Source organism: Scyliorhinus torazame, chromosome 3, assembly GCF_047496885.1.
Source record: "Scyliorhinus torazame isolate Kashiwa2021f chromosome 3, sScyTor2.1, whole genome shotgun sequence".
NCBI lineage: Eukaryota > Metazoa > Chordata > Chondrichthyes > Carcharhiniformes > Scyliorhinidae > Scyliorhinus > Scyliorhinus torazame.
In genome coordinates this window covers 274,796,398-274,868,486 of record NC_092709.1, presented here as the reverse complement: position 1 = coordinate 274,868,486, position 72,089 = coordinate 274,796,398, and the positions used below count along the sequence as shown (strand labels likewise).

At 45.3% G+C, this 72,089-nt stretch overlaps 1 pseudogene; it reads left to right on the top strand.

The window, feature by feature from the left end:
* Nucleotides 1-16,028: 16,028 nt before the first annotated feature.
* LOC140409423 (dnaJ homolog subfamily B member 6-like) lies at nt 16,029-44,864 on the top strand (annotated as a pseudogene).
* Nucleotides 44,865-72,089: the final 27,225 nt, after the last annotated feature.

The following is a 72,089-nucleotide window of genomic DNA, read 5'->3' as shown; positions in this document are numbered from 1 at the left end:
CCATTGGTTGATGTACATAGCTCCGCCCTGAGAGGCGGAGTATAAGAACCGGCGCTGTCCCAGCAGCCTTCACTTTCTGTATCGAAGCTGCTGGGGAAGAGTTCTAGCAGATTAAAGCCTTCAGTTATGAATCACTTTGTCTTGAGAGTAATTGATTGCGCAGCAGACGGACTGTTCCTAAGCGTGGGATATTCTTTTTAGTACCCATGTTTCATTGTGGGCCTTGTCTGAGGGGTCGTAATTTGCGCAAGCTCTCTGTCCTGCTTCTGTCGCATGAGAGACTAGGATGCGGGTCCATTTGGCCATATTGTCTGGGGTCAAATGGGCGTGGGCTAACTCTCCAAATACCGCTGCGAAATGAATCCACAGGCGTCCAGCAAACACTGTGGGGTGCTCTGTCTTTTTCTACCTGCATTTGTTTAGGCCTTCTTTGTTATAACCGATCGCATCTCGGACTGCTGCATGCATTTCTTGGAGGGTGCCTACTCCTACATTCTGTGGGTCGGGAAGGGCTGCCAAAACTGAGGGGTCGAGGCTCAAAACTGTAAGCTTCACTTGCTCTTTTTCATCCAGGTCGTACATGGTCGCCTGTTGTTTGACTATTGCGAAATAATGGTGTGGGTCCGATGTGGGTAGGAATGGTGTTATCTTATTGCACGCGTCCCTTAATTGAGTGACGATTAATGGGGTGGTGTACAGAAAACCTGGGTCTCCGTCTCTTGTGGCCCTGTGCTGTGCGGTGACAGGGTTCATAGGATTGTGCTCTACCTGTGCGGTCGGGGGTGGGGGTGCTTTCCTTTTCTGTGGTTTGTCCTGTGTACATGTTCCATGTACATATCTCTGCGCAGTCTCATTTAACTCCTGCTAATCGGGGCCATTTTCTTGGTCTAATTGGGGTCCAAACGTGTTCTGGAATCCATTTTGTACAGAAAGCAGAGATTGCAGATCTGCAATTTGCTTTCGGCATTTGGCATGATCTACCGAGCTCTGCCTTTGTTCTGTCGTGGAACTGTGGAGTGCTCGTAGGGCTGCTTTTAAATCGTTACTGTGTTTCTGTAACTGCTCAACTTGGTGTTCTGTTTCCTCTCTTAGCAACACCGCGCATTGCGTGTCCTGGTAGGCCTTGTCATATTGCGACTGAAAGCTGCTTAAATGAGCGAGACAAGATTGGTGTGCCCGTTTGATATCAGCCATCTTCAGGGCAGCACGGTAGCCTTGTGGATAGCACAATTGCTTCACAGCTCCAGGGTCCCAGGTTTGATTCCGGCTTGGGTCACTGTCTGTGCAGAGTCTGCACGTCCTCCCCGTGTGTGCGTGGGTTTCCTCCGGGTGCTCCGGTTTCCTCCCACAGTCCAAAGATGTGCATGTTAGGTGGATTGGCCATGATAAATTGCCCTTAGTGTCTAAAATTGCCCTTAGTGTTGGGTGGGGTTGCTGGGTTATGGGGATAGGGTGGCGGGGTTGACCTTGGGTGGGGTGCTCTTTCCAAGAGCCAGTGCGGACTTGATGGGCCGAATGGCCTCCTTCTGCACTGTAAATTCTATGAAAAAATTCTATGATCTCCTTGTCCTTCAACGCTCTCTCAGTTCCCTGTTTTCTTTCTCATACTCACTCACGTCTCCTTTGTCGTGTTGGGTGTTCTGGTTCACAAACAAGCCAACAATGCTGGAAGTGGTGTAACGCTATTTTATTAACTGTTCAACTATGCTAACATACTGTAAACGTGGGTATAAGCAATACTAACTTAATTGTGGACCCTTTCCTATCACTAGCTTTGGTGAGGCACTCAGCACATGGTGAATATCTGTGATGCAGGCTGTGAGCTCTGTGCTCTGAGCTGGCTGCTGCTAGAATCAACGGGAACTCTCCTGTCCCCTGTCTTTATAGTGTGTGTGCTCTCTCTGGTGATTGGCTGCGGTGTTATGTTTGCTGGTTGGTCCTACTGCATGTCCATCAGTGTGTGTATGTGATTGCACCATAATGTACTGATGTATATTATGACATCCTTCACTATTCTTGGGCGTCATTCTCCGACCCCCGCCGGGTCGGAGAATGGCCATTGGCCGCCGTGAATCCCGCCCCCGCCCACGCCGAAGTCTCCGGTACCGGAGATTGGGCGGGGGCGGGAATTGGGCCACGCCGGTTGGCGGGACCCCCCCACTCAATTCTCCGGTCCGAATGGGCCGAAATCCCGCCCAGAAATTGCCTGTCCCGCCGGCGTAAATCAAACCTGGTATTTACCGGCGGGACCAGGCGGCGTGGGCGGGCTCCGGGGTCCTGGGGGTGGGGCGCGGGGCGATCTGACCCCGGGGGGTGCCCCCACGGTGGCCTGGCCCGCGATCGGGGCCCACCGATCCGCGGGCGGGCCTGTGCCGTGGGGGCACTCTTTCCCTTCCGCCTCCGCCACGGCCTCCACCATGGCGGAGGCGGAAGACTCTCCCCACTGCGCATGCGCGGGAAACTGTTGGCGCCCGCTGACGCTACCGCGCATGCGCCGGGAAACTGGCAGCGGCCGCTAACGCTCCCGCACATGCGCCGCATTTCCGCGCCAGCTGGCGGGGCAACAAACGCCATTTCCGCCAGCTGGCGGGGCGGAAATCCCTCCGGCGTCGGCCTAGCCCCTCAATGTTGGGGCTAGGCCGCCAAAGATGCGGAGCATTCCGCACCTTTGGGCCGGCGCGATGCCCGTCTGATTGGCACAGTTTTTGGCGCCATTCAGCGGACATCGCGCCGTTGGGGGAGAATTTCGCCCCTTATCTCGCTCTTCAATCTCTCTGCGGAGTGTGCTCACGACCTCCTCTTTGCCTCGCAATTGTGCCATGCAGGACACAATTGCCATCGGCTTATGAGCTTTCCCTAAGCTCTTCTTATGGATCTCTGTCAAGTTCTTCCACCAAGTATGCCCTATACTTCCGGGACCTGTTTCATCATTCTCACAAAATTCACTACAAAGTCTACAATCTTTTCCCTTTGAGATATTTTCTAATTTCCTCTTCCCATATGGGACACTGTCCTACTCTACTGGTCGCTGCGATCTCGAATTCCTGGGGGTTCATCATTCCTGGGGTTCCATTGCCTTCATTACCATTCCTATCGCCAGATCTGGAGTTTCTACTGAATTTGGAACAGGGGGGAATAAAGTGGTGATGTAAACACGTGTATGGCTTACCCTATTTTCCGTTCTACAAAACTCCCGACAGTTTTACGCAATAAAATCTCTCAGGTTTACCTTATATCCCTGTTAGTACGCATGCAAATAACATACTTCCGAATCTTTTTTTTTGACCAGTATTGGTCTTACGCTTGTGGTTTTTTCTTTTTCCAATTGGATTCTAATTCAAATTTGAGTTCTCTCGGAGTGACTAGGCCACTTCTAGGTCGAGTCCTGTCAGATGTCGCCAGTAATGTTGCTCTGTTTATCTGGTTATAAATATGGCGGTCAATATGGTCACCTACCTTATTCCTAATTATGTTTACTTTAGAGTCGCCAGGTATCTCTCGATACCGCCACAAGGTTCAAACCCGAATACCGATCAAAGACCCAATACACCAGTTAGCTAGTTCAAAGTCAATACTATTTATTTACAGACACAGTAAGATCTACTCATGCACAACAGTACTACAAACTAAACTATCTCTAATGCTAACGTCCATACTTAACTTTGGGTGCACACTTAGTCAGAGGAACAATGGCCGTTGTTCGGAACTGAGGCTGTTGGGTTCAAAGATATACAGGAGAACAGCTAAGGTCTTCCGTCTGGTAGCGAGCGTTGACCTTGAACTTACTTGCTTCTGGCGATGCTGGTGGATGAGTCTCTCCGCTTTGAGAGCCAAGTCCAAGAGAGCGAATCTCTCGTGGGGGTTCCTTCTTATACTTGGAGGGGCTTTGCGCGCTTTTAGGCGGGCCTCAAACTTGGTCCCAATTAATTGGGCTGCTTCTCGATCACTGTTATCGATCTTGACCAATAAAGGGATGGGTGCCCTGATGGCTGGGCATGTCTTAGGTTGCCGTATAACCTGCTTTGTTTGTGCTTTTCGGTTGGGAAACTGGCGCCAGGATGTCTGCAATAGTATCGGTTACCTGAATGTCATTCCTTTGTTTCCCGGAGATGGGCCATCAATATGCTAATCGACCCATAGTTTCAATTCCGTCTGGGAGCTGTTTCCCAAATATACATTCAGGCTCTGTGTCTGCTTGTTTTCTAGCATTGTCCACAATTCCCTATATTCTTTGCGTGCGTCCATTTTGTATTCTGGAAGTGGCCATCCCAGATGGCTACACAACCGCATTTGTGTGGGTCTGGAGTCACGGATAGGCCAGGCAAGGGTAGTAGATTTCCTTCCCTAAAGGACACCAGTGAATCAGGTGCATTTTTATGTCAATCAACAATGGTTCCATGGTCACTATTACCAAGACTCGCTACTTAACTCCAGATAGCTGAGACTAAATTTAAATTCCATCAGCTGCTGGAGTGAGATTCAAACCCATGTCCCTGGATTAGAAACCTAAGATTCTGGATTACTCGCCCGATGGTATTACCACTATGCCTCAGTTGCCCCCAAGTTAATGTGCTCCAATGGAATAACGCTACTTGATATCACACATGCATCCACTGCTATTTTACCAGCAAGTGGGGACTAAAACAGTTTAGGGAAGAGTTTTTGCAACACATATTATATTAGTTATTTGCCATATTAAAGTCTGTGAACCTGATTCAGGGTTAAACCCTTAACGTGCAGTTTTTAGAACTGACAGTTATCACTTCTGCTTCAAAGATTTTGAAAAGTCTTGGCTCTTTTATTTCTTGATTATGTTTGTTACTTTGCATGATTGACTTTTAATTTGAAAACAAAGTGGTGCTACTTGATCAAAATGTCGAGTATGGATGAGATGAATCATAGGTGCTGCAGTGTGCCCACATGGGTGCATCTGGCTGTGTAGAGAGTGCAGAAGTGCCACATTAGTAGTGATGAATTTTAGTTATTATTACACAAATACCAAAAAAAAACTCCATGAGTAATACAGGTGCAGTGTCCCAAATCCAGCATCCTCGGGATTGAGATCTTGCGCCATTTTGTATTTTCCCAGGTCTTGGAAGCAGCTCCTTCACATGAGATAGTCTCTGCAACACAATGTACACCAGTGACAAGCAACCTAGGCTAGTGAGTGGCCCTCCTTCATCTCAGTGGGCTGCATGGTTGCATGAACCTACCTCTTCATTCACCTGAGGAAGGAACAGTTCTCCGAAAGCTAGTGATTTGAAACAAACCTGTTGGACTTTAACCTGGTGTTGTAAGACAACTTCAAAAGGTAAGAGCAAAATAAATATTTCTCTTTGGATGCAGATGGAGCGAATGACTCACACGGTCAATGTTGTGTGTAATCAGCTTGCACTTCACTTCACTTGCCCTTGCTTTACATGCGTGTCATACCAATCGGAAAAAAACTATATGGACAGAAATCACAGGAATGTGGCAACCCTGCGCCTGGTTAACGGTCAACAAAATGTCTTGTGGGCCTCACTCAGAAGCTGGATAGGCTGCATTTGGCTCCCAGGCCGGAGGTTGCCGATCATTGTTCTACACTGATCATTAATATCATAAAAATAATTAGGTTGTAGATCATGGGATGGAGAGTACTTCGTGTCTTTCCATTACAATTATGGGCAGAAACATGTTTTAAAAGGTGGGTTGGACAATTTAAAAAAAAAGTATTAATCTTACAGTGGAGTGATTCTTGCAGGAAAAGAGCACTTGGACTGCAATAATGGGAGAGAACTGGCTGCTTTCACCTGAAAGCAAACGGGAACGTTGCAATCGGGATGATTCCACCCATGGAACAGGAGGCTTTGTGTCTGTGGAATCTAGGGAGATGTAGGGGCAAGTAGATCTTAAAGTTCTGCAACGGACTCAGGGGTCCATGTGTGCACAGCTCTGGCTGATTCTGTCTTCAACTTGAGAATTGCCTCTTCATTCCCTACTTACCCTGTTCCAGGAGCAGCACCTGAGAGAGAAATACCCGCTTTTTGGACAAATCCAGTTTCCGGATAGCCGGATTCGAGACACTGTAAAAACGCGATACTGAGTTATACTTTAATATTAGATTACACAATGTATTATGAAATAGTCAATTTTTAAAACATGGATCAGCTCCTAGATACATTATCTAGTGCATCATACACTGAGTGTCATTAATTGCCGTAATTATGGGTTTCTAATGAAGACTTCTGTTATAGCCTGACCACTAGGATTCCAGTAGCCTCACCTCCCCGATGAGGGTGGGGGGGGCGGGACAACGACCAGGATATAAAAACCAGGATATAAAAACCCCAGCCCGGGTGTGGGCCGGGCGTGGGAGTCCCTTCGGGGAGTAGTGTGTGTAATCGAGTAAGTCTTATTAAACCTTTTTGTTTCAATCTAACATCGCTTCCTCATGGTCGCTTGCCTGGATCTCGCAACTTCACTATAATGTGGAGATGCCGGCGTTGGACTGGGCTGAGCACAGTAAGAAGTTTTATAACACCAGGTTAAAGTCCAACAGGTTTGTTTCGATGTCACTAGCTTTCGGAGCGCTGCTCCTTCCTCGGGTGAATGAAGAGGTATGTTCCAGAAACATATATATAGACAGATTCAAAGATGCCAGACAATGCTTGGAATGCGAGCATTAGCAGGTGATTAAATCTTTACAGATCCAGAGATGGAGTAAGCCCCAGGTTAAAGAGATGTGAATTGTGTCAAGAATTCTGTTCTGGCTTGACACAATTCACACCTCTTTAACCTGGGGCTTACCCCATCTCTGGATCTGTAAAGATTTAATCACCTGCTAATGCTCGCATTCCAAGCATTGTCTGGCATCTTTGAATTTGTCTATATATGTGTTTCTGGAACAGACCTCTTCATTCACCCAAGGAAGGAGCAGCGCTCCGAAAGCTAGTGACATCGAAACAAACCTGTTGGACTTTAGCCTGGTGTTGTAAAACTTCTTACTGAACTTCACTCTAGATTGACAAGGTGGTCATTTAATTGGCCCATCGTGCCTGTGTTGTCTCTCTGACAGAGACTACTGAATTAGTCCAACTTGCTTGTTCTTTCCCCACAGCCAACAGATTTTACCCCTTTGAGTATTTGTCCAGTTCCGTATTGAAAAGTAGTTTTGAATCAGGATCCATAACCTGTTCAGGCAGGGCATTCCAGATCAAAATAAATTGCTGCAGCACGGTAGCACAGTGGTTGCTTCACAGAGCCAGGGTCTCTGGTTCGATTCCCGGCTTGGGTCGCTGTCTGTGCGGAATCTGCACGTTCTCCCCGTGTCTGCGTGGGTTTCCGCCTGGTGCTATGGTTTCCTCCCACAAGTACCGAAAGACACGCTGTTAGGTAATTTGGACATTATGAATTTTCCCTCGATGTACCTGAACAGTTGCCGGAGTGTGGCCATGAGGGGCTAATCGCAGAAACTTCATTGCAGTCAGCCTACTTGTGACGATAATAATAATTATTATATCTTCTATACTGGTTCCCATGCCAATGTCCTTAAATTTGGGTCTGTTGGTTACCAAACCTTCTGCCAACACCTTGATGATTTTAAACACTTTTGTCAAATCTCTTCCTAACCGCCTCTTGCTCTGGGCTGAACAATATCAGCTGACTGATCTGATATGTACATCTAGGACTTTGTAGTTTTATTCCTTATGAAATCCATCTTATCCCAGCACATATTTTTATTAATGTCAGAGCAATATTGTATGAGTTTCACTTTGCGCCGTATTTTCGCACCCGCTCCCCACAATCCTGATGATGGAGGGAGGAGGAGATAAATTCCAACCAGAGGGACAGGTAGGGTGCCTGAAAGAACCAAGTGCTCGTCAATTTCAAGGTGCCAATCCTGGGGACGGCAATAATCACCAGTGCAGGAGGAAAGTGGGACAGGAATTTCACTCTCATCCTCATTGTGGTGAATTAAAAGCTTGTTTAAAGCTTGGTCAGGAGTTGATGTTCCAATTTTTAAAGTGTTGGACAGCTAACCCGTTAGTTTCAGAAACTGACCAGCTTAACACAGGTGGGTGAAGACGCGGGGTGCCAGCCACTGCTCTCCCAAGGCATAACTCCAGCCCCGTAACAGGACCCTCTTTGCAGAGCAAAGGGGACTGGGCTGATGGTGATTTGGCACTTCACCAGAGGCAGGGGTCTTTAACCATGGTCAGCAACCCTACCCCCCTCCTCCAGCATTGTGGTGGCATAGGAGCAAAAGGCAAGGATGCCAAGGACAATTGCACAACCACCTACCTAGAAGTAAGGCTTCAGTTGCCAATTGGAACATGAATGTCAGATTTTGGACCCCATGGCAATGACACAAAGCACCTCTGCAGCAAGGTTATAACCCAAGCATCAGGAAGCCATGAGAGAGGAAACGTAGGAAGGCCATGGATGCCAACCCTTCAGCAAAGGATCGACAGCTGAAGGTGAAGTTACACGGAGATTTTCTTATCGAATGACCTGACTCCTATTAAGTGCCAAACTCACATGGCCATTAAGGCATCCAGCAACTGACCAATCAACGGGAAGGACATCCACTCCCACAATGTCCAACTGGTCTTCAACCCCAAGAAGAACTTCTCAATGCTCTGCTGTGCATGATAGAGAGGTGTGGGCCTTGAGGATGGAAAAGGCCTGGAAGAGGACAGCTCATCAGAGGAGGAGCATGGATCAGGAGGCAAGAAAGCAGGACAAACCGAAGGCATAGGCCGATGATGCTAAACAGAGAGGCACCCTTGTTGTATGACAAGATGCAACACAATGGGAAAAGGATCTTCCTCCTCTCCCTCATGGCCTCCAGCATTAGATCCAGGGTGATGTCAATGAGGCACGAGTTTGCCCTGGCCCAGATGTCAGGCTTCTCCGGTGACATCTCGCTGTCCCTTGGTGCAATGGAGGTAGCAATATTTCCCTCAGGAGAACCAGCACCTTGAGTCACGGCTGCCCTTGGAGTCTAAATAAATCCCACAACCTCTCTGACTCACCTCCATTCCCATCTCCCACTGTCTCTTAGTGGAAAGCAAGTCCAGCTCCATATCAATTAAGGGTTCACCCCTGCGAAAATCTAAAATTTAGTCAGTTTCTCAGTAGAGCTGGGCTTCTGACCTAAAAAGGCACCCGTTTCCAACCTTGGTGGTGCAAATTCAGCACAAAGTTCCATTGTCAGAACTCCATCACACTCTGTTCAGGGTGGAAGGAGCTATTTCCCCAGAGATCTGCCTGCTGTCCAGTTAAATGTTAATGCTAAGATAGGATGATTGAAACTGGGTTTACCAATCTAATTTACTGCTTTTGTGTTGATGTCCATCTGGATCCATTTTGTATTGATGGAACGGTGACAATATAATTACACAGTGAATGATCATGTTTCTGAGGTGTAGGGTTGTCACCAGCAACCGCAGTTAATGAACAGGATACAAAAGGAATAATAAGGTGGTAGGAAAATTGCATCCAGGCTTTTAACTTGAGGCCAAAATTCATACATTAGCCAACACTCATAAACAAACAAACAAACAAAATCACTTGGCCCAGATCTTCCGGTCTCCCGATAGTCAGATGTACCATCCAAGATGAACTTTGGAACACCTCAGAAGTCCCAAAGCAATTACTCTGTGGGAAATGCGCAGAAGGTTGGTGTTATAAGCTGCATGAGACCTACGGGGTTGGAGCAATCAGTCTCCCGTGAGTCTTGTCGCATACAAACTCCCCTCCTAAGGGGCGGGGAGCTCCGTTGAAATGAAAATGAAAATCCCTTATTGTCACGAGTAGGCTTCATTGAAGTTACTGTGAAAAGCCCCTAGTCGCCACATTCCGGCGCCTGTTCGGGAATTGAACCATGCTGCTGGCCTGCCTTGGTCTGCTTTAAAAGCCAGCGATTTAGCCCAGTGAGCTAAACCAGCCCCTGTTGTGGAGGCAGTGACGTAGTGGTATTGTCACTGGACTAATTACCCAAAGACCCACAGTAATGCTCTGGGGACCCGGATTGAATCCCACCAGGGCAGATGGTGGAATTTGAATTTAAAAAAAGATGTGGAATCAAAAGTCTAATGATAACCATGAAACCATTGTCGATTGTCATAAAAACCCATTTGGTTCACTAATGCCCTTTAGGGAAGGAAGTCTGCCGTCCTCACCTAGTCTGGCCTACATGTGACTCCAGACCCACAGCAATGTGGTTGATTCTTAAATGCCCTCAGGGATGGGCAATAAATGCTGGCCCACCCATGAACGAATAAAGAAAAAAAAATCATGCTTAAGATCTGTATAAAGTCAGCTAGGTATCGATTTGACAGAGCAGATCCAACTGGAATCTGATGTATATTGTACAAGTGCTGTTAGGTAATTTGGAATTCTGAATGCTCTCTCTGTGTACCCGAACAGGTGTTGGAATGTGGCCACTACGGGCTTTTCACAGTAACTTAATTGCGGTATTAATGTGAGCTTACTTGCGGCAATAAAGATTATTATTATTACTGCAAATGTAATTGCTTTGCAATAAACCAAGTTTTTGTTTTGTTAACTTGGTTCGGACTCATTTGTGGACTACAAAACTGGCGACGAGGATGCAATTGGATTACTGTTGATGCCGCTGCACCATTGGGTGAACCACCTCCTTTACTCTGCTGGACCAAAGTTGGAATGGTTTTTTTCCCTAAAAATATCTTTGTACGATTGAATGTATTCAATGCAAGCTTAGAGAATTGCACACAGTATGCAGAACGCATGCGTTACGTTTTCCAGGTGAACACTATCACAGATGATGATTGACAGACAGTAGTATTGCTGACTGCCTGTGGAGCACATACTTACTGAGTGATTAAAAAGCCTTACATATCCTGCAGCTCTGGACACTAACATTTTTGAACAATTGGTAATCCTACTGGTGCGGCAGTGGTCAATGACCGAGTCGTCCCGATGGGAAACCTCCGCGGAGTCTGTAGAGGTAGAGCCAGGGTATTGTGGAGCATGTGGATGCAGTGTGCAAAGGGAGCGTAAGGCACAAGTCAGCCAGAGATCGACTGTAGATGGCGGCCATGAACTGAGCGGTCACATGAAAGGTGGCACTCGTTTAAGAACTTTGACTACGGCCTTTGAACCCCAACAAATGGGTACCAAAGTGACTCTTACCAACTTTTACAGATGCACCATAGAAAGCATCCTATCAGGCTGCATCACAGCCTGGTATGGCAACTGCTCGGCCCAGGACAGCAAGAAACTTCAGAGAGTCGTGAACACAGCCCAGTCCATCACACGAACCTGCCTCCCATCCATTGACTCCATCTACACCTCCCGCTGCCTGGGGAAAGCGGGCAGTATAATCAAAGACCCATCCCACCCGGCTCACTCATTCTTCCAACTTCTTCCATTGGGCAGGAGATACAGAAGTCTGAGAACACGCACAAACAGACTCAAAAACACTTCCCCACTGTTACCAGACTCCTAAATGACCCTCTTTATGGACTGATTTCATTAACACTACACCTTGTATGCTTCATCCGATGCCAGTGCCTTTGTAGTTACATTGTATATGTTGTGTTGCCCTATTATGTATTTTCTTTTATTCCCTTTTCTTCTCATGTACTTAATGATCTGTTGAGCTGCTCGCAGAAAAATACTTTTCACTGTACCTCGGTACACTTGACAATAAACAAATCCAATCCAATCCAATAATCCCCCAGTTTAACCCCCCATTGACTGCACTGCTCAGCAGAATGGGAAAGAACCAACTGGTCAGCTGAAAAGCCAGTGAGGGGATAAGGGGAGGAAAACCTCAGACTCGGAGCAGGGAACCGCACGTGGAGGCACAGAACCGGTGAGGGTCGACCCCACAGAGCTCCCAGCACAGACCCAGGCTCTGATGGACAAATTGACAATCTTCATCACCTCTGAGACTCAGAGTCATAGTGAGGAGATGAGAAGAGACCTTCTGGCAGCCGTCGAGATGGAAGTGAAAGCTGAGATGACCCCATGAGGGACGGAATGGACAATATGCAACGGAGGCTAGAGGCCCAGGAGACGACAGAAGGGAATTTGAAAAATCTGCCATGGACCAAGGGGACCGGATTTCAGCATTTGAGGCTGAGGTAGTGAGCCTGGTTAGAATCCAGAAGGAGCCAAAGGAAAAAGTCGACAACCAGGAGAACCAATCGCGTTGGCAGAATCTGAGAATCGTGGGGTTGCCAGAAGGAATGGAGGGGAGAAACCCCAAAGAATACATAGCAGCGATGCTCAGGAAGCTGGTCAGCGAGGAGATCTTCATCACTTCGCCCAGGGCTGGGAACCAGCGTGAGTGATAATCGTGAGGCTCCACAAGGACCAGGACAAAGAACAGGTCCTGAGGTGGGTCAAGAGCCCGAGAGGATGCAAGTGGGAAGGACATTCCATCCGCCTGTACCAGGACATTTGTGCCGACCTGGCCAAGCAGCAGGCAGAATTCCACAGTGCCAAATCCGTGCTGTACAAAGCGGGATACGATTTGGCATGCTCTAACCGGCCAAGCTATGGGTCACATATCAGGGTAAAGAACATTACTTTGACATCCCAGAGAAAGCCAAAAATGTTGTCCAGAAAAATGGACTGGGAAACCAACGACAGAGGACAAAGGCCAGTACGCAGGCTGCAAGGGGTCGAGAGGGCAGCGGTGAATGCAAATAGAGGTGCGGAGATAGCGGGGGTAGGGGGAAGAGAGGCAGTTGGTGGTTAAATAGGGGAAATCGACTGTCAGGGGGGTTGCTACACTAGCGAGCAGGCTGGTATACGGGAGTACAATGAAGGAGGAGGCCGTGGTGCACCTCCGGTGAGGGAGGGAGTGACTGGCAGAGGGTAAAGGACAAACAGAGCTTCAGGGGAAACAAAAGGCAAAAAGGCAGGGATCGGGGGAGGCAGAGAAAGGGGTAAATCCATGAGGGAAGGGGGACTATGAGGGGAAAGCACAAGGGTAGGGGAGTATATGGAGAGAAACAGAGGGGAGTAGGAGAGGGGTGAGTGGGGGGCGGGGTAGAGCACTGGTTGCAACAGGTCACACATACCATCGGCGAAAACGAAGAAGTAGTTGTCGGCCATCTTGAATGGCCCGTGAGAAAGGGCAGGCCCAGACAAACAAGGCCAGACCCACAGGGCGAGTATAGTTGACCCCACAAGAGGCGGGGCACAGTGCCCCCCCCCCTCCCATCCGGATTGTAACATGGAACATAAGGGGCCTCAACGGGCTGATGAAGAGATTCAGAGTCCTCGTCCATTTCAAGAATCTGAGGGTGGACGTATCCTTCCTACAGGAGACACACCTAAGAGAAAGGGACTGACTGCGGGTAAGGAAGGGCTGCGTAGGACAAAACGTTTCTTTCATGTTTCAACACTGTGACAATGGGCGGGGGTGGGGGGGAGGGGTGGTCATATTAATTAACAGTTTAATTCATGGTGACAAGCACAGTGATGGACCCGAGAGGGGACGATACGTAATGGTCAGCGGGACCCTGGAAGGGGTCCCGGTCGTCTTGGTAAATATATACGCCTGAACTGGTAAGTTGCAGAATTCGTTAAGAAAACGATGGCCGAAATCCCGGACTTAAAACCCACCGACTTATCATGGAGGGCGGCGGGGGGACTTTACCTGCAGGCAAGACCCGACAATGGACAGATCCAAGCACAGGACAGGAACCGTATCTGGTATGGCACAAGAATTGAATGTCTTTATGGAGTAAATGGGGAGGGGAGAGTGGGTTGGGGGGGAGGCAGGGGGGTAGATCTGTGGATTCAACCACACAAGAGAGCAATAATTCTCCTTCCTCTCCCACGTACACAAGGCCTACTCATGCATAAACATCTTTGTCGTAGAGAAAAGTGTGCTTCCAGGGGTAACAAAGGCGGAATACGCCGCAATTGTAATTTCCGACCATGCGCCAGACTACATGGACATGAGATTGGAGAAGGACCAGGCCCAACGCCCCCCATGGAGACTGGATGCAACTCTCCTCACCGATACGGAATTCTGCACAAAGGTGTCCCAAGCCATCAACGTTTATCCAACCTGCAACCAGAACTGGGAGATCTTGGCCTCCACGAGCTGGGAGACACTGAAGGCGGTGATTGGGACAAAATCATAGGATATAGGCCCTTAGGGACAGGAAGGAAAGGGCAGCCAAGCAAGGGCTGGTCGACTCCATACTGGAGGTGGATTGGCGATATTCCACAAACCCAACCGTGGAATGGCTGACGGAAAGAAAAAAGCTGCAGGTGGAATTTGATATCTCTCCACAATAAAGGCAGTGCACCAGCTCCACTCGGCATGTGGGACCTTCTATGGAGACAAGGCCAGCCCCATGCTGGCACGCCAGTTGAGAAAACAGGCAGCTGCAAGATAGGGACAGAAATGGTAGGGTGGTAGCAGCCCCAAATGAGGTTAATGATGCCTTTGTAAATTTCTACCGAGGGCTATACACCTCCGAACCCTGGAGGGGGACTCGGTGATGGAACAATTCCTTGACTGACTAGATATACCGGTGGTGGGGGAGGATCGGAAACAAAGACTGGAAGCACTGCAAGATCTGGGCAAAATCGTGGAATACATTAATTCCATGCAGTCAGGGAAAGGACCGGAAGGGTTCCTGGTAGACTTTTACAAAGAATTTATCGCAGTGCTGGTCCCCCAACTTGCGTGAGATGTTCAACAATGCATTGTCGAAGATGGCCCTGCTGGCCCAGGCCTCGATCTCATTGATCTCCAAATAGACCTGACAGAGTGTGTAGCATACACATCCTTCTCTCTCTTAAACACTGATGCAAAAGTCCCAGCGAAAGCACTGGCGAGACGCCTGGAGATAGAGGAGGATTCTGGATCGAGGTGCTGCACAGGATCAACTGCATCTCCTCCTGTGCTGGACTAAGCCTGATGCAGCTCAAGGTGGTGGCTAGAGTACACCTTACTAAGACATGCATGAGCGAGTTCTTCCCAGAGGTGGAGGATAGATGCAAGCAGTGTCAGAGGGTTCTGGTCAACCACACCCACATGTTCTGGTCTTGCCCTAGACTCATGGAGTTCTGGACGGCCTTTTTTGAGGGCATGTCCAGGGTGGTGGGGTCGAGATGGAGTGGCGCCCATCTGTGGTGGCCTTTGGGGTGTCAGGGCATCTAGAGTCTGGGTAGGGAAGGGGGTGGACACCCTGATCTTCACTTCACTAATCGCCGGCGGAGACATCTGCTAGGTTGGAAGTCGGCAGCATCATCCAGAGGCTCGGAATGGCTCTTGGACCTAGCCATGTTCCTGCAATTGGAAAAAATAAAACTCAATAAGGGGATCTGAGGAGAGATTCCATGACAAATGGAAGAAGTTCACAAAACTCTTTACAGACATGTTTGCAACTAGCATCTAACTGGGATGGGGGGGGGGGAGGGCGGGAGTGAGTAGATGGGAAAGGGTGGGGGGGGGGGTGAAGGATAATAAGGGGGGTAGAAAGGGGAGGCAGGGAACACCGCCTGGATGAAGGTGAGCCCACATATAGTGGAGAAGGAAAGGGGTAGGGAGACCTTTCGCGGGAGAGGACACAAATCTCCCCCACACGTGCCAAACCAGGAAGACGGACCAGTCTAGCCTCTCTGAGAACTCAAGGGGGGAACAGAACTTCCCTCCGCAGCAAAACAAATGTAATTGTAGTTATAAATGATAAACGATGTAAGGAGTCCCGGGAATAATTGTACATACATATGTGAAGTCGTGTGTAACTTGTATCACTAAATATTAAGAGTCCAGATAAGAACACTTCCAAATAACTATAAGATACACACTAATGCAAAGAATGTAGTGAATAGATGGAACTGGGACCATTGTCACAGGCACGGGACAGCTGGTGATACCTGTATGGATGTTGTTACTGTGTTGGTTATTATTGTTGTTTCTGTATTGTTCTGCAAAGTTTGGATATTAAGTGCAAAATGCAATAAAATATTTTTTAAAATGTCAGCCAAAGATCCAGGTGCCCTGGCCAAGGCAGATACCAACCATGGGCTTGCACTTTCTACCTGGATCGCCAGAGGAGGAGTGCATGCAGCTGAATGGTGTTACAGCACCTCGAGTGGCCCCCATCAAGGTAACTGTGCGGGTCAATGGACATCCATTAGACATGGAGCTAGACGGGAGCTACGGTTTCTGTTGTTGGAAAGCAGACTTTCGATAGCATAAAATCGGGGGTGCAGCAGTCGGACCTGTGGGGCACTGAGGCAAGATTAGCAAATTATACCGGCGAAATGTTAGCCATTGCAGGAACCACTATGACCCTGGTAGTTTACGGACAACAGTCAGTGCACAACCGTGATATTTCTGAGCTTCACTGGTCCCTTACGCTTTGTTAGAAAGGATGAGGCCAAACTCAGCCAACTCAAATCCCTTGGGATCTTCAGGCCGGTACATTTTGCCAATCGGGTAGTGCCGATGGTCCCGGTGTTCAAACCTGAAAAGATAGGCAGATTCTGTGGGGACTATAATTTAATGGTCAACAGGATCCCCCAGTTGGATTGGTACCTGATGCCCCGCATCGAGGACCTATATTCAAAATTGACCGGTGGAAACTCATTTACCAAGCTCGATATGAACCATGCGTATTTGCAGTTAGAATTGGATCCTGCCTCCCGTAAATTCATCACCATAAGCATCCATATAGGCCTATACGAGTACACCAGACTACCCTTTGGAGTGTCGATGGCCTGTGCCATATTCCAGAGGATGATGGAAAACATACAGTGAAGGTTACCGCGAGTGGCAAAATATCTGGATGACGTGTTGGTCACAAGGGAAATCGAACAGGAATATTTAGGTAACTTGGACGAGGTGCACCATCATTTCTCGGAGACAGGCGTTCGCCAGTGGAGAAAAAAGTGTGTTTTTCACACGAGGTAAGCAGTGTTCCTGGGTGAGTGAGTGGACTGTCAGGGTTTACACCCAGCCGCAGAAAACATATGGGCTATTCAGCGTGCTCCTACCCCTGAAAACACCATAGAGCTGTTGTCTTTTTTGGGATTGGTGAACGATTATGTCAAGTTCATCCTGGCCTTGTTAGCCCCCCTTCATCTCCTTTTAAAAAGGGACCAGGAATGGGCATGGAGAAAGCAACAGGAATCAGCGTTCACACAAGTAAAGAAAGAATTGACTTCCTCCGGCTCGTTAACACATTATGATCCCACCAAACATTAATTGTCATGTGTGACACGCCCTAGAGGTATTGGTTACCAACAAAGGAACGTTTTTCACAAGTGAAGAGTTCTCGGGATTCCTGAAGGCTAATGGGGTATGGCACATCCATAACGTCCCGAATCACCTGGCTTCAACGGGCTGGAGGAAAGGGTGGTTTTAAACGTGAATGAAAAAAGCAGACTTTGGGGTCGATGGAGACATGACTGGACAGGTTCCTGTTCTGCTGCAGGACCACTTTGCATGACCAGGGTGGCGCTGGCTGAATTGCTTATGGGCTGCAGGCTTCAAACCCGTCTTAGTATGGTTTTCCCAGATATAGGCAGGAAAGTACGGTATAGCCAGGAGCTACAAGGGTGTTGCCCTGTTCGACGAAAACTGCCCAGACTCTTTATACCAGGTGACGCAGTCTATGTTCAAAACTTTGCAGATGCGCCCAGTGGATCTCCGAGACAATTGGCTTGCAGACAGGACGCAAGTTCAGACATAAGGTCACTTCATGAGAAAGCACTTCGATGAGATATCATCCAGACAACCAGTTCTATGCAAAGTTCCTGGGGCCAGGAAAGTTACAGTCAAACCAAATCTGATGCGTAAAGAGTATTACTCCAAGAGGAAAAAGACGCAGAAATGAGAAAGGTCGTAGTTGCGGATTCTGATATGGAAACCCAGAGGTGGGAGATCTCGGCCAGGGAATCAGTACAGCAGTCTCAGACAGTGCATCCATCACGACGTCCTGGTCAGAAGCAGTGTTCACCGTCCAGATATGTGCCGCCAGATCTAGAACCGCGCGTGCAAGGAGCACAGCCAAATGTGAAGAAATGCTGGCACTCTCCTACTCTGCAGTGGCCCAAATAATCTTTGGACTTTGTGGGGAGGGATTTATAAACTGCATGAGATCTACGGGGTTGGAGTACCGCAGTGAATCTCGTAAAATACAAGCTCCTCTGCTAAGGGGGCAAGCAGCCCTAGATCATTCATGGTTAAGATCTGTATAAAGTCGGCCAGATATGGAACCGACAGAGCACACCCAGCTTTTGAAAATATAACTACTTTGCAATAAACCAAGTTTTCTGTTTGCTAACTTGGTTCGGACTCATTTGTGGCCTACAAAAGTTGGACTTCTCACTCCCCTGACTTACTTACCTGAAAAATTACCCAGGCAATGTTAGACGGAAATATCCTATTCTAACTCCAAGGTAAGTATACAACTGAGCACCTTCTCCCCACAAATCATTCACACTCCCCCCCCCCCCCCCACTCACCACAACCTAACTTGCCCCCACCACCTAACAACCCCTGGACCTGACTTGAATATTCCCCACCACCTGACTAGCTACCCCAACCCTCCGACTCCATCCCTTTGAGCCCCTGACCGGACTCAACTAGCCCCCACCTGACTTCCTCCAATCTCTTGACTCATCCAGACCCAACCTAACTATCCACACCACCGACTCCCCCTCTAACCTCCCTAAGCGCTTCTGGAACTGAGCTGATTAGCGCTTACTACCCTTCTCCCCCTTGACCCACCTGACTAACGCGAGCACCCCTGACTTCCTTTCATCCTCCCGATCTGACCTGACCCGGCCACACTGCCCACCTATTTGGCATTCTACCCCCTCACCCACCTACTCCCTCATCCATATTACCACCTCATCCACTTACCTTCTCTCTTTGGTTTTGATTTGGGACACTGAAACTCTTTACATACCACTAGATGGCAACTAGTGTTTCAAAAAGCGGGCATACCTTCTGCAAGGATTTTCTTTGCTCAGGTTGTCGAGGTTTCCTGTGTTGAGTTTGGAAGGAACCTCCATTGCAAGATGGCGCAGAAAAATCGGAGGAAGATAATGTGGTGATAGGCACATATGCATATTTATATCTAACTGTACATAATTGCACCAATGTATATAACTGTATATAACAATACCAATGTATATAGCTGATGAACAATACAGGTAGTGACGCTTATGACCTTGATGGATCTCTGTGCCTATTCAGAACCCTGGATATCCATTATCCCTTCTCAGTTCCCAAATTACAGAGGTCAAGTCTGTGCTTTTTGGCAAAGTCCACTTGTACTTTATTTGTCAGCTGCGCCAATGGTAAACTTATTTTCAATACAAAATTAAGAAAGATTCCAACTAGCCCTGCAGCAAGCTAGTCAGATTGATTGTCTTTAGCGAATACAGTAGTTGTGTTTTCATTCAATTATAGATTATTATTATTTCTTCAAATCATAATACACAGGATAAAATAACTAAGTGATTGAAACAAAAGAAAGATGGCGATTAGCAAAAGCAAGCAGCAAAGGAACTAGGTTTCAGAAATGTAGATGGGGTGATCCCGGGATGAGTTTTTTCATCCCGGTAAATGATTCTTAAGGAGATTATTAGCTTAAGGTTGAGCCTTCTTTTTACTTCTGATTGGCTTTAACTAATTTATAATTTACTTAATTCGGCCAAAATGTCTGTCCATCAATTTAAGAGATATATGTATTTATATATATTGGTGCAAATTTCCCATTCCATCACTTGCCAATTTTCCAAATTATCCACACCTGCATCTAACATTAATGAGAGAAACACAGTTTTCGTTAGGCATTACCACCATGGACTGGCTGTTACCGTAGAAACAGGACTACTCGTACTGTACAACAATGGTGCCTTTTAGCTAGTTTACGTCACTGACCTTGTAGCCTTAAGCAACTTGCTGATGGGAAATCTAAGAAATTACAGAAATTAAAGTGTATGATCTGGATTAACCCTGAGTGGATTCCCAGCTATTGTTGCACTCACATAATGCTTAATATGATTGTAGTTAATTATTCTTAATGAGTTCTCATTTCACCCTTTTACCTCTATCATCTCCCCTTACTCTCATGGTTATCGCTGACTAGAAAAGTCAATTTCTTTCAGACCTCCTGCCAGTAGGTGGAACCAGATATACATGGCGCCACATATATATATCAGGGGACAGACGAGACAGTGGCACTTGGTAGCAGGATGGACAACAAGACAGTAACTTAGATATAATTGTCTGGACATATGTTTGTTGGTTACCTTCCTACGTGTTAAGAATAAATACTTGCCACAACCATACACTCATGTTCTATGTGCATCTTCATGATCAGGGGAGCCACAGAACACAACAGGTAAGTGGGCAATTTTTTGTCTGATTAGCATTGGAAAGAGCGATTTGGATCTGTATTTTTAGATTGTTCCAGATGGATTATGAGATAAATGGGGATATAAAAGAACAATTGACATCATTGTTCTATTCTAATGAAGGAACTCAACTGATTTGTTAACTCTTTGACCGTTTTCCTTTGGGTAACGTGCATCTTCGCCATGTCATATTTCTATTTTAAATATTCAACATTCACAGCTTTTCTGTTTATTTCTTTTCTACCGCCTACCAATTTATTTAGATCCGTTCTATGATGCTAAGGGGAAAAATAGATGGAAAGCCAACAGAAAAGGATAAAACTCCAATTCGCATTGGTACGAGGCATTTTTGTGACTTGCAAACCTCAAGAGGAGCCAGGGCAACACGAAGAAGGAGTTGATTTTCCCTGTGTTTAAACCTGCGTCTGACCTGAAAGATCTCTTGAAAAGTAAATACACAACCTTTCTCTAGGTTTACATCTAACGCCATTACTTACAAGGAAACATTCTGGTCAAATGTTTTAAGGGTGGAACAGCAGAGGAGTCTTCAATACACTTTGGGTCAAAGGCTCTTAGCTTTGCTGAATGTAACCACTGGACCATTACAAAGCAAAAGCAAACACCAGAATAAAAATATTTCTTTCTAAAGCTTTGATGTCGAGATATAAAATAGGAGAATCTCTGCTTCAGTGCTCCAGGATCATGCCAGGAGAACATATTAGAAAATGAATGGTTGGAAAATCACAGGCCAATTTCCTAATATATGTGATCCAGTAAGTGTTCAGTCTCTGTTACATCCTCCAGCTTGCCAAATTCAGCAGATCGTCTCTTGTCCTGATTATTCCCACCTCCCCTCACTCCAACTTTTGTTGACCGTGTCTTTAATTGCCTCGGGTCCATGTTCTGACACCCACTCCCTGCACCCGGTCTACCATTGTACCTAACTCTCCTCTGTTAAGATCCTTCTTGAAACCCACCCTTTGACAAGGTTTTGGTTACATTTATTTATATATCCAGGTTAAATTTCGGTGTTGATTGGAGAGGGGAAGACTTCCCCCATTTCCCACAGCAACTTTGGTAGAAAATCAGCAGTAACCCTAGGGAAGCAATATAAATCATTTCCCCAGGGATTCTGAAGATCCTGCGTTTATGTTACAGTGGAAGATGGGAGAATCATTAAAGAGATTAGCATCCTTGGAAATGTCGAGAACTGACCAGGCATCTGTAACAAATTGGGGGCTCGAGGACATGATTCATATGTATAATTCCTCATTTGACTTGGGATTATCGAACTTAAAAACAGTGAGTGTGTGTCGATCGATTGCTTTCTTTCCGAGTTTGAAGTATTGAATATGGAGTGACTGGAAATATCCTTACAGTTGCAAAAAATGTCATGGGGTGAAGGAAATCACTTGGGAAGATGAAAAAGGGAATCAAAAGCAAAGCTGTTGGGCTGGATTCTCTGCTGTCGGGATTCTCCGTTATGCCGGCAGCGTACCCGGAGATTTCCCGTAAACTGTTGCGGCGGGACGGAGAATCCCGCCTTTTACGTTTTTGCAGAGAAACGGCAGTTAGCCCTGAGCAAAGGGGCAAAGAAAGCAGAGGTAATACAAGCCATGTCAATATTTAAACTTACCAGAAACACAATGTAACCCATTGGAATTAGCTTGAATCCAAGTAAAAATTAAAGAATTGGAAATGCAGCAAAAACAGAGAAATGGAGAGGAAATGGGCAAAGGAAAAAGAAAGAGAATTTGAACTTTGGAAACTGGCACTGCAAGGAAAGTAACAACTTTAAAGTGTTGGAGGCAAAGGCAGGAACTGAGGAAGTTTTAGGGAAGAAGAAAGACCCCCTAGTCAAAAGTTTAGTAGGGCCATGGTTAAAAAATTGCCCTGCCAAGATTCGATGAGAAGGATATCGAAGCATATTTTATATCCTTTGAGGAAGAAGCTAAACAATTGAATTGGCCAAAGACCATGTGGGTGGTGTTGGTTCAAACAAAGTTGGTAGGTAGAGCGAGTGATGTGTATGCCTCATTATCAGAGCAGGTATCTGGGGATTATGATGTGGTGCAGAAAGCCATATTAACTGCCAATGAACAGTGTCAGAAGCCTACCGACAGGAGATTAGACATCTGAGAAAAGAACCAGGTCAGACCTAAATATAGAATTCGAAAGAATTAAACAAGCTAACTTTGAAAGGTGGACAAGGGCACTAAAAATAAACCAAATGTATGAGGCGCTTTGTAGATATTCATTTGGGAGGAATTTAAAGATTTACTTCCTGCAGTAGTGAGAACTCAGGTGGAAGAGGAGAGAATGAAAACTGCTGGACAGTCTGCCAAAGTGGCTGATGATTTTGAGTTGGTTCATAATGCAAAGTTTAGTGTCCGGCATCAATTTCAATCTGCAAAGGATAGAAACTGGGGACTGTCATAATATACGCCAGTATATCATGGTGCAGACACACACTGATGGACACACAGTGGGACCAATCAACACACACAACACCGCAGCCAATCACCAGTGAGAGCACACACACTATAAAGACAGGGGGCATCAGAGTTCCCACTCATTCGAGTTGCAGCTAGCTAGGAAAACAGAGATCACAGCCTGCAACACAGACATTCACCATGTGCTGAGTGCATCGACTGGTTAGGACAAGGCAAAGGTCTTTAGTTAAAGCTAGTATCGTATTAACCCACAGTCGAGTATTTTTAAACAGTTAATGATTCAATAAAATAGTGTTGCACTATTTCAAGTGTTGGTGACCTGTATGTGATCCAGAACACGCAACACACCATGATACCAGGATGTGGTGGGATATTAGCACTTCTTAGACCTACCTGCAAGTGATCTGCCTTCCGACAGCATTCTGTCATCCTGCAACATGGACAACATCAGCCCGCCGCCGCCGCTCCACATCGCTGGCAACCTCGGGGCAAACTGGAAGATTTTCAAACAGTGCTTCCAGCTCTTCCTCGAAGCCACGGACAGGGAGGGCGCCTCAGGCACCAGAAAGATTGCTCTTCTCCTCTCCACGACCGGAGACCATGCCATCCACATTTCAACTCTCTCACCTTTGCAGATGACGAAGATAAGACGAAGTTCAAGACGGTCCTCCTCAAGTTTGACACTCACTGCAGCGTAGAGGTGAATGAAAATTTCGAACGCTACGTGTTCCAGCAGCGTTTGCAGGGTAAGGATGAACCTTTCCAATCCTTGCTCATGCACCTCCGCATCCTTGTGCAATCTTGCAGCTACGGGCCCATTTCCGACTCCTTGATACGTGACCAGATCGTTTTCAGTGTTCAGTCGGACCCCCTACGTCAGCAGCTCCTCAAAGTAAAGCAACTCACCCTAGCGACTGCCATCGAGACCTGTGTCTTACATGAAAATGCCACAAGTTGGTATTCCCATATACAAGCGGCTGAAATGGGCGCGGCAAGGTCCACACGAGGCGGAACGGGTCCAAGTGACTGTGCACCTCCAGGGCCTCAGCCTGGATGAGGGTGGCCATTTTGCGCGCTTTTCGTGGATTCCCACGCTTGTACGCACCAAATGAGGGGACGGCAGCGTTGAGGAACGTAATGCGCAGGTGCACACCATGCACAACCGCACCGTGCATGCGCAGTGGCGCAATGAACGTGCTGACGTCACGACGTGCGGCTACTGTGGCTCCGCCCACTTAAAGGGGCAATGCCCCGCAAAATCACGACAATGCCTACGATGTGGAAGACATGGCCACTATGCTGCCTTCTGTCGAGCAGCTCAGCCTGCCAATTCATATCGCTTCAGCCAGCTTCACAGGAATGTTCGGGCAATTCAACCCCTGGTCACCGAGTCCGGTGTGGACCTCCCACACAGAAGTTACACCGAGGACCCGAAGGCACCTTTTCGAGTCGGTGTCGTAACGAAAAACAGGCTGTCCCCGAAGCAAAGATAAGATGAAGCCTTTGTGTCAAACCAGCCGTTCTTCCATCGGCCTGCCAGCTATTGGACTACAATGGCATAATCATTCCTGCTACCGGCTCGTGCCAACTTGAAGTGACGCACAAGTCACGGAAAGCCAACCTTCCTTTCGAGATTGTGGCTCCTCAAAGGACTCCCTGCTTGGCGCACAAGCATGCAAGCTGTTGAACCTCGTTCAAAGAGTTCACTCTCTCTCTCCTGATGACACATCTGCCTTCCAGGTCGCTGACTTCAGGGCGCAACTCGATGCCATCATCGACCAGCACCGCGACGTCTTCGAAGGCATGGGAACACTCCCATATACTTACAAGGTCCTACTCAAACAGTACGCCACGCCTGTGGTGCATGTACCTCGCAGAGTCTCAGCACCCCTCAAGGACTGCCTCAAGCAGCAGCTGCAGGACCTGCAAGACCAAGGAGTGATCTCCAGAGTTACAGAACCAACCGACTGGGTCAGTTCCATGGTGTGCGTAAAAAAGCCTTCCGGCGAGCTGAGAATTTGCATTGATCCCAAGGATCTGAATCGCAATATCATGAGGGAGCATTATCCAATTCCCAAGCACGAAGAGATCACATGCGAGATGGCTCGCGCCAAGCTCTTCACGAAACTCGACGCCTCGAAAGGATTCTGGCAAATCCAGCTCGACAAATCCAGCAGGAAACTGTGTACCTTTAACACCCCTTTTGGCAGATATTGTTACAACAGGATGCCGTTTGTGTGGTAACCTGATCACAGGCTGAGACAAGAGGAAGAGAACTTGAGGAGTGCCGATAAGGAGGCTGAGATTCAATTGTCAGAAACTTTAATTAATCAAGACAAAGAGCAGATGGTGGGTGAATTGTCAGGAACCATGCTTGATCAGAGGGTATACAGCACCAGAGCAGGCAGTGGGCGAACCGGATGTCTTCAGTTCAAGCATGTTGGACGAATTACAACAAAGAGATGAAATGAAATGAAATGAAAAATGAAATGAAAATGAAATGAAATGAAATGAAAATCGCTTATTGTCACAAGTAGGCTTCAAATGAAGTTACTGTGAAACGCCCCTAGTCGCCACATTCTAGCGCCTGTTCGGGGAGGCTGGTACGGGAATTGAACCGTGCTGCTGGCCTGCCTTGGTCTGCTTTCAAAGCCAGCGATTTAGCCCTGTGCAGAGATGAAGAAGTTATACCAGAAAGCAAATACGGAAATGGAATCCGCGTGCATACCGGAATATCATTACATTAGAAATAATGTATTCATGAGGAAATGGAGACCTTTACATAGTCAAGCAGATGAGAAATTGGCAGAAGTTCATCATGTGGTTTTACCAGTGGGTTAAACAAAGGAGGTTTGGCGGGTCGCGCATGACATTCCAGTAGGGGGGTCACTTAGGGGCAAGCAAAAATATAAAGAAATATTTATTGCCCTGGACTCTAAAAGGATGTAGTTGAATTTTGCCATTTTAGTCACACATGTCAGGTAATAGGGAAATCTCAGGCGGTAATCAAACCAACACCTTTAATACACATTCCTGCATTTGAGGAACCAGTAAAAGCAAGATTTAGTGGCCATATCAGACTGAGAGGAAACTGAGTGAGTTGACTGATTTGATAAGACCGCCAGACAGAAGGAGGACTCACAGTGTGTGTCAGGTTAATATGCAAAAATGTTATTTTGATAGAGAAGGGAAGCAGGAGGATGTGTTAGTCGTTGTAACTCAGGGAGAAGAAAGAAATCCAGGCAATTCTGAATTTGACATTCCTCAAATTAAATTGGACAATGAGGAAACATTCAAAAAGTGGGATAAATTATTGAGTTCCCTTCCAGAGGAAAATCAAAATGACCTGAAAGAATCATTACAGTCATACAGAGCTGAGTGGTGGATAACTTGGAATGCACAAAAGTAATAACGCAGGATGTAGCTATCGGAAATGATGTTCCCATTAAACAATACCCTTGCAAGCCCAGTCAATTAACGACAGCACAGGTACAAAGATGTATGTAAACAAAAAATAGAACTCCTTTGACTACCTGTGAAAGTGGCATGAGAGCTGGATGTTCTATTACAGTGTAGTCGAATGGGAACTAGTGTGTTAAAGTAAGACACTGCACGTAATCTGTTAGTGTTAGAGCTGAAGTAAAAGTTCAAACATTGCGTTTTTTTTTTATTTGAATAAAGTTTGTTTATAAAATAACCAAGCCCTATTTCTTATAATATCACTCCTGGGACTGCATGGTAAATAGCCACTGTTGAGAACTGAGCAGGGATCCATAACACATTAGAAAGGTGTGGGGATGCTGGCGTTGGACTGGGGTGAGCACAGTAAGAAGTCTTACAACACAAGGTTAAAGTCCAACAGGTTTGTTTCAAACACTAGCTTTCGGAGCACTGCTCCTTCATCAGGCGAAACATTATAAAGGGTGCAGAGGAGATTTACAAGAGTGTTGCCAGGACTGAAAAAACGCACCTATGAGGAATGATTGAATAATAAAGAACAAAGAAAAGTACAGCACAGGAACAGGCCCTTCGGCCCTCCAAGCTTGCGCCGACCATGCTGCCCGTCTAAACTAAAATCTTCGACACTTCCGGGGTCCGTATCCCTATATTCCCATCCTATTCATATATTTGATGCCCCTCAAATTCACTATCGTCCCCGCTTCCACCACCTCCTCCGGCAGCGAGTTCTAGGCACCCACTACCCTTTGTGTAAAAAACTTGCCTCGTAATAGGTTAGGGTTGTTTTCTTTTGAACAGAGGAGGCCGAGGAGCGATTTGACTGAGAGGTACAAACTTTTGAGGGGCCTGGATAGAATGGATGGTGGAGCTGTTTACTTTAGCATAGAGGGGTTTTCAGCCAGAACAGGCACCATGGGGACCAAGCAGTCTCTTTCTGTGCCATAAACCTTCTATGGTTCTAACCCCACGGAGATTCCGAACGCTTAACCTTGCATAAAAAGTGTTAAGAAATTAAATTAGAATTAGGGAAACATCTTTGTGATGTTACTCATTTCTTGAAACAATAATTGAATGGATTTTAACCAATGCTGCCTTTACTTTGCACCATGCAGCATCATTTCTGAATATTATTTACATTGGTGAGTGTAGTGCAATGTAAGAGGCCAAATAATGTATCATATAATTTAAACCCCGAACATGCAAATGTTACTTCTATTCAATTAAGGGCTTTGCATCATTGATAATTTCCATCTTGATGGTCCATCTTAATCACAGAATTGTTAAGGTGCCTGATTGGTGCCATGCCCCTGCCTTTTCCCCATACCCCCGAGTTCCAAAATGTGAATATTTCATTTTGAGTACGTTTGAGAACGTGAGTCTAAGACAGGCATTAAGCATGCATATTTGATGAATATCAGTCTGAAAAGTTCAACAGTTTGCCTAAGATTCTCATAATTGCTACCCATGGAACGTTAGTCTGGAGAATTTTCATGCTCCTCAGCTAGTGGTCCACCTTAATGCTGAGAAAGCACCTTGGATAAAGAAGAAGTGATGAGGACCCGGAGCTACAATCAACTCTAATCTTCCACGCCACATGTGCTATCTAGCGCTACATATCACATCGTAATAATGAATAGGTTTAAGACTCAAACCCTTAATCATAATATAGGATCTTTGATACATGGGACAAATATTAAGGCAATGACTTTGAAGTCTTTGCCTCAGTATTTGTTTGATAGTGTAAAGCGAGCAGATAGTTAAAGTGTCTGAGAAAGAGGGAGTGTAGCTGTTCCTTTGTCTGGATAATTATTTTCTTTTATACCAGTTTTATTGCCATTTTTATTGATACTTTCTTGAAAGCCTCAGCTCTTTTCAATAGATCCCATTCATTTTGCATCCAATAATGGCATTCTTTATTGTCATTTCAACACTATTGTCTTTTTTTTTGCATGAAATGTTCATACATATGTATTTTACTCCACTTAACCATGAGGGTATTTGCAGCCCCCTCGAAAAGAACAGCGCAATCAGCTCTCACCAAATTGCAGCAGCAGACACTACAGAATGTGTCTGACTTAATTTATAGCTGTTCCCTGCAAAATAGTCCACCTTTAATGCTTCACGGAGGAGATCTTTATGAAACACAGCGGAGTGAAATCCTGCGATTTGCATTTCACAAAACTGTCACTTTCTTGGCTGCAAACCTAAAAGCAACCCAAGGAATCGTACTTACTTGTGGTGGCGTGTAGTGTAAAGAAACTAATTTAATCAAGAATACACTTCCCAGAGGAATGTGTAGTGCAATGTGTTAGAATCGCTGTCTTTCTATCCCGTCCTTCAAATGAGACCAAGGTCCAGCTGCCTTTTCAGGTACATATCAAAGATTCCCTTACATTATTGGACATTCATTTTGATAATCTCAATCTGTCTACGAGTGGTTTTTAGCCCAAGCACTACAGGGTCCACAATTTAGTATTCCGATCTCTCACGTTGGGAGTTTAAGGTAATTTTTATTTGGGGTAAATCGGCATTAACAGAAGGTAAAGCCCTATAAGCTGGATTGTTAAACTTACTGGTGATTCCAACTTTGACAAATTACTTGCTGTAATTTTCCTAGGGGCCTATCACTAAATAGCCAAACTGCCCCCCTGAATCAAGCAGTTGGTAATATTCCCAAAGTGGGGTCCGTATGGTGTAGATGGGAGCCGAACTGCAATATATAGATATTCATTATGGTGGAGCTTGCTGGATGTCTGATTTGAAAAGGGATTGAAGAATGTTTTATGTGGAGTTAGAAATAACAGAAGTGCTTCAGCTGCTTGCAGATTAAAACTATTGCTAGTTGCTGCCAGCCTGAGTTTGCCAAGCCTCAGTGTGTACCACAACCCATCTATTCCCTTCCCCCATGGGGACCTACCTCCATAGCCCGGCTAGCAGATATTGAGGTGCAAGAGTATTCTTTGAGATTGGCCCCAAAAGGTCACCACTTAGTTCATAGTTCATGACCAGAAATATTAAATAAACAGCACACAGCCAGAGTGGAAAGGTCTTTTGTTCCAAGCCTCGGCCTGCAGCAGACATCACATTACAATATTTAAAGAAGAGCAGAAGGGTCGCCATGACCAACATTCTTCCTTCATTCAACAATACCACAAATAAATTAACAGTCCCTTACCTTATTAGTAATCATGGCATTTTCGGTTTCTGGCTGCTTGTGTAAAATGGCTGTGGCATTATCGTAATTGGCATTGCACTGGAAGGTAACTCACTGTCGATGAAGCATTAAATATGTTTCTCATTGATTGGGTAACGTATTAAACAAATGCCAAATTCTTCTTTATGGCTTATCACGATTACTGAAAGTAAAAAATCAATGCTCAAAATGGATGCATGTTCTTCTCCCTCGTACTGACATCCTTCATTTTGTTAACAGTGCTAGGTAGAGAACACATGTCCGATTTGAACAAGACCTTGTGATGCATGTCTATAGCTCGTAGTTGGCTATTTTTCCTATGTCACAAAGGTTTTCAATATCCTTCCATTGAGGTCATAAAGGTTTATAGTAGCCTTTCATTTCCATCAGTCAATGAAGTTTAAACGCAAGAGAATGACGTTGCTGAAATCTTTTTCTCCTGTTTTCAGAAAGACGGATTGAATGTACCTTACATAAAGAAAGGTAATAGATAGCTCCAACAACTGTGACTCATTTTTTGGGACCCAAGGGTAATTAAATTATTTTATGATTGTCCTCCTGCTTTATTGTGTCATCTGAAATTTGTGATAGTGTTAGACACTACTCCTTCCTCCTTTGCCACTATCTTGAATGAGTCCTCCTGAGAAAATCTGCTGTCGGGAGTTGCATGCAGCACACCGATTCCTTGAAGATCATGATGGTACAAAATTTAAAATTTTATTTTCACCCACTATGCTTTGGTGAATGTACATCCTTATCCGGTGGTAGAGAACAGATTCCATTATGATATCACTTTTTGCTGCTTTTCCCCACTCAACATGTCATTGCCACTGTGGTAATTTCCCCTTTAAGGGGAACACAGCAGAAGATAGTCAGTCATCTGGCTTGGGGGACCAATTGGGACTGGGAGTGGGTAATCACCCCAGGGGGCAGAGTCCCCTTATTAGACATGAGGAGCTGGATTCTCCGGTCACCAACATCGAAATTCGTTCGGCAATCGGTCGGAGAATCACAGTTCCCGATCAAATCGGGGACATTGCATGAGGCCCACCCCACAATGCTCCACCCCCGACTGGCTCAGTTCCCGACGGCGTCAGTCGCTTGAGGTCTCATTCGTCGGGAACATGGCATGGCAGCTGCAGACTCAGTCCAGCGCCGCCACAGTCGGGAGGGCCGATCCGTGGGCAGGGGGACATTATCAGGGGCTGGGGGAATTGGTGGTGGGGTGGTCCAGGGCACGCGTGCCGGCGAAAGGGGGGGACTATTTTGCGGACCGAGTGCGCGAGCAACCGCCACCATGTAGCACGGCACGACTGCTGCAATCCACGGACCCTGAAATTCTCCGGGCCGTATCGGCAGCTAGAGCCGGGTGCTCTAAGCTGCTGGCATGCTAGGACTCAGCCAAACGGTGGACCGGTGGCCATTTTCCTCCATTTGTTCTGTGGTAAAACGCTACTGTTCCCACGTAGGCATGGGGACATAGCCTCAGAATCGGAGAATCCAGCCCAAGACATCTCGAAGGCATGTAGGGACTGCGGCAGCTGGTGGGTTGCTCCCGGGCAGCCATGGGACTGCTGGAGTCTGAACAGTTTTTAAAATTCATAAATGCCTTTCGTGTTTCCAAAGAAGTTTGTGAACCTGCATCATTACATTTACTAATTTTAAAAAAATAAAAGAAAGAAGTATTTGGTGTCTTTCATGATCTTAGGATGTCTTTAAGTATTTTGCAGCCAAGTAAGTACTTGTTAAGTTTTCAACTCACTGAAAGAAGGGGATCTCAGCATAAATGTGTGATTTCCAACACCCAAATATGCCCGGGAGGTTTACCTCTGCAGCATACGTTTGACGACACTAACAGTTTCCCCATCCATAAAACAACCTGACTGACAGTCTTGGGTTACAGTTGGACTGGGAATGCAGGTGAAAAGTCAACATGGTTCGGTAGGTCCTATCCCAAGGGAAGGCGTCCTGTCCCAAAGAGGATGGGTCCAATCCAAGTGCGGGTTGGTGATGTTGGATACAGGTTGTATGGGGAATTCAGGAAAATCATTCTTGAACTTCCAAGCCCACATATAATGCTTCAGGTGACTGTTCTCACCTTGCCGTAGCTTCCAGGTTGCTTAGACATCCACTGGTCCACCTGAGTAAAAGTTGGAAGTTTGCAAGTTGGAGCTAATTTCTTGCGAAACTACTAATTTGGGGTATTTAATCCCAACACCCATTACCTGCATCCAATTATACCACACTCCCCCATGTTAAAATCCCCCTCAGCAACCGGCTCCAAAGAGATCGGGACACCATCTTTTAAGGGCTTTCATCCCCACCACACATCAATGCACACCCCCATGGGGCTCCCATTAGAGACTGCCCCTGGCACAGGTTGGTACTGCAAGGTTGCCAGTGTCAGCCTGTGCCAGGGATCAGTGCCAGGGCACTGCTCCATAAGACATAGGTCCAGGTAGGCACACTGCCCAACGGGTCTTCTCAGCCATTTGATGACACCATTGATGATCTGGTAATCTTCAACTCCACATTTGTGTCTTATCCCCATGACCCTTGCAGATTAAACATCTGTCTATCTCAGTTTTGAACATACTAAATGGCCCATTCTCGACAGCTCTTATGGTAAAGAATTCCACAGATTTGCTACCCTCTGAGAGAAGAAATTCCTCTTCACCTCTGTCTTAAATTGGCGACCCATCACTCTGACATTATGCCCTCTGGTCCTGGACTCCCCCACAAGATTAAACTTCATATCAAGCGTCCTGAGAATCCTATATGTTTCAATAAGGTAACCTCTATCAGTTAGCCAATCCTCTATCCATATTAATATGCTACCCACAATAGCATATTGTTCTTATCTTATTAAGTAATCTTTTGTGCGGTACCTTACCGAACGCTTTTTCGAAATCCAAGTATACATATATTTTTTCTTTATTCATTTACGGGATGTGAGCATATATTTTCATCTCTAGTTGTCCTTCAGAAGATCAGGGCGAGTTGTCTTCTTGAACCGCTGCATTCCTTGAGCTGCAGATAAACCCACTGTGCTGTTAGGAAGGGAGTTCCAGGATGTTGCACCAGCGACAGTGAAGGAATGGCGATATATTTACAAGTCAGGGTGGTGAGTGACTTGGAGGGGAACCTTCATGTGGTGGGGTTCCCAAGTATCTGCTGTTCTTGTCCTTCTAGATGGTAGTAGTCGTGCGTTTGGAAGGTGCTGTCTAAGGAACCTTGGTGAGTTATTGCAAATGGTACACATGGCTGCCACAGTTCATCAGTGGTGAAGAATTTAAATGTTTGTGAAAGGGGTAACAATCAAGTGGGCTGCTTTGTCCTGTTTGGTATCGGGCTTCCTTAGTCTCGTTGGAGTTGCATTCATCCAAGTAAGTATAGAATATTCCATTATACCCCTGTCTTATGCCTTGTAGATGGTGGACAGGCTTTGGAGTGTCAGGAGGTGAGTTACTCACCATAGGATTCCTAGCCTTTAATCTGTCCGAATAGCCACAGCATTAATGTGGCTAGTCCAGTTCAGTTTCTGAGCAATGGTAACCCCTAGGATGTTGATTGTGGGTGATTCAGTGATGGTAATGCCACTGAGTGTCAAGAGGAAGTGGTTAGATCCTTTCTTGTAGGAGATGGTCATTGCCTGGCACTTGTGTGGTGCGAATGTAACTAGCCACTTGTCAGCTCAAGCCTGGATATTACTGCATTGGGACATGGACTGCTTCTTTATCTGTGGAGTCGCGAATGGTGCGGAACATTGTGCAGTCATCTGCGAACATCCCCACTTCTGACCTTATGATGGAAGGGAGATCATTAATGAAGCAGCTGAAGATAGTTGGACAAAGGACACAACCCTGAGAAACTCCTGCAGTGATGTCCTGGAGCTGAGATGATTGACCTAACCATCACAACCATCTTCTTTTGTGCCGGGTATGACTCCAATAAGTGGAGAGTTTTCCCCCTGATTCCCATTGACTTCAGTTTAGCTAGGGCTCCTTGATGCCACACTCGTTCATATGCTGTCTTGATGCCCAGTTCAGTTACTCTCACTTCACCTCTGGCATTCAGCTTTTTTGTCCATCTTTGACCCACAAAGCTGAGGTCAGGAGCTGAGTGACCCTGGCGGAACCCAAATTGAGCGTCCAACAGCACGTTATTGCTGAGTAAGTGCTGCTTAATAGCACTATTGATGACTCCTTCCATCACTTTGCTGATGATGGAGAGTAAACTGATAGGGCAGCAATTGACTGGGTTGGATTTGTCCTGTTTCTTGTGTGTAGGACACATCTCGGCAATTTTCCACATTTCCGGGTAGGTGCCAGTGTTGTAGCTGTACTAGAACAGCTTGGCGTGGGTGTGACAAGCTCTGGAGCACATGTCTTCTACACTATTGTCAGAATATTGTCAGGGTCCATAGCCTTTGCAGTATCCAGTGCCTTTAGCCGTTTCTTGATATCACATGGAGTGAATCGTATTGGCTGAAGGCTGACATCTGTGATGCTGGGGACATCCGGAGGAGACCGAGATGAATCATCCTCTTAGCATTTCTGGCACATCTACTTTGATAAAGAGTCACCCAGACTTGAAATGTTAGTTCCGTTCGCTCTCCACAGATGCTGTCAGACTTGCTGAGATTGTCTAGCATTTTCTGTTTTTGTTCAGATTCCAGCATCCGCAGTAATATTACATCTACTGGTTCCCCTTCATCTATCCTGCTCGTTACCACCCCAACGTATTCTAATAAATTTGTGTGGAATGATTTTCCCTTCATGAATCCATGCTCACTCTGCTTGATTATATTGTGCATTTCTAAATGCTCTGTTACTACATCCTTTAAAATGGACTCTAACATTTTCCCAATGATAGAAATTAAGCATCTGGTTTAACTGGCATATAGTTACTTGCTTTTTGCCTCCCTCCTTTTTTGAATAAAGGTGTACCATTAGCAGTTTTCCATCATCTAGGACTTTCCCAGAATTTAAGAATTCTTGGAAGATTACTACCAGTGCATCCACTATCTCTGTAACTACTTCCTTCAATATTCTGGGAGGCAACACATCAGGCCCGGGGGACTTATCGACCTTTAGCCCCATTAGGTTCCCTAGTGCTTTTCCCCTTATGATAGTTATTGTATTTATTTCCTCCCTCCCTTCTGCACCTTGATTATTTAATTTTGGAAGTATTTGTGTCTTCCACTGTGTAGACTGATGCAAAGTATTTCTTTAACTCCTCTGTCATTTCCTGGTTCCCCATTATTATTTCCACAATCCCATTCTCTAAGGGGCCTATGTTCACTTTGGCTGCTCTCTTCCTTTTTATATATTTAAATAAACTCTTGCTATCTGTTTCTATATTACTTGCCAGTTTACCTTCATAGTTTATCTTCTTCCTCTTTATTATTTTTGTGGTCATCTTTTGTTGTTTTTTAAAACTTTCCCAGGTGGCTTACCATTAGTCTTTGCCACGTTTTTTCTTTAATATAATACTTTCCTTCACTTCCTTGGTTAACCATGGTTGATTTATCCCTTCATAGAATCTCTCTTCCTCACAGGGATATAATTTTTAAAAAATAAATTTAGAGTACCCAATTCATTTTTCCAATTAAAGGGCAATTTAGCATGGCCAAGCCACCTACCCTGCATATCTTTTTGGGTTGTGGGAGCGAAACCACGCAAACACGGGGAAAGTGTGCAAACTCCACATGGACAGTGACCCAGAGCCGGGATCGAACCTGGGACCCCAGCGCCGTGAGACTGCAGTGCTACTCACTGTGTCACCACGCTGCCCTACAGGGATATACGTTTGTTGTGAGTCCTGAACTATGCCCTGGCATGCCCCAGTCCCCCTGGGGCTATACTTACCTCTGCGGACCCAGAGGGATACCCTTGACTGCCCTTATATTGGGCCAAACCTGCTGTAAATATTTAGTGAGGGAAGATCATGAGGTGGGTAGGGGCCTGTTAATAATATTTAAATTGATGGAAATATATTAAAATGACATTTAAGCCCTTTGTGGGTGTGACCCTCGTGACGTCATCGCTGATGGGCGGGGAAAATTGGGAAACGTGGTCTCTCTGGCGGGAATTACATTTCCCGATTCTCATGGGAAACACTGTCCATGTCACTGATCCCACAGACAGCTTTGTCATAATATACACCAGTATATCATGGTGCAGACACACACTGATGGACACACAGTGGGAACAATCAACACACACAACACCGCAGCCAATCACCAGTGAGAGCACACTGACTATAAAGTCAGGGGGCACCAGAGTTCCTGCTCATTCGAGTAGCAGCTAGCTAGGAGGACAGAGCTCACAGCCTGCAACACAGACATTCACCATGTGTTGAGTGCATCGACTGGTTAGGACAAGGCAAAGGTCTTTAGTTAAAGCTAGTATCATATTAACCCACAGTCTGAGTATGTTTAAACAGTTAATGATTCAATAAAATAGTGTTGCACTATTTCAAGTGTTGGTGACCTGTATGTGATCCAGAACACCCAACACATCAAGCTTATGTGATCTCAATATCATCCCCGCAGTCTTTGGTTTAACTTGTCATCATTAGATGACACGTCTGTCAATTTAGCATTTCCTCAGTGCCACATTGATAAGGGGGGCTGTAGTTCAGTTGTCTGGGCGGCTGGTTCGTAATGTGGAGCGACGCCAACAGCGCAGGTTCAATTCCTGTGCTGGCTTTGGTTACTTATGAAGGCCCTGTCTTCTCAACCTTGCCCTCACCTGAGATGTGGTAAACCTCAGGTTAAATCACAATCAGTCAGCTCTCAAATTGGAGAGCAGCCTATGGCACTCTGGGATTTGGCAGCATTTAAATTTTTACATACGCTCAAGCTTCGGTCCTTCAACCCACGATCTTTTAACTCATAGCCAAGAGTGCTGCTAAGAGCCCAGAAGGCAACCAATAAAATTAGCATTTTTAATTGCTTACCATTGAAGAAAAGATTTGCTTCTGACAGGACGTAATTGTTAATGATACAATGTTTAGTGGCAATCTTAAGCACTTTGCCACAAAACCTATGGGTGCTGATGAGCCAGTTGATATTTTCAAGACTGTGATGGACAGATTATTGTTAGCTAAGTGTAATATCTTGAAAGACAGGTGACCGCTAAGTAGATGAAGGTATCTTAAAGCAAGGAACTATTTACAGAGAGTGGGATAAAGGCTACCGTACTCCACGATTCCAAACCCATGCTCAGGATTCGTCTGCTCAGACACGATTAACCCGATGGGTCACATGACCCTCCGAGAACTCCTCCCCCTAAAGAGGCACAATACCACAGTAAGGGTGTCAAGGGATGTGGGACAAAGCTAGCTAAATGGAGTTAAGATATAGAACAGCAATAATATGACAGAATGGTGGCAGAGGCTCATGGCACAGAATGACCTATCCTGTTCCTATATTCCTATGATTCTATGCCTCTTTAAAATAATGGCCAGGATTTTCTGCCGCCTGCCACAGGTAACGGAGTTCCCGGTGTGACGGAGAATCCAGCTTCATGAAGAAAACGGGATCAAAGCCTGGCACCGATTCCTTTCCAATGCCTCGGCCCCCCCCGCTGGCATTACATTGGGATTTTGTGCCGGCGGGAAGAGGCAAATTGCTCTTAATGACGCATTTGCATGCACTTAACGGCCGGGCACCATGTTCTCTGGGCCCTCGTGATTCTCTGGTCCTCTGAACAAACGTGGCCCTGGCATGGTGGACCTCGCTGTGAACCAAGGGGGGAACTCCTTAAGGGAGTTGATGCCAATGTTCCCATCCGAGGATCACCCTCCCCACACAATGCAAGACCTGCCCACCTCATCCCCAACAAAACACTCCACTACTCCCCAACGAACCCCCAAAATAAGAAGACCCCCCACAGATCCCCCAAAATAGGACCCCTGACAGGCAGCCTCCCAGAAAAGAGACCCCTTCACTCTTGAGTGATTTTGAAGTGGTCATCTGGAAATTGACAGTACATAACTCTCTTTGAAGTGGTTGATGTTTATAATAAACATTATCGTTAGAGCACTTTAGAGTTACTTAATCGTGAAGGAAGATGAATGAAGAAAGGCTGACAGCTGTGTATGTGTGAAAGCTGTCAATCACAGCCTAGTAAGCAAAATGAATGAATAGCTTGCAGCTCCAGCATCTGAGGGGGTTTAAACACAGCTGACTGGTTTCTCTTTCCAGGAATTGACACATGTGCTTCCTCTGTCTGAGCCAGGTGAGCATTTCACCAGTAACCTTTTTCACTGCCTCTGTCTGGACTGCTCTCTATCTTCCAGACAGGGTCCCCTTTCTGGGGAAATGCCTGACAGGGTCTCTTTTCTGGGGGACTTCCTGACAGGACTCTCTTTTCTGGGGGTCTGTTGGGAATCTCTTTATTTAGGGGGTCTCTGTGGGGCCTCTATATTTAGGGGGTCTGTGGAGGGAGGGTCCCTTTATTTAGGGAGTCTCTGGGGTGAGTCTTTATTTAGGGGGACTCTGTCGGGTGGGATGGCCAGGTCACCCCTGTACTTGGGGGAAGGAGGGGAGACCCAGAAAATCCGGGGGTGGGAGGGCTGACTTATGATGCTGGAGGAAGGGTGGGGTGGGGGGGAGGGGCGGGAGGGGGCGGTTGGGAAGCTGAATTGCAATGCGGGGGTGAGTGGTGGCCAGCTGCGGGACCTCACTCAAAATGGCGTTATGATAGTGGGATTTCCTCAGGAATCCCTCGGAATCCTCGCCAATGCATAAATTTGCTCTGCTGGGCGCGCAAATCATTTGAGAGAAATTGTGTACTTTGCTATTGATATGTATTTTCAACCACAGAACTATACTTCTAAAGAATCAATCGACCTTTAGAACAATTATATGCAATTATTCTCCAGATTGACATTGGCTCCAGTGGGAGAACATGGTCCGCAATCCAATGTGCAGATTCCTGACGTACCTGAGACTTTGGGATTTATCCCCTTCACGTGGGAGACCTTGGGCGAGCATTATTCAGCACTGGTCCCCACAAACGGGGACCAGATGGAGTGGCAATCGGGGGTCTCCTAGGATATTGGAGGCCCCCAGCTAAATGTACTTTGGGCAGTGTGGTGCCCTGGCACTTCTGGTGTCACCTGGGCACCCTGGCAGTGCCAGCTTGGTGACAACCTGGCACTGCCAAACGTGCCCAGGTGGCCTTGCAAGCTGGTATGAGCACTGCCAGGATTCCAGGTTGGCACTGCCAAGGTGCCAAACTGGCATTTTATGCGTGCGCACTGTTGGGCCGGGAGAGCCCTGGGTGGATGTTGGGGAGGGGACCCTCCCATAGTGTGTTCGGGCTGGGGGGGCCCAGGGGTCACGATTTAAAAATGGCATTCCAATCTCTTGCTACATTGCGGAGGTCCGTACTCAGTGTACATAACGGGACTATGTGGAGCCTTAGCAGGGCTAAGTGTGAGCACCGGGAAACACACAGCTAAACGCTATTGGGATTGGACTTTGTTCCCAATTAGTTACATCAAGCCCATAATCCTCCAAATGGAGAATCTTGCCCAATAACACTAAACTTGTGTTTTTAAATTAAGTTTTGTCCAATTTTAAATTGGTTTAAGTCTGCATTTAAATAATGTAGACAGGGCTGTTTTATGAACACCATGGGGTAACTTTAATTTTTGGTAATTGTTTAAAATAAAGTAAAAATGTACAATTTTTGTATTTAAAAATAGGTTATTAAAAGAGAATTGTTGTCAGGTGCACTTACCAACATGATTGTTAATTGGTAGGAAATTTCAAAGCTTATAAATTTCTTCAGATGAAATTAGTGTCTAAATACATTTAAATGATTTTCCTTTATTCTTGGTGATAATAAGCCATTGAAAATAAATGGGTAAATGCCTGTATTGAAATGGTGGACAGAAAAATTTACATGTTTACGTTTCATCTGTTAGTATTCATTTCCTGTTTGGGGATCTTACAATAATATGAAGATATTTTGACCAGTTTTATAAGTAACATCTTGCATGGAAATTCCCTGGTTAAATTTGTCCAAGTTCCCACAGAAAATAATGTACAAAGACCACTCAGACTTGGTAGCTGCAGTATGAAATTCCACAGACTTGGTGTCAGGAAAATCCATTCTTCTTTTTATTCATTTATGGGATGTAGGCGTCGCTAGCAAGGCCAGCATTTATTATCCATCCCTAGTTGCCCTTGACAAGGTAGTGATGAGCTGCCTTCTTGAAACGATATAATAGCTGACAAATGAGAAATAGAACTACTTAAAAAAGAACAGTGGCAAGCATCTTTTATCAAATGATACTCACATTAGTTGGTGCCATGGTTCCACTATCTACATTGGCATAACCTTGACCTACTTGAACTTTGGAATATTGGTGGGGGGACAGGTGGGGTTGGGGCAGAAATGATAATTACAGTAAGTGCATGCAAATCATTTACATTTATTTCCAGTCTTTGACTTCTTTGATGTCCTTCATTGCATTTCACCTGGAGGAAGAAACTCCACAAATATTCTCATCCTCGATGATGGGGGAACCCAGAACATCAGTGTAAATGATAAGGCTGGAGCATTTGTAACAGCCGTCAACCAGTAGTGACAAGCGAATGATCCATTCCAGCCTCCTCCTAAGGTCTCCAGCATCACAGATGTCAGTCTATAACTAATTTGGTTCTCTTCACATGGTATCAAGGAATAGCTGAGGTGCTGGATATTGCAAAGGCTATGGGTCCTAACAACATTCCAGCAATAGAACTGGAGAATTGTGCTCCAGAACGTGCTGCGCCTTATCCAAGTTGTACAGCTACAACACTGACATCTACCCCATAATGTGGGAAATTGCCCAGGTTTATCCTGTGCACTAAAAGCAGGACAAATCCAACCCGGCCAAATACCATCCCACCAATCTACTCTCGATCATCAGCAAAGTGATGTAAGGGGTCATCAACAGAGCTACCAAGCAGCACTTACTCAAAAATGACATGATCAACGGCAAGACCCTGGGAAGCACCGAGGCTTAGGGGGACCTTGCGTTGCATGTTCGGGCGAGTGGAGCTCCCCCACTCGTGTTGTATAGCCATGTGTTTCTTGGTGCTGCGAGCAACGGAAACACATGGCTCAATGCACTCGCGATGGGGCTTTGTTCCCAATGAGTTGAACCGCCCCCCTAGGCTATAACTAACCTGCCCACTCTCCTCAGTCCTCAGTCCTCAGTTTGGATTCCACCAGGGCTAATCAGCACATGACCTCCTTGTCATAATATCCACTCATGTATATAATGAGATACAGACAGGCAGTGATTGACACATAGGATGGCCAGTAAGCATACAACACAGCACAGCCAATCACCAGACAGGACACTATCACTATAAAGCCAGAGGGAACTAGGTTTCCTGCTCTCGTGGGACCCAGCTACTGAGACAGTCAGAGTCCACGAGCTAACAAGCACAAACACCATGCGGTAGCTAGTAAGTCTGGTCAGGCTACTACCAGGTCACTAGTCAGATCAGTATAGTGTCAACCCACAGCTGAATATGTACATCAGTTCATCTAGTTGAATAAAACAGTGTTGGATCTTCTCCTGTGTTAGATGTCTGTTTCTAACTTCCCTGCATCGAGTGCAGTCCACATCGAACCAACCTGCCTAACACATCACTCCTTACAAAAGTGGTACAGCCATGGACAAAAGAGCTGAATTCCAGAGGTGAGGTGAGAATGGCTACCCTTGGCATCAAGGCAGTTTTTGACTGATGTAACATCAAGGGGACCTAGCAAAACTGGAGACAATAGGAATCAATAGAAATGCTGGCCTTGTCAGCGGCAACCATGTCCTGTGAAAGAATGAACAAAACATTGGTTGGAGTTGTTCTGCCCCTGCTACTGGTAGAATCTACTGGTCCCACGAAATTCAATGAACTATTGAGTGGTTAGCCACATCTGCTATGTGGGAGCCCGCTGTGGAAGGGCTGGAATGTTCCAGCCACAAAACGGTGTGCTGTTCATGAACCTGTGCCGATATTGCTCCTGAAGTAAAATAATGACAGTGAACTGAGGCTGACCTGCCCTTGATTTGTCCTTCTCACCGAGCTAACATTTTGCACTCCTTCCTGATTGTATGGATGGGGTTTGGAGAATTACTCATCAGAATTAGGAACAGGCTAAGGCTTCTATGTGCAATGAACACAACTCATTTTCGTATATCAGCTCAATCAACCTGACTTCATAATATAGTCCTTAGTTTTATATTTCCTTGCAGAGAAGGGGAGATTTAATGTACACTCTGGTGTACATTAAGAATATATTTGGAAACTGTTCACTACCCCCCCCCCCCCCCCCCAATGATTTTTGCTCTGTTAAAATTAATGATTAGAAAACCATAGGCCTGATTTGGCATTTCCTAATAAGATAAGAACTCCTGGTGTGTGCTGGGACTACCGAAGCAGAAAATCTTCCCTCTAATTGCTTTTGAATCAATTTATGCTTTCTGCTTCAATGCAATTAATTGGTAACTTTTTCAACAACCAGTTGGTTCGCGCATTTTTGCCTCATTTCCCTTCTTATTCCTAATTCTTTTTCTTTTAATTCCTCTAGCTTTTGGTCAATTAGCCATGATTAACTTTGTCCTTTCCTTCAACGTTTGCAAAGGAAACAAACCCAAATATTTTGGGCGCAATTCTCTCGAAACATTTCTCAGTATGACCATGGTGAGAAACAAGGTATGATTCCCATCGGGTGGTTCGGTGCGATACCAATCGCAATCCACCCACACTTTGGAGCCAGGGGTGATTTGCGCTGAAAATGCGATGTGCAAGACCTGAAGATGATGGCAAGGCCGTATCTTTAGAAATCCGTTTTTAAAGGACACCCCGATCTCAGAATAATGCTGCAGCATCCCCACTTCTAATAATAATAATCTTTATTATCACAAGTAGGCTTACATTAACACTGCAATGAAGTTACTGTGAAAATCCCCTCGTCGCCACACTCTGGCGCCTGTTCGGGTACACTGAGGGAGAATTCAGAATGTCCAAATCACCCAACAAGCACTTCTTTCGGGCCTTATGTGAAGAAATTGGAGCACTTGGAGGAAACCCACGCAGACACGGGGAGAACGGGCAGACTCCACACAGACAGTGACCCAAGCCAGGAATCGAACCTGGGACCCTGGTGCTGTGAAGCAACAGTGCTAACCACTGTGCTACCATGCCTTCTCACCAGCAATGATGTCCTCAACCCATCCCAGACTGGCAAACCCCCCTTCCCACTTCCTGCCGGCAATGAGCCCCGCTGCCAATCGCTGTCATCACGCCCCCCCCCAACACACACATACACACATACATACACACAAGTAAGTGACACTCTGCTATGGGGTCGGCAAAGGCCTCCCCTTTCCAGCAGTGCCTGAGTGTCCTACCTTCATGCCCTCCCTGAAGCCTCCCTCCTCTCTTTCAGGGACCCCCCCATCGCCAGTACCAACCTGGCACTGGCCGGTACAGCCAGTGGACAGTGCCAATGTACTTCCAGCGATGTCCCTGACCACCCATGGGCTAGAAAAGCCTACAAGCCACCCAGCATGGTCATCACATCTATCCAGAGACTTCAACAGTAGTTGTTCCTCATTAATGTACATTAATGTCTGAGTGGTGTTAGCTGCTTCTAGGTTGGAAAAATATCTCCAGGGCAGACATGTTGTTCAGGCATCAGAGGTTGAAAAAGATCCAGTCTGAAAAAGTTGCAGTCAGATAGAACACCTGCTCTTCCTAGAAAGTACTTCAGACTTTTAACAAACCCACTATGAAAAAGAACCACTCAGACAGGACATCTGCTCTTTCTCGGAAGCATTTCAAAGTAGAAAAAGGCCACAGTGAAAAAAACGGAACTGAGACAGAACATCTGCTCTTTCTCGGAAGCACTTCAAAGTAGAAAAAGGCCACAATGAAACGAGAGGAACTCAGTCAGAGCACCTGCTCCCTCTAGGAAGCACTTAAGAGTTAATGGACTTGAAGTGCTATGAAAAGAAACAAAACTAATCTCTCCTTTGAGATAATCTTCAGCTGTCAATCAAGAGGCTTGTAAAAGTCAATGTCAAATTTGATGTAGACAGCGAGGTACAGTGGGATAAAAGAAGTCAGACTGTAATATTGAAACCACGGAGCCTATTAAAACTTCAAAGCAAGTGAAATACTTCTCTAAGAAAAAAGCTGCAGAATGGCTCTGTCCCGTGAGAGGATTTAAGGACAGACAGGCCACAACTGTGGATTGATCTGCAGTGGGATGTTAAAGATGAAAGAAAGCAGGTTTCAAGACTTCACAGACACAAAGCGACGCTCATCCAGGGGGAGACCCCTGACCTGGGCCGCTCCAGCCCAGCCCCATCCCACCAACCCCCAGCTCCTTTAAAGCACCGCGCCCCCGCCCCATGGCATCTGGCCAGTGGCTGCTGTGCCCTTGTGCTCCCTGGAGGTAAGTGGAGAGGGGTACTCACCCCCCCCCCCCCCCCCACCCACCCCTCCCTCGGACTCCATGGTGCCTGGTCCCTGCTTTTAAGGACCTGTAGTGATTCATGCCTGGATGACTCCCTGCTGGCAGAGGGGAGGGGTAGGGGAACAATTATGGGAAAGAAGGATTGACTAAAACTGGTGGAGGTAGTCATTATGGCGAAAGCTTCAACTATGGCTTCATATTTCACAATCCTGAAGACGTTTTAGGGAATTCTTTGGAGGTGGGGATTCCTTTGAAGATTCCTTCATGGATGATCCCTTTGGCGACTTCTTTGGATATCAACGAGGTAGGCGAGGGGTTAAAAGAAGCAGGAGTGATGGAGAGTTTTCTCCTTTTGGTGGATTTTCTGACTTTGATCTTAGTTTTACTTCATTCAGTTCATTTGGTAATCTTGGAACAACATCATTCTCCACTTCTTCATATGGAGGCGGTGGAAGGGGTAACTTCCGATCAGTATCGGCATCTACCAAGTTTGTTAATGGCGGGAAAATCAACACTAAGAGGTTTAATGCTCTTGTCAGATGGCCTGATGTATATTGAAGAACACTTGTAGCTAAAGCTATAAACAATTTAGTAGCATTAACTGCGGATAAACTATATACAAAACAACAAATGAATAATATTATTAACATGCACAAGAACCCTCTCTCTTCCAGCTCTCCAGTCAGTCTGAGGTCACCTAACTCTAACATTCACTTATATACTAGTGAGACTCTTAGTGGTCAGTCAGTGAATTACAACACAACCATGATTTCACTACAACAGGATTGTCGAAAATGGCTAAGAATGAGTGGAAGCAGAGGAAGATGGTCAATTAAAACCTTTAACAATAACTGGTAAGGGCAGCTATTATGATTAGATAACAAGTAACTATTCCCTCATATTTAACAAGTGAAAATGGATGAGCACTCATGGGTGAAAAGATTTTTGAGTGTACCGTGGAAGGAATTTTGCATTATAAGTTACATTTTTCAGTTCAAAATAATTTTGCTGGTTGTTATGGCACCCATAATCCGATGTTCATGCCTGACTCGGTGTTTACTTTGACAGGTCCACGGAATAGGATAATCTAGTATTGATTTTTTTGAGTTCTCTTTTTGTATTATTAATTTATTGATGCACTTTCTTGTGTAACCATTTTCACCGAGCATTTATCTTTTGAATCTACAGATTATTCCACTCTAATCCAAATTTTTCTAGTTAAATGAATGCAAATTAGCTTCCAACTTGCAGGAAGATTTAATGTGTTAAACTTTTTCTAACTCTTTTTTGTACTTGCTAGTAAATATAATTCAGAATATTTAATGACAGAGTTTGCATTTTTTGCTTGAAATTACATCTTTTGTGGTTTAGTTTTTGCATGTATGCCTGAGGTGATATTCAGTGATATTTTGGGGACTGTTGGTTTCATGCTGCTTTAACCTGATAACTCAACAGCATAACATGTTGATGCTGGCAGAATGAAAACTTTATTTGTTCACAAATTACATGAAAAGAAATGTTGATGACATAACCATTAAAAAGGGCATGACATTTAAAAAAAAAAAATAAGCGGTGGCAGAGAGCAGGTCACGCACCCGGCACGTACACTGACATCATGCGCCTGTGCATCCATGCTTTGGTGCAAAATCTCAGAGGAGAGATTCCTCCATTTTCCAGCTCTCAGCAAGCAAGGCAACAGGATTGTGAGGAACTGAAGATGGATCATTTTAAACAAAGAAAAAACAGAAATCGGGAAGAAAATTGTGTAAAGGTGATTTCTTGAGGTATGGTTTTGTTAATTGTGTCAATGCAAATCAGGATGTAAAGCCCATGTGTGTTATATGCAGAGAAGTATGTTCAAATGAATATCGAAAACCCTCAAAACTTCAAAGGCATTTGAAGACTAAGCAGTTAGTTTAAGGACAAACCGCTTGATATTTTTAAAGGGATGCAGCAAGAACGTACATCAGCAGCTGAAGTTCTTAGCAGAAATGTAAAATTGAATGACAAAGCAAGTGAGATTGTGAGGACCAAGCAGACTCACCTGTCGCATTAAAGGGACATAAAAATGGTGTGTCACGAAGGTTGGCCGGCGTGGGTCCCGAAGTTCAGCCGATTGGTAAAAGTAGGTCCAGTGAAAAGAATTTTGAAAAACATTCAACTATATCATTTTATAATTCTCTAAGATAAATGATCAGGGCCGGGATTCTCTGTCTGTTCAAGGCAGTAGGATTCTCCGGTCCTGCAGCAGTGAAGGGGAAATTTGGCTGAGCGCTAAATTCTCCATCCTCACTGAGCAGTGGTAGTGGGGCAGACCTGCAATTGGGAATTCTGGCCCAGATGTTCTGATTTAACGATGCTGGCTGAAGGATACTGTTCAGGACACTGGGGAGATCTCCCCTCCCCTTCTTCAGAAGAGTGCCATTTATTTTTATGATGTGGAGATGCCGGCGTTGGACTGGGGTGGATTTATTTTTCTACCTGAGAGAGCAGAAGGTACTTTGATTTAACAACTTAGCTAAAAGACTGCACCTCTGGCTGTGCAGCATTCCATCAGTACTGTACTGCTCATGTGTTTGGAGAGGCGCTTGTCGCACATCCATGTGACAGAGCCTGACCACTGAGTCAAGACTATCACTCTCATGATGCCGCACTGATGGCATAGTTGAAATTGTAACTTGGAACATTGGAAATAGGAACAGCAGTAGGCCATTCGGCCCCTTGAACCTGGGAGGGACAATGAGATTTCATTGTAGAGATCATGGGACCATGGGTACACATGGTATTCACAGAATAAATGCAAATTCTTGGAGTCTCATTAAAGTTCTTTGACATAGAAATGTTTTTTCTGTTTTTTGTGTTTCCTTTCACTGGCACAAACTTTAAATTTAGGTTAAAAAAAGCGCTCCAGATGGCTGGGATAATTTCTATTTTTCTGCTGTCTTCATTTTCAGATTCAAACTATAAAATTTCACACCTGCATGACATGCTGCAAATGAAATAACATGAACCAGATGCAACTCAGCAGGAATTTCTAACAAAATGATTGCATAATTTTCCATAATTAGCAAAAGTAAAACAAAAATTGTCAGCAACATATCAGTCTTCAGCCTTTTGGTCTGAACATTTATTTCAGCAACAAATCTATCATATAGAACTTGTAGGCCGTTGCAAACATTTCTATGAAAGAGTTAAACGTCTCAGCGAACAGGACATTATTTTCACTTTGCAATTGTTGTGTCTCAGGTCAAGTCTGATAATTCAAACTACAGTGTTTGGTGGGATAATTGTTTGATCGGGGTGTGCACTTAAATAGGGAACTAATTATTTAATTTACTACAAGTGTAATGATCATGCAGTTACAGTTGAATGTAAATTGATTACTCACTTGATCACCCATTGTAAGCCCCTTCTTTTTATAGGCTGCTTTTCATCTACATTTTTCAGTGGAGGAGCTCCCTTCACTGTTAGTTTCTTACTTACAGCAGCCAGAAATGGAAACTATTTTTCTTTTTGTTATGATCTGTCAGTTTTTCATCTTGGCACTGCGATGATAGGCTTCAATTCATCTTGTATATTACATTCTGGTAGCCTTTGACACAGCTAGGCAGTCACAAAGAAACACGTTTCTCTGTGCGCAGAAAATGTCTTAAGGTGATATGAAGCAACCAAATTTGTTTCTCCTACCCTATTATTTTAGATGTACAGATAGGAAGGAACATTATTTCAAAAATCAGGACCGCAGGTAAAAGAGAGGTAACAGAGGACTTGGAACAGTCTTTGTCTCATATACTTTCACTTAGGTGAAAAGGGGTTTTGCAGTTTTGAGGAATGTCCATGGCCTTTTTTCTTCCTATCTGAAAATTCTCACAGCCACTTTTTCCCCCTGGTACAGGAGTGGGTGTTTGTTGTGGAATGTGCTCATTACGTACAGTAGAGACAGCAATATATCATGGTTGCAATACAAATTCATTACAAGTCAGTGTTGAATCATTTGGTTCACAGATTTCTACTCTCAAGGAAGTCACAATATGCAGGTGGCTCCATTTGATTTTTTAAATATGAGTCACTTATTAACCTATTTTTAGTTTGATTGTGGCTTGAATAAGAAGGGAAGATGGGTCCTTTCTGAAAGTGAAGGAATGCACAAGAGAAGGAGGTGACCTCAGCAATGTTCCCTGTCATCCTGTCGGGCAGTATGGTCGGCACGGGCTTGGAGGGCCGAAGGGCCTGTTCCTGTGCTGTACATTTCTTGTTCTTTGTTCTTTGTTCTAATTCTGGTGGCCTGGTAGCTTGTTGTTGGAACGGCCACCATTCAACTTAAGTTCCATTTATTTCTGTCTTCTGTGAATTGCAACTCCGTATACAATTTGCATTGATTCGAGCTCGTTGTGTCCATAAATTGACGTTTGTTTCAGAAGGTTGCTCATTTTAACATAATGGCCCAGATTAAGCAGCTGTTTGATGACCCAGGTTAAACAGCAGTTCAATTCATCTAACTTCTATGAAATCTGTATAATAAATTGGCAGAGTTTCAATTGACGAAAAGATTTGACAATGGTTTAGATATTGGCTAGGGCTGCTAATCTCGCTGGATCATGAGAGGTACAATAGCAACAGCAAGGTACACTCTGATGTTGGAAACAATTGAGCAAGATGTTGGGCTGGATTCTCCACTTGAAAGACTAAGTGCTGATGCCAGGACTGAATTGAGAGTGTTCTGCGTACGCAAAAGCGGTGCTGGTCCCAGAGCGATTCAGGACATACTAATGGAAGTACAAAGTGCAACTCAAATGCATGCCAGTGTTTGATACAACAGAGTTGGGGTTGGCACTGGAGAGCCTGACAAGCAGGAGTTGCAGATAGGCACTCCACTCCCCACCCACCCTCCTCCCAGCCAGGAAGATGGCACTGGTTGCACTGCCCATCCCATAGATGGGTCGGCTGGGGCCACATGGTACTTCGGGGGGGTCGTATCATACGACCCGTGTTGCTAAGTTTACAGTGGGCTGCCAACGGCATGTGCAGCTGGATGGCTGCCTTGTAGGCTGCAGCAATGGTGGTCCATGCCCGTCCGCCCTGACCCCGTGGCCCACCTCGTGGCTGCCTCAAGCTACTCCCCCCGGCCCTGGCAGAAGCCCCCCTGCCAGAAGCACAACTGTCAACACACTATAGCGATGTTGGACACTTTTCATACCCCCTCTCTCTCCCTCAGCAGCCACGGCATCTGTTTCCCGAATTTAAATACCACAAGTGAACCTCACTGTCGGTAATATCTCCAGGCAAAGGCAGAGCACAGCGGGGGCCCAGAAATTGTCAGATTGAACCCGTTAATGATATGCCAATGATGTTTGCTGTACAATTTGCGTGGCCATGCCGGCATGGTATGCATTTATTCCACTGTCGAGGCACAAGAGCATGGCATTCCATTGGGCGCCCCGCGCCGACCTTGATTTTCGGCTGGCGCTCGATTCTCCGCCCGATCGCGTTTCCCGATTCCAGCATCGCTGGATGAAGAATCGAGCCCGTTATATGTGTTAATATGCCTTTTAGGTAAAAAGAAGCAAGGCTTATTAATATTTTCTTCCCCAGTATATGGGTGATGTGATACATTTATTGGCCACCTCTCAGTGTCTGAAGTTGTTTGAAGTTACAATCCTCAAGCAGATGATGATCCCATGATTATGTTAGGTAAGAACTATTGGAATATTGATTCAAGGATGATAAAGGAATGGAAACATATGCCCAAGTCAGGGTGATATGCGTTACAACCATGGGAGAGATGGTAGGATGGTTCGCCTTTTTCAATCCGACTGACCGTAAGAAGATATGTTTTAAAGAAGAAATGGTTTAACCCTGTGAGTGCTGTGACTCTCAAGAACAGACACAAGACACGTTTGCTCATAAGGTTTAAAAAATGGAAGAAGAAATGTTTTTCTCTTGATATCCGAATGTATTCACAACAACACTTATGAACACACAAGAAAAAGTGATTACAGAAGAGGTGGCATGCACTTAATAACTTCTTGAACTTTAAAAAAGAAGACCTTGGATTCTTCAGTTTTTCAAGATGGAAGTTGCAAGATTGCTCATTCTCTTTTGGTTCACTGAGGAAATGGAAGTTGGAAGTTTTTTTTTTACATGCTAGTACAGATTGAGAATTTGTTGCAGACAAAAAACAGAACAGGGATAAACAGGTCATTCTCAGGATGGCAGGCTGGTTCTAGTGGATCAGTACTGGGACCACAGCTGGTCATAATCTATATCATAGATTTGGACCAAGTGTAATATTTGCAAATTTGCTGCTGACACAAAACTAGATGAGGATGTGACTTGGGAGGAAGATGCAAAAAGGCTCCAAGAGATTTGGAAAAGCTAAATGAGTGGGCAAGAAGTTGGGAAATGGAATATAACATGAATAAATGTAACGTTATCCACTTTGGTAGAAAAAACAGAAAGCAGAGGGCTGGAATCTCGGATTTGAAGACTAAGTGCTGACGCCGGCTTGGATACAGTGGCATTTTACGCCAGAAAAATTAGGGCAAAAGCTGCACCTATCCTCCGTCTGGTGGGGGGCTAGCAGGCACGCAGCGTAAAGTCCCCAGCTTTACCTGTGGATACAGCTGGAGAATTGGCAGGTCCATGGCCACGCATGCGCCCAGTCCCGTCAAAGCCCTCCCTTGCCATGGAACGCCACCTCCCCCGACTGTGGCGGCGCTGGACTGAATCCGCAGCCGCCCAACCGGGGTTCACGAAAGAAAATAGCATGAGTGACCCATGCCGCTGGAAACTTGGCCCATCGGGGGAGGGCCTCAGATGTACGGCGTACTCTGTTTTGGAAGGGGCGAAGCATCGCAAAAGCGGCGGCGACCCAATTTTGGCGCAAACGGGGATTCTCCAGCCGATTGCCGAGCGCGATTTTGGCGTCAGCCAGGGTATCTCTTAAATGATGAGAGGTTGGGAAGTGTTGATGTCCAAGGGGACTTGGGTATCTTTGAGTCACTAAAAGCTGACATGTAGGTGCAGCAAACAATTAGGAAGGGGAAAGGTATTCATCACAAGGGGATATGAATGCAGCAATAAAGATGTATTTCTGCAATTGGATAGATCTTTGTTGAGAATGCACCCAGAGTATTTTTTTATTTTATTAATTTATGGGATCTGGGCATTGCTGGTTAGCCAACATTTATTGCCCATCCCTCGTTGCCCTTCAGAAGGTGGGGCGGAGTTTCTTTCTTGAACCAGTGCAGTTGAGGTGTAGGTAGGGATAGAGTTCCAGGATTTTTGCCTGTTAGGGATGGAGTTCCAGGATTTTTCCCCAGTGACAGTGAAGAAGTGGCAATATATTTCCAAGTCAGGGTGGTGAGTGACTTGGAGGGGAACATCCAGGTCATGGGGTTCACAGGTATCTGCTGGTCTTATCCGTCTAGATGGTAGTGGTCGTGAGTTTTGAACGTGTTGTCGAAGGAACCTTGGTGAGTTACTGCAGTCATTTTGTAGATGGTACACACGGCGCCCAATGTTCGTTGGAGGTGGAGGGTTTGAATGTTTGTCGAAGCGAGAGCAATCAAGCGGGCTGCTTTGTCCTGGATGGTGTCAAGCTTCTTGAGTGTTGTTGGAGCTGCACTCATCCAGGTAAGTGGAGAGTATTCGATTACACTCCTGACTTGTACCTTGTAGATGGTGGATGGGCTTTGGGGGGGTCAGGGGGTGAGTTACTCGCTGAGGATTCCTAGCCTTTGACCTGCCCTGGTAGCCCCCGTATTAATGTGGTTAGTCTAGTTCAGTTTCTGATCTATGGTAACCCCCATGATGCTGATTGTGAGGGATTCAGCGATGGTAATACCATTAAATGTCAAGAGGCGGTGAATAGATCCTCTCTTGCGTACGGTTTTGGTCTCCTTCTAAGGAAGGATATCCTTGTCATAGAGGGAATGTAATGGAGCTTCACCAATCTAATGCCTGGGATGGCAGGAATGTCTTTTGAGGAAAGATTGAGGAAACTGCATTCTCTAGAGTTTTGAAGAATGAGATGCGACCTCCTTGAAAGGTACAAAATTCTTACAGGGCGTGACAGAGTGGATGGGGATTAGATGTTTCCCCTTCCTCATGAATCTAGAACTAGGAACACAGTCTCAGAATAAAGGGTTGGCCATTTAAGAATGAGATGAGAAAGAATTTCTTCGCTCAGAGGGTGGTGAATCTTTGAAATTCACTACCGCAGAGGGTTGTGGAAGCTCAATCAGTGAGAATATTCAAGACAGAAGTTGATATATTTCTGGATACCAATGATATCAATGATGCAGAGATAGTGGGGGGAAATACCAGAGAGGTAGATGATCAGCCATAATCTGTTTGAATGGCAGAGCAGGCTCAACAGGCCGAGTGACATACTTCTGTGCTCTTATAAAGCATGGCAATTATAGAACATAGAACATAGAACATACAGTGCAGAAGGAGGCCATTCGGCCCATCGAGTCTGCACCGACCCACTTAAGCCCTCACTTCCACCCTATCCCCGTAACCCAATAACCCCTCCTAACCTTTTTGGTCACTAAGGGCAATTTAGCATGGCCAATCTACCTAACCTGCACGTCTTTGGACTGTGGGAGGAAACCGGAGCACCCGGAGGAAACCCACGCAGACACGGGGTGGACGTGCAGACTCCGCACAGACAGTGACCCAAGCCGGGAATCGAACCTGGGACCCTGGCGCTGTGAAGCCACAGTGCTATCCACTTGCGCTACCGTGCTGCCCCAATGTTTGCTTTTCAAAGCTAATTTCAAATTCATTCAATATGATACTAGTGTAAATATAACATCAGTTATTGCTTGGTATTCTGACCCTTGGTTAGAGCTGGTTACCATTTACGATAGCATCATTGGTGACAACATTGCTTTTAGTGTTTTGCTGACACAGCTTCAGTTTAAAGCTTCATTATGAACACAAATCAAATTATTTTCTTCTTAATTACACAGCCCCAAGAAGAATAGTCAGTTCCTCTTACTCGAAATGTGCTAGCATTCTAATGCATTCCCATGGAATATGTCCAGAGACTCAAAGCTTCTGGCTCCAATCAGCTTGAGATAGATTGCTCAACAATCCTGCAAGAAATTCAACAAATTATAGCCAGTATTTTTCCGACATTGGAATCTCCTCTTAATTGCTTTTCTATTCCACATAAGATTTCTCTAACGCTATATATCATTCCCCAAGTGAGAAGATTAGCCAGGGTCTATTACTCAATCCCTTCCAATGCACTTGTGTAAATAGTTATCAGGAGGAGAGCAGGAACATTTTGGAATAACATGTTCCAATCCATACTTCTGTTATAAGTGAGGCAAGAAAACTCATATTCCAGCAAGTATTAAAGGATGAAAGAAAAGAAGGGTTTGCATACATATAACACCTTCCAAAAGGCATTTGATACAGTGCCACAGCAGATTTGTGAAGAAAGTTGTACCTTTGGGAGGCGGTGGAGCAGTGGCATTGTCACTGGACTAGTAATCCAGAGACCCAGGGTAATGCTCTGAGGATCCAGGTTAGAACCCCACCATGATAGGTGGTGAAATTTGAATTAAAAGTCTAATGATGGCCAAGAAACCATTGTTGATTGTTGTAAAAACCCATCTGGCCTAGCAAGCCTCTCAGCTCAAGAGGAATTCGGGATGGGAAATAAATACTGGCCCAGCCAGTGACACCCACATCTTCATGGTACAAAACAGACAGTAGCAACATGAATACAAAATTTGCTGAGTGACAAGAAACAGAGAGTAATGGTGAACATTATTTTTTGTATTGCTTCATACTAATGACGTAGACATTGGTGTGAGGGAACAACTTGAAATTTGCAGATGAAACAAAACTTGGAAGCTTTGGAAAATGTGAGGAGGATAGGCTAGAACTCCAAAAGGACATACACAAATTGGTGGAATGGGCAGGCAGGTCGCAGATGAAGTTCAATGCGGAGAGATGTAAAGTGATTCATTTTGGTAGGAAACCCACAGAGAGACAATGGGCGCGATTCAGCGGACATTGACTGCAGCACCGAGAAACACCCCGCTATCCAACGACACTTTGCCATTTTTTACCGTAAGGCTAATTTAAATATGCAGGACTGGATCTTGCCAGTGAGGGAGAGATCCAGATCGTGCTGGGTAGAGCGAGTCACTTGACTCGCACGAGATTTTGCGCCCAGCGATTTGGGTCTCGTGAGCAATTCACCCAATGCATCAGGATCTGTGTCGGACGCAACAAGGTCATTAAATTGCACCCAATATGAAATAAAAGGTACAATTCTAAATGGGATTTTGGAAAGAGGGACCTGGGTGTATATGTGCATAAATAATTGAAAATGACAGGATGGACTGAGAGCGCGGTTAATAAAACATATGGTATCCTTAGCTTTATTAATAGGGGCATAGGGGACAAGATTATGTTGAACTTGTATAAGTCACTATTTCAGCCTCAGCTGGAGTACTGCCTCCAGTTCTAGGTGCCACACATTAGGAAGGATGTGAAAGTTTTGGATTGGATGCAAAAAAGATTCACAAGAATGGTTCCAGGGTTGAGAATCTTCAGTTATGAGGGCTGATTGGAAGGCTTGGGACTGTTATCCTTGGAGAAAATAAGGTTGAGAGGAGATTTGATAGAGATGATCAAAACCATGAGACGTCACGCATGGAAGGATCAAGAATGAAAGGGCAGAGATTTAAAATAATTTGCAAAAAAAGCAAAAGGGGTTTTCAAAAAATAACTTTTTCACGCAGTGAGTGGTTTAGGCCTGGAATGTTCCTGTCTGTGCGGAATTTGCACGTTGTCCCCGTGTCTGCATGGGTTTCCTCCGGGCGTCCGGTTTACAGCCTGGTATGGCAACTGCTCGGCCCAAGACCGCAAAAAACTTCAGAGAGTCGTGAACACAGCCCAGTCCATCACACAAACCTGCCTCCCCTCCATTGACTCTATCTGCACCGCCTGCTGCCTGGGGAAAGCAGGCAGCATAATCAAAGACCCCTCTCACCCGGCTTACTCACTCGTCCAACTTCTTCCATCAGGCAGGAGATACAGAAGTCTGAGAACAGGCACGAACAGATTCAAAAACAATTTCCCCGCTGTTACCAGACTCCTAAACGACCCTCTTATGAACTGCCCTGATTAATACTACACTCCTGTACGCTTCAACCGATGCCGGTATCTATGTATTTACATTGTGGACCTTGCCCTATTGTGTATTTTCTTTCTATTTTCTTTTATTTTTATGTACTAAATGGTGTGTTTAAGTTGCTCGCAGAAAAATACTTTTCACTGTACCTTGGTACTCGTGACAATAAGCAAATCCAATCCAATCCAATCCTCCCACAAGTCTCGAAAGGCATGCTTGTTAGGTGAATTGGACATTCTGAATTCTCCCGCAGTGTACCCGAACAGGCACCGGAATACGATGACTAGGGATTTTCACAGTAACTTCATTGGAGTGTTAATATAAGCCTACTTGTGACATTAATAAAGATTATTCTTATGTTCTGCCTGAAAATGTGGTCGAGGTAGGTTCAGTTGAAGCATTCAAAAGACTGCTATCTGAAAAGGAAGAATGTGAAGGGTTACAGGGAGATAGTGGGAGAATGACACTAATGGAATTTCTGATTTGGCGAGCTAATGCAGACACATTGTGACAAATGGCTTCTTTCTGTGCCGTAACAATTCTGTGAAGCTGTGATTCTGTGATACTGTCAGCCCATAAAAAACAGGAAGAGAAGTAGACTGTTTGGCCCCTGGAGCCTGCTTCGCCATTCAATAGGATCTTGGCTGATCCAACATTCCTCACGTCCACTTGCCTGCCCATTCCCCGTAACCCTTGATTCCCTTACTTATCAAGAATATATCTATCTCCACCTTAAATCTAAGCGTCATGGTGGCACTGTGGCACTGCTGCCGCACAACGGCAGCAACCCGGGTTCGATTCCAACCTTGAGTGACAATCTGTGTGGAATTTGCATGTTCACCTGTGATTCCATGGGTTTCCTCTAGGTGCTCTGCTTTCCTCCCACAGTCCAAAGTTGTGCATGTTAAGCAGACCATGCAAAATTTCCCCTTGGTGTCCAAAAAGCTTGGTGGGGTTATGGGGATAGGGTGGGACCATAGGCCTAGATAGGATGCACTTTCAGAAGGTCGCTGCCGACTTGATGGGCCAAATGGCCTCCTTCTGCAATGTAGGGATTCTATAGATATACACAAGGACTTTCCCCCCACAACTCTCTGTGGCAAGGAGTTCCAAAGACTCACAACCCTCTGAGAGAAGAAATTTCTCTTCATCTCAGTCTTAAATTGGCTCCCTTTTATTCTGAGACTCTGTCCTCTGGCCCTAGCATCTCCCATGAGGGGAAACATCCTTTCAGCATTTACCCAGTTAAGCCCCTTAAGGATCCTACATATTTCAATGAGACCATCTCTCATTCTTCGAAATTCCAATGAGTGGAGTTCCTACCTGTTTAACATTTGCTCAGAAAAATCTCCCTCCATACTAGTGAACCTTCTCCAAATTTCCTCCAATGAAATAATATCTTTTTTTAAATAAGGGGACCAAAACTGCTCACAGTACTCCAGATATGGCCCCACCAGTACTTGTACAGGTGCAGCAAGACTTCCCAACTCTTATACACCAAGCCCCTTGAAATCAGGGCCTACATTCCATTAGGGCATCCCAAAACACTTAGCAACAGATTAGTTACTTCTTATTGTCTGTAATTTTCTGTCCGTTCGCGCCGGAAGGATCTTCTTGTCCATCTGGCGGTGTACTCTCTTCGCGGATTTCCCTGTGGCGAGGGGTGCATTCAACAGGAAACCCCATAGACAATGGCAGGACCAGAAGAATCCTCCGCTGGCCAGCGGTAGGCCACCTCCATGAAATACCTGATGGGCTGTCTGGAAAATCCCGCACATAGTCACAATTTTAGTGACGGGAAATGCAGCAGCCAATTCGGTGTAGCGAGCCTCCACGAATACCAATGAGATAGGTCTGTTTTGGTAATGCTGTTTGAGAGATGAATATTGGCCAGAACATTGGTGGAACTTCTGTTCTCCGATTTGAATATTTTACTGAGCAACCCCACTAAGTATTATTGATAATTCAGCTTTATCTTCAGTTGTGGACAGTGCAAAAGGTAGTCATTTAAAACATCCATGTCCTGAGAGTCCACATTGTTCTGAAAGATAAACAGAAAGTGCTGGAAAAACCCAGCAGGCCTGGCGACTTCTGTGGAGAGAAAAAAGTTAATGTTTTGAGTCCAATATAACTTCTTTGGAGCTGAAGAGAAGTAGTCACAGCATTCTGCCCTGGGTCTATAATCTTTAATGACCCTCTAAATCCCAGCAGAGGCTGAAAAAAATGTTCCTATTACTTGTTCAGATGCCTGCTATCTTCTTCGGTTTTCTTTCAGCTGCATTGATAACAACTAACATTACTATGTGTTGACCTATCCCTGCTCCTTGACAGTTACCTTCTTTGAGCCTGTCAAAATAAATCTGAATTAGCTTTTCAATGTGACCTATTTGCAAATTTAGATTTGTGTTGCTGTCTGCCCTTCTTTTAACTTTTAGTGAAAACAAAGCTTTTTTGCATTAATCCAATAGCTTTGAAGGCATTCAATTTATATTCTATGTTACTAATATCATCATCTAGTAACACTGTCCAATTAATCTGGTTCAAACCATTTGCCATCTTTGTACCCAGGTACTTGCATTAAATTTCCTTCAGCTTTGATTTGTCTAATCAAGTTAAATCTAATAATATTACAACCGTTCGTCCAGGCACTCCCTGAAATGGACCTTTGAACCGAAGGAGAAATGCCATGGGAACACCATCACCTTTATTTTTCGATCCAACTCATGCACCATGCTGACCTGAACTTACATTATCATTCTCTTTATTGGTGTGGCTTCAATGCTGGGATTGCCAACAAAATGGGCACGATTCAAGTGAAACATTTCTATGTCTGCATTTGGGTGCAATTTGCAGGGTGCTTCTTGGCGCTGCAGGCGCCGGGAAAGACCCCACTATCCAATAGCACTTTGCCTATTTTTTAGCCTCGGTGAAGAACGCCCTGTTGAGGCCGCACTTACATTATGAAGATCACTCATGGATCGAGGCGGATCTTTTGACCCCACTCAGTGACACCACCATGGCTTCTGGAACCCCCACTTCACCAAACTTACCTCTTCAGGGGTCCTCTCACCCCACCTCGAATGGTCAAGACAGCCTGGGCCCAGGCTCGGCCCCTGGCATTGGCAACCTGGCACCCAGGCACCTTGGCACTGCCAGTCTGGCACCATGACAGTGCATCTGCACACCTGGCAAGGCCAGGATGCCGAGGTGGCACTGCCAAGGTGCCCAGGTTCCAGAGGGAGTGCCTGCGTATCAACCATCCTGCCCAATGCCACATCACCCGGGGATCTCCATTGGCCTGGAGACACCCTCCCAGGTGCATTACGACTGGTCCACGTTTGTGTGGGCTTGCACTAAATTTCATCCTGGTAATGCCTCCCAAGCGCTGCAGGAATCCGGCGAGCGCACAGTTAAATAAGCCAAATGGATCATTTAAATATGTGTGCCTGGATCTTGTCCAGCAAGAGTGAGATCTACATTGCGAAGTCTCAAGAGACTTTGTTAAACCTCGTGAGATGTTTTGAGCATTGCGAATCTTGCGAGAAGCCTCTCACAAGATTCAGCACCCTCGCTCCGACACCAAGGCAGGTGCAATGAGGCCGTTGAATCGTGACCAAGATAATTGTGTAGCCCCCCCATCCCTACTGTAGTTGTTCCCCATATCCAAAGAAACTTCACTGTTGCTGGGTCAAGATCCTGGAACACCGTCTCTACCAGCACTGTGGGTGTACCTACACCACAGAGACTGCAGCAGTTAAAGAAGGCAGCCCAGCACCACCTTCTCAAAGACAAGCAGGGGTGGGCAATAAATGTTGGCTAACCAGCGATACCCACGTCTCAACTGATTTTTTTTAAATCCAAAGAGAATGATATGTGGATTGTAGGAATTTATTCATAGTGGTTTAGCCTGTTGGTTTTAAGGTTAATGCACCAGCAAGTCCTGAGTTCTGCACTGTGGAAGCAAATAATGAAGGGAACAGGAACAATACTTGTAGCATTCTAGTGATAGAAATAAGCACTGTAAGTACAAAAATCTGAAATCACAGAAAAGATGATAAAAACAAAACAGGCTGACAGAAATACGAGAATCGCAGAACCCAAAGCATAGAATGAGATTCTTTGGTTAATCATGCCTCTGCTAGCACATCACTTGGGCGGCACAGTAGCACAGTGGTTAGCACTATTGTTTCAGCGCCAGGGACCCGGGTTCGATTCCCGGCTTGGGTTACGAACTGTGTGCAGCCTGCACGTTCTTCCCGTGTCTGCGTGGGTTTTCCTCCGGATGCTCCGGTTTCTTCCCACATGTCCCGAAAGACATGCTTGTTAGGTGAATTGGACATTCTGAATTCTCCTTCAGTGTGCCCGAAAAGGTGCCGGAGTGTGGCGACTAGGGGCTTTTCACAGTAGCTTCATTGCAGAGTTAATATAAGCCTACTTGTGAAACTAATAAAAGATTATTATTAAGAAAGAGATGATGAGTTGTTCCCCATTATTAAGTCATTTTCATGTGCATGCCCAATTACTTTTCACTAATATCTATGGAATTTGATTCCACTATCCTTTCAGAAAGTGCGTTCCAGATCCTAACAATTGCTTTTGTGAAGAATTAGGGGCTGGTTTAGCACAGTGGGCTAAACAGCTGGCGTGTAATGCAGAACAATGCCAGCAGCGTGGATTCAATTCCCATACGGCCTCCCCGAACAGGTGCCGGGATGTGGTGACTAGGGCCTTTTCACAGTAACTTCATTGAAGCCTACTTGTGACAAGAAGCGATTATTATTATTATTAATTTTCTTCTCTCGTCCTCTTGCCAATTATTGTAGATCCATGGCTTCTGGTTCCCAACTCATTGCCAGCGGTTTTTCGCTGTCTGTGCTGACAAAACCCCTTATAATCTGTATTCGGCACATCTATTTACAAAGCCAAGTTTTCCATTTGCATCATATCAACTTGTTCTGCCATCCTATCTCTCTGTTCTTGGATGCTCCTCAAAAAATGAAAAAGCCACTTGGATTTCACTGCTTCTCCATATTTTTCCTTGCAAAAACACATTACTTCACACCATCTGCATTAAATTGCATATATTTTTAAAATTAATTCATGTGGACACCGCTGGCTAGACCAGCAATATTGCCCAATCCCAATTGCCCTTGAGAAGGTGGTGCTTCTTGAACCGCTGCAGTCCATGTGGTGTAGGTACACCCAAGGTGCTGATCGGGAGGGAGTTCCTGGGTTTTGCCCCAGCAACAGTGAAGGAGCAGCAATATATTTCCAAGTCAGGATAGTGTGTCACTTAGATGAGAACTCCAGGTGGTGGTGCTGTTCCCCTGCAAATGCTGCCTTTGCCCTCCTAGATGGTAGCACTGTGGGTTTGGAAGATGCTGCCTAAGGAATCTTGGCAGGTTTCTGCAGTGCATCTTGTAGATGGTACACACTGCTGCTATAATGCGTTGGTGGTGGAGCAAGTGACTGTTAGTGGATGGGGTGCCAGTCAAGCAAGCTGCTTTTTCTTTAGAATCCCGTAGAATTCATAGAATCCCTCCTGTGCAGAAGGAGGCCATTCGGCCCAGCGAGTCTGCACCTACCCTCTGAAAGAGCACCCCACCCAGATCCATTCTCCCTCCCTATCCCCATAATCCCACCTAACCTGCACATTTTTGGACAATAAAGGAAATTTAGTATGGCCAATCCACTTAACCTACACATCTTTGGACTGTGGGAGGAAACTGGAGCACCCAGAGGAAACCCATGTGGACATGGGAAGAATGTTCAAACTCCACACAGACAGTAACCCGGGGTCAGAGCCGAACATGCGTCCCTGGCATTGTGAGGCAGCAGTGCTAACCAATGTGCCACCATACTGCCCTGGACAGTGTCAAGATTCTTGAGTGTATTTCTAGCTGCACTCATCCAGGCAAGTGGAGAACATTTGATCACACTCCAGACTTGTGCCTTGTAGATGGTGGACATAATTTCGGGGGTCAGTAGGCGAGGTACAAGCTGCAGGATTCCGAGCCTCTGACCTGCTCTTGTAGCCACAGTATTTGTATGGTAAATCGAGTTCAGGTTATAATAATCATTGTTTTATTGTCACAAGTAGGCTTACATTAACACTGCAATGATGTTTCTGTGAAAATCCCCTAGTCACCACATTCCAGCGCCTGTTCGGGTATACTGAGGGAGAATTGTTCAATTCACCTAACTGCACGTCTTCTGGGACTTGTGGGAGAAAACCGGAGCACCCGGAAGAAACCCACGCAGATACAGGGGGAACGTGCAAATTCCACACAGACAGGGACCCAAGCGGGAATCGAACCTGGGACCCTGGCACTGTGAAGCAACAGTGCTAACCACGATAATCCCCAGGATGTTGATAGTAGGAGATTCAGCAATGGTAATGTCATTAAATGTCAAGGAGCAATGGTTCGATTCTCTCAGTTTGGAGATGGTCATTGGTTGGCATTTGTGTGGCACAAATGTTACTTGCCACTTATCAGCTCAAGTCTGGATATTGTTCTGGTCTTGCTGCATTGGTCATGGACTGCTTCAGTATCCAAGGTGTCGGAAATGCTGCTGAACATTGTACAATCATCAGCGAACATCCCCACTTCTGACCTTATGGTGCAAGAAAGGTCATTGATGAAGTAGCTGAAGATGGTTGGGCCTACCCTCAGGAATTACTGCAGTGATGCCTTTGAACGGAGATGATTGGTCTCCAACAACCGCAACAATCTTCCTTTATGGCAAGTATGACTCCAACCAGCGCAGAGTTTATCCCCTGATTCACATTGACTCCAGTTTTGTTAGGGCTTCTTGATGCCACATTCGGTCAAATCACTCTCATCTCACCTCTGCTCTTTTGTTCATGTTTGAACCAAGTCTGTAGTGAATTCAGGATCTGAGTGACCTAGTTGAACTAGACCGAGCATCAGTTAGCAGATTATTGCTAAGCAAGTGCTGCTTGATAGCATTGTTGATGACGCCTTCCATCACTTTAGAGATGGCCGAGAATAGACTGATAGGGCGGTAATTGGCCGTTGTTGGATTTGTCCCGCTTTTTGTGTACAGGACATATCTGGGCAATTTTCCACATTTCCAGGTGGATGCCAATGTTTTAGCTGTACTGGAGCAGCTTGGCTAGAGATGCGGCAAGTTCTAGAGCACAAGCCTTTAGTACTATTGTCAGGGCTCATAGCCTTTGCAGTATCCAGTGCCTTCAGCTGTTTCTTGATATCATGTGGAGTGAATTGGATTGGCTGAAAACTGACATCTATGATGCTGGGTCTTCCGGAGGAGGCCGAAATGGATCATCCATTCGGTACTTCTGCCTGAAGGTTGTTGCAAAATCTTCAGCCTTATCTATTGCACTGATATGTTGGGCTCCCCATCATTGAAGTTGGGGATATTTATGGAACCTTCTTTTCCAGTGAGTTGTATAATTGTCCACCACCATTCATGATGTGGGAGGTCTGAAGAGCTTAGATTCATTGTGGAATCGCTTAACTCTGTCTATCGCATGCTGTTTATGCTGTTAGGCATGCAGGTATTCCTGTATTGTAGCTTCACCAGCATGATGCCTCATTTTTCAGTATGCCTGGTCTTGTTCCTGGAATGCCCTCTTGTACTCTTCATTGAACCAGGGTTAATCCCCTTGTTTGGTGGTAGCGGGCAAGTGGGAGATATGCCAGGCCATGAAGTTAGATCTGTTTGAAATTTTGCCATTTAGCACATTGATAAGCAATGAGTAGATCAGGCCTAAGCGCTACACAGAATCACACAGTGCAGAAGAGGCCCTTTGGCCCATTGAGTCTGCACCGATGCGTGAAAAACACCTGATTTATCTACCTGATCCCATGTACAAACACTTGGCCCATAGCCTTGAATGTCATGATCTTCCAACAGAACTGCCACATTATGATGGAGGGTATCATTGTGAATATGGGACGTTATCTCCACAGGGATTGTGTGGCGGTCACTCCGACCAATACTGTCATGTACAAATGCATCTGAGGCAGGCAGGTTTGTGAAGTTGAGGCCACGTTTGTTTTTTTCCTCTTGTCGGTTCATGCTACATGCTTTTGGACTCGGTCAGCAGTAGTACCTTCGAGTCAGTCTTGGTGATGGACATTGAAATCCCCCACCCAGAGTACGTTCTGTGCCATTACCATGCTCAGCATTTCCTCCAAGTAGTGTTCAACGTGGAGGGGTATTGATTCATAAACTGAAGGCGTAACAGTACGTTGTAATCAGTAGGAGGCTTCCTACTCCATGTTTGACCTTGTACCATGAGACCTGATAGAGTTTAGAGTTGATTTTGAGAACTCCCAACTGACTATCAATGTGCCACCACCTCTGCTGGGTCTGCCAAGGCAGTGGGATAGGCCATACCCAGGGATGGTGACAGTGGTGCCATGTGTCTGTCAACTTAATTGGTATGCCTATGACCTCCTGAATCTTTCTACCATCATGATGACTATTAACTACATTGCCAGGTTTTGTATTGTCTACAAATACTAACTTACATTCCCTATACCCAATTCTAGGCTCTTCATATACAACAAGAAAACAAGTGGTCCTAATTCTGACTTTGGGGAATGTCACAGCATACTTCTCTCCAGCCAGAAAAACTGTTTGCTATTTATCCCTTAACCAACTTTTTATCCAAGTTACTACTGTTCCCTTAATCCCATGTGTTTCTATTCACTGCATAAGTCTGTTGTGAGGTACTTAGTTAACTTCCATTTGAAGGTCATATATTCAACATCCACCATGCGACCTTAACCAACCCTCTCTGTTACTTCATTAAAGAATTCAGTCGAATTAGTTCTGCTGTAGGAAAAACACATTCAACGTTATTCTTCATCATGAAAAATACTGGTACGTTTGCATATAAATAGCAAAATGATGTTTATTCTTAGAGATGAGGCAGATTCAATTACTACGCACTAAGTTAGCTGATCTTATTCAGCATGGCAGTCAGAAGCCACAATTGACCGCAGCTCTCTGAGCAAGAAGTGAGTGGAATGAATGATCTTTGATATGCTTGGATGATCTAGCTGCAATACCATTTCTGCTTCAATCGTCTGCCAATGTTAGGGATCACAAATGAAGCGTGGGTACTTGGGCGAGGCACCAGAGGGTGGAGGATGCCTGCAAGTTGTATCCAGCAGGAGCCAATACTTCAGAGTAAAGTGGAAAAACATAGAGAAAAGCATACATGCAAATACATTAAATAAAAAGACTCCGAGTCTTACTGCACATAATATGCACGGTCTCAGGCAGCTGCATATCCTGATATTTATTGATGTGGTAATGTTAATTGGCTAATAAACATTCCTGCATGTTTGCTGCTTGAGCAGATTATAGCAGTCCTCTGCATCACGTGATTGACTCAGCCCTACTCCAGCTTTAAAACCATCATTACACTCATTATAAGCCTGTTTATCCAGAGCAACTTCTCGTATTCAACAGCATGTTTTTAGCAAGGTTCTAGTTTGCAGTGGCTTGCAAAGTGCAATATAATGTTGACATAAATGCATTATTGTCACTTGAAATACTGTGAAATAACACATTTTAATTTTATAGTTTGGCTCTCTGCATGAATGTGGTGTCAAATCAATTCACTTGTGACCTTTTGTTTTAACTCTATCGCCGGCCACCTTGCCCTTAATAATTTACTGTGCGCTGCACACAAACTGCGGCCATAAACCCTGAACGCAGGCTATTTTGTGTCTGTCCATCGGTCATGCAAGTTTAATTGTATTATCATTGAATTTCTATTGCCATTAGAACAGCTAATACAGGAGAAGTAATAAGACTTGGCATTTTAGTCAACCACACACAAAAACACTGAAACACATACAGAATTAAAGTAATTAACCTGCCATCTTCATTTGATCAGATCCCGGCATTCTGTCAGCACTGTTCAGTTTGAAGTGTACAGTGTTGCATTTTAAATCTAATTTGTAAAGAAACTTACATGGTCATATCACTTCAAGAGGTTTAATTATACCAGCACTGACAACACATTGCAGTATCTTGTTCTTTGTTGGAAAATATAGTGTCCCCTTAATTATCTTCCTGGCCTTTCCGAAAATGCTATAGGATATCCAATTTGAAATTTCTATAAGATCCTTATCTATTTTGTTACCTAATCCAGCAGCAAACTGCAGGCTCTCTGGCATGTTAGACCGGTGCCTTGATTGAATGGATTATCTTCTTTAAATATATTAATAATCAATGAGCTCCAACGAATGTTTACCAAGTTTTGTAATTGAATTGGACTGCGTCGAGCAATTAAACAAAAACATGCAGAATATTTCAAAAGGGTAGGTTAGAATTTAAAAGAATAAGAAGGTGAGGAAAAAAAGTCCTCTTTTTTGGAACTGGGAAAAAGAACGTTACAAATAAATGTCACCTTGCACTATGGAACAATGCAATTAATTGCAATTATTCCCACTGCAATCTGCAACCGGTAAGTAACTAAATAAATGAATTAAAAAGGGTACTTTGACTGTACAATATAAGATGAACTGGGATATTTTTGGGTAGGCTGAAAGTACAAGAGGCAGACGTTACGTTCCCCCGCTGGTGGGTTTGCAGCCGATCGGTGTGTGTGTGTGTGTGTGGCGGGGGGGGGATACAGGAGGGGAGCAAACTTCTTTGGATGGCCTTCGGCCTTCCCATCACCTGCCTCGATTTCTCCAGAATTTTATGGTGGGACAGGTAAGGTCTAGGCTGGTTGGCCTGCCTTTGCCCCAATTGAGGAACTGAAGTACCCGATTAATGACCACCAGGGAGGTTTAACAAAGAACAATACAGCACAGGAACAGGCCCCTCGGCCCTCCAAGTCTGTACCTGTCATGATACCAACCTTTGCCCAGACACTCAGCACTTCCGTGTTCCGTATCCCTCTATACTCATCCTATTCATGTGTTTGTCAAGATGCCTTTTGAATGCCATTAAAGTATTTGCATACACAACCTTCCCTGGCAACGAGTTCCAGGTACTCACCACCTTCTGGGTAAAAACCTGCCTCGCACATCTCCTCTAAACTTTGCCCAATGAACCTTAAACCCAGACCCCTTGGTGACTGACCCCTCCACCCTGGAAATGAATGCCTGCCCATACACTCTATCCATGCCCCTCATAATCTTGTAGACCTCTATCGGGTCACCCCACAACCTCCGTCTTTCTAATGAAAACAGTCCAAGTCTATTCAGCCTCTCCACAGAGCTAAAACTCTCCAGACCAGGCAACATGCTGGTAAGTCTCCTCTGCACCCTCTCCAAAGCCTCCACATCCTTCTGGTAGTGTGGCGATCAGAATTGTGCGCAATATTCCAAGTGTGGCCTTACAAGGTTCTATACAACTGTAGCATGACTTGCCAGTTTTTAATCTCAATGCCCCATCCATTGAAGGCAAGCATTCCGTATGATTTCTTGACTAGCTTGTCCACTTGTGTTGCCGCCTTCAAAGATTTGTGGACATGTATGCCCAGATCTCTCTGACTTTCTATATTCCAAAGAGTTTTGCCATTTATGGTATATTTCTCCTCTACGTTAGACCTACCAAAATGCATTACCTCACATTTGTTCAGATTAAACTCCATTTGCCATTTCTCTGCCCAAGTCTCCAACCTATCTATGCCCTGCTGTATCCTCTGACAATCCTCAACACTATCTGCCACTTCACCAACCTCGGTGTCATCCGCGAACTTACTAATCAGACCGGCTACATTTTCCTCCAAATCGTTTATGTACACCACAAACAACAGAGGCACAAGCAGAGATCCCTGTGGAACAACACTTGTCACAACCTTCCATTCAGAAAAACACCCTTCTACTGCTACCCTTTGCCTTCTGTGACCGAGCCAGTTCTGTATCCATCTTAACACCTCACTTCTGATCCCATGTGTACCAGTCTGTCATGAAGCACCTTGTCAAGCGCTTCACTGAAGTCCATGTAAACAACATCCACCGCCCTCCCCTCATCAATCACCTTTGTCACCTCCTCAAAAAACACGATCAAGTTAGTGAGGCACGACCTCCCCTTCACAAAACCCTGCTGTCTATCGCTTATGAGTCCATTTATTTCCAAATGGGTATAAATCCTGTCCCTGAGAATTCTCTCCAATAATTTACCGACTACCGACGTGAGGCTCACAGGCCTATTGTTTCCAGGATTATCCCTGCTACCTTACTTAACAACAATACCACATTAGCTATTCTCCAGTCCTCTGGGATCTCACCTGTAGCTAATTAGGATACAAAGATGTCAGTCAAGGCCCCAGCAATTGCCTTCCTTGCTTCCCTCAGTACTCTGGGGTAAATCCCATCCGGTCCAGGAGACTTATCTCCCTTAATATCTTTTAAAAGACTCAACACCTCCTCCTTTTCAGTGTTAACATGATCCAGACTGCCCACACACCCAAATGAGGCTGTTCACTCAGCCTCAATTTTTACGTTGTACGTGGGATTTTAAGGACAGGTTAGGAGCCCGAAAGGTGACCCTGTTCAGACTTCCGGCAGTAAGGAGGGGGTGCATCCATCAACAGCCTCCTTTAAACATTGAGCAACCCCAGCACCCCACTTCCAATAGTTGTGGCTCCTGCAGTTGTTCCTGCTCCTTCAGCCTCTCCCCCAACACTTTTACTACCCCCCCTGCCCAAAACTGTGGGCCCCACCTACCCCCCCCTGCTCTGATGGTGCCACAGTTGACCCTTGACTCCTAGGACTTTGACTTTGGGGATTACATGTAGCCCCCTACAGCTTCTGGCCAATAAAGATAGCTTGCATTTCTAATTATAGTGATGAATGTCCTGAAAACAGGAACAAACTCTGACACTACTGTAAACGGTAAGCATTGCAGAAGGCAAACTTCAACCATTCTAGACCTCCATGAGTTTAAAAAAAAGAACCACAAAGATGTTATTTACTGGTCACATTCTTCCAATGCAGCATACTATATAAACAGCTAGCCCAAGATACACTGTCAGCTGTATATTATATTGAGCTCAGTGACAACAGGCCTTGAAACAGCCCTGAACCACGCTTGTGCAATACACCACTCCGATGCCGGTCAATTCTAATGTTAGATACTGTTTTCAGTATCGAGCTTTCCCCTGAGATTGATACATTTAAAAGAAAATTTAAATTTGGTGGACCAAAACATTTAGACCTGGTTTTACATTAGGCTGGAGTTCTACTATGGTTGTGAATGTCTAGCCACTCACAGTCCAAAAAACATTTTTCATGTTGCTTTTTCTTCTTTTGTCAATTGCTTTAAATCTGTGCCCTCTAATTCTCAATCCTTTCAAAAATGGGAACAGTTTCTCTCAGTCTACTTTGTCCAGCCCACTCACAATTTTGAATACTTCTATTAAATCTCCTCTCAGCCTTCTTTTCTTCAAGGAAAACAGATCTAATTTCTCCAATCTATCATCATAACTGAAGTTCACTGGAACCACTTTCATGGCAGACTCAACCCGTAGAGTGGCACCATGAATGTAGGTCGCCCGAGATCGCAGCACCCGTGGATCAGTGCCGCCCGATTGCTTGCCTGCCCGTCTGTGAGGCCTCCCCCCGGTGAAGGATTCCCCCGCCCCCCACCAGGGCAGCCATTCCCAACAGGCACAACGTGGTTAGAACCACGCTGTCGGGAACTCGGCCAGTTGTCCTCGCAGAATCGCCGCGGGGGCTTCTGTCAATGGCCCCCTACCCTCGCCGCCTAGACCGCGCCACGAGATTCACGGTGATTCTCTGGGGACTGGAGAATCGTGGGAGTAGCGTCGCGCTGGATTTAGGTACCAACGCCCATTTGACATCCCCGCGTCGATCACGATTTTGGCGCGTAGGCTCAGAGAATCCCGCCCATGATGCCTGCACTTATTCCTGTGGTTTCCCAGAATTAAGGAAAGCTTTGGAAAGAAGATGTTGTTAATTTTCACTTTTATCTGGGAACAGGCTGTGTGTATCACATTGCCATGGAGATGGGTAGAGCTTAGTGAGATTCTTTGTTCTGAGCTAATCGCTCTGACTTCAGTTGGTGTGTAGCGAGCAGCCAAGACCGGTTGATGTGAGGGATAAACAGCCAAGGCACTGTGGCAACTTTTGTCTTATGCAACTTGTCACTCCTTGGAAATCAAGATATAAAGCCAGACCTACACCTGAAGTAAAGTAAATGTTGGATCTATCTCCCATGACACAGCCTGCGATTAGAAACTGGTATTCAGTATATGAAAAAGTCAGAAAGGGGAAAGACGACTGGAAGATTTGTTTACTTGGAGGCTAAAGGAAGAAATCTGCCGTAATCCTCTCAATGAAAAACTGTTAACCTTGTTGCAGTTGGAGTCTGGAAGTGATCAACATGGTTATAGTTTGAAACCTTAGCAGTAGCGTAATAGAAACCAAGGGTGTTTACTGATGTTTTAAGCCACTTCGCAGGAGTTGCAAGGATGCCCATGCTTGAGTTATAGAATCCAGCGTAATGAGGTCGGTAAAGAAATTGGAGGGTCGCTTAGCCTTAGGCTAATGGAAAGATCCCCATGGAATCTTGTACCTTGACATATAGGTGGCATGCTGGGGAGAAATCAAAGTAAATTCTGGACATGGTGACATGTATGTTGGTCCCAGGAAACATAAATGGCACCTTCAAGATTTCATAAAATGACAGAACTCTTTCAGGGGCATTTGTTTGGGGTGTGTGTTGCAGTTAGGGTTAGACTCCAAATAGACAGTGACCCAAGCGGGATTCGAACCTGGGATCCTGGCGCTGTGAAGCAACATTGCTACCCACTGTGCTACCATGCCACCCATCCTTCATTAAAATTGTGCTTGTCCAAAATGCTGCTGCACTCACACCTCCTCTAAGGTGCTCGGGCAGCACGGTAGCACAAGTGGCTAGCATTGTGGCTTCACAGCGCCAGGGTCCCAGGTTCTATTCCCCCACCAGGTCACTGTCTGTGCGGAGTCTGCACGTACTCCCCGTGTCTGCGTGGGTTTCCCCGGGTGCTCCGGTTTCCACCCACAGTACAAAGACAGGTTAGGTGGATTGGCCATGCTAAATTGCCCTTAGTGACCAAAAAGGTTAGGAGGGGTTATTGGGTTACGGGGATAGGGTGGAAGTGAGTGCTTAAGATGGTCGGTGCAGACTCGATGGTCCGAATGGCCTCCTTCTGCACTGTATGTTCTATGTGTTCTATGTTCATCTTACCCGCACCGAGACCTATTGGTTCAATGCTCCTTGCTCGTTGACAAATCTTGCCTCCCAATCTGGGTTGAAAATCTCTCATTTTAGTGCCCTAATCTCTGGCGGGATTCTCCAGTCCCCAGCCGGAAGTTTCTTGGCAGAGCACTGTTCGCTGGCAACGGGATTCTCTCTTCCCACCGCTTGTTAATGGGATTTCCCATTGAAGTCACCCCATACTGCGGGGAAACGAGCTGGACGGCGTGTGCTGCCAGCGGGAAAAGAGAATTCCAAACTTCATCGTGGCCTTTCTCTAAACTCTGTAGCCTCCTTCAACCCTGCAACCCTCTCGTCTCCTGTCTCACCTCCTGCTGCCATTTTCTTTGCCCGATCAATAGCAGTCCTACCCTTTGTTGCCCCGGGCCCTGAACTCTGACACTTTTCTGCCTCTCTGTCTCTTACATCTCCTCTAAGGCACTCTTTGACCAAGCTTTTATGCACCTGTCTTAATGTCTTTCTTCGATTCTTTCTTTGATTCAGTGTTAATTTTGGTCTGATTACTCTCCTTCAAAGCATTAAAAGCAATATATAAGTGCAGGGTATTATTGTTCTTATCACTTCCAGAACAATTCTGAATGTTTTCTTTCATCACTAGATGGTGCTATATTCACATTTTTCAGCATGTTTCAGGAGCTGTTTGTGATTTGATTTAATTTCTCTTCAGCTGGCATGAAATTTATTTCAGCTTTAAACCTAACAGGAGTAACAGCTCATTCTTGTGCCTGTGACTGATTTAAGCCTGAAAATTGCATTATAGTTCTCAGATTTAGTGGAATTGTAATTTTGTGATTCAAATATTTTGTTTTTAAAATGCAATGTAACCAATCTCTCTTTTCTTGAAAGTGTATCAATGGTGCAATGCTTTGTACGACCAAGTGACACCATTCTGGAATAGGGTTTGGATCTTTGCACACAATGCTGTACGTGGTGAAGTCTCCAATATCAAGGGACTTTAGCGGAGGATGTAAAGAAAGATGGAGGAAGGTTAGAGAATGCACTTGTACAGCTCCTCATGACAGGCTAGAGTGCAATGCTGGTAGAAGCTTAGATGGATGACTTGAAACGTAGGCCATTAATAAATAAAACAGACGTGTAGCCATTTGACCCCTGTGTTAAGATTTCAGAAGGTCCCTTCATTTTTTCAGTTCTTATGATCATTAAACCACCTTGTGGATGAAAGTTGTCAGGATGGGCACGCTAATTAAATAGCCGCTTTGTTAAAAAAAACGCTCCAAACTGGTGTTGGTTGTGGGTTTCAAGTCCCAAACCAGAACACAAAATCTAGGATGGCACTTCAGTACCATACTGAGGGAGTGCTGTACTGTTGAAGGAGCTGTATTTAAGATGAGATATTAAACTGGAACATATCTGCTCTCTCAGGTGAATATCAAATATCCCATGGTACAATGTTGAAGAAGAGCAGGGACATTCTCTCAAGTGTCCTGGCCAGTATTTATTTCTCAACCAATGTCACCAACAAATCAGATTATCCAGTTACTATCCCAGTTGCTGTTTGGAGAAGTTTGCTGCGTGTAAATTGGTAGCCATGTTTGCTACATTATTACAATGACAAAACTTCAAAATTAATTCATTTGCTGTAAAGCGCTTCATCCTGAGGTTATGAAAGCCAGTAAAATAAAGCCACCATAAGCTGCTTTCCCCTTTTGAGGGGGGGGAGTTGACTGGTGGTGATTTCACCTGAGGAT